This window comes from Dunckerocampus dactyliophorus, chromosome 13 (genome assembly GCF_027744805.1).
Source record: "Dunckerocampus dactyliophorus isolate RoL2022-P2 chromosome 13, RoL_Ddac_1.1, whole genome shotgun sequence".
NCBI classification, from domain to species: Eukaryota; Metazoa; Chordata; class Actinopteri; order Syngnathiformes; family Syngnathidae; genus Dunckerocampus; species Dunckerocampus dactyliophorus.
The window spans coordinates 27,204,930-27,275,736 of NC_072831.1; the positions used below are offsets into that span (position 1 = coordinate 27,204,930).

General features: G+C 40.4%; 5 protein-coding genes across 6 annotated transcripts in view; 1 reads left to right on the forward strand and 4 right to left on the reverse strand.

Moving 5' to 3' along the window:
• Positions 1-337: 337 nt before the first annotated feature.
• odf3l2a (outer dense fiber of sperm tails 3-like 2a) lies at positions 338-7,414 on the forward strand. Its single transcript, XM_054796807.1, has 5 exons — positions 338-401; positions 510-620; positions 2,694-2,816; positions 2,884-3,025; positions 4,318-7,414. Exons 1-5 carry the CDS (start codon positions 350-352, stop codon positions 4,661-4,663), a joined length of 774 nt encoding a protein of 257 aa, XP_054652782.1. The 5' UTR covers positions 338-349; the 3' UTR covers positions 4,664-7,414.
• ebi3 (Epstein-Barr virus induced 3) lies at positions 6,586-10,206 on the reverse strand. The gene is made up of 6 exons (XM_054796808.1): positions 10,064-10,206; positions 8,666-8,789; positions 8,402-8,483; positions 7,252-7,369; positions 7,021-7,184; positions 6,586-6,938 (listed from the first exon to the last, which is right to left on the reverse strand). The coding sequence occupies exons 1-6, from the start codon at positions 10,134-10,136 to the stop codon at positions 6,783-6,785; spliced, it is 717 nt and encodes a 238-aa protein (XP_054652783.1). The 5' UTR covers positions 10,137-10,206; the 3' UTR covers positions 6,586-6,782.
• A 1,578-nt stretch (positions 10,207-11,784) lies between these two features.
• LOC129192621 (rab GTPase-activating protein 1-like) lies at positions 11,785-17,760 on the reverse strand. The gene is made up of 9 exons (XM_054796806.1): positions 17,177-17,760; positions 16,781-16,998; positions 15,431-15,514; positions 15,184-15,294; positions 14,332-14,436; positions 14,157-14,240; positions 14,013-14,084; positions 12,083-12,325; positions 11,785-11,997 (listed from the first exon to the last, which is right to left on the reverse strand). Exons 2-9 carry the CDS (start codon positions 16,889-16,891, stop codon positions 11,800-11,802), a joined length of 1,008 nt encoding a protein of 335 aa, XP_054652781.1. The 5' UTR covers positions 16,892-16,998; positions 17,177-17,760; the 3' UTR covers positions 11,785-11,799.
• Positions 17,761-19,507: 1,747 nt separating this feature from the next.
• Positions 19,508-40,124, reverse strand: LOC129192624 (protein FAM163A-like). Its single transcript, XM_054796809.1, has 6 exons — positions 39,927-40,124; positions 34,588-35,032; positions 32,517-32,566; positions 26,111-26,207; positions 25,853-25,967; positions 19,508-24,406 (listed from the first exon to the last, which is right to left on the reverse strand). Exons 5-6 carry the CDS (start codon positions 25,943-25,945, stop codon positions 24,026-24,028), a joined length of 474 nt encoding a protein of 157 aa, XP_054652784.1. The 5' UTR covers positions 25,946-25,967; positions 26,111-26,207; positions 32,517-32,566; positions 34,588-35,032; positions 39,927-40,124; the 3' UTR covers positions 19,508-24,025.
• A 1,612-nt stretch (positions 40,125-41,736) lies between these two features.
• The window catches only part of LOC129192612 (nardilysin-like), a 35,884-nt gene continuing 6,813 nt past the window's right edge, over positions 41,737-70,807 (reverse strand). The window contains exons 5-31 of one of the 2 annotated variants that reach the window (XM_054796794.1): positions 70,579-70,652; positions 70,409-70,504; positions 70,122-70,244; positions 66,336-66,393; positions 63,531-63,604; positions 63,322-63,391; positions 63,099-63,176; positions 60,741-60,861; positions 60,345-60,403; positions 58,245-58,299; positions 58,045-58,149; positions 57,693-57,816; positions 57,354-57,440; positions 54,531-54,650; positions 54,396-54,447; positions 51,877-52,027; positions 51,380-51,507; positions 50,432-50,594; positions 49,306-49,337; positions 49,007-49,145; positions 47,553-47,600; positions 47,438-47,490; positions 47,257-47,340; positions 46,973-47,066; positions 46,759-46,875; positions 42,747-42,836; positions 41,737-42,670 (exon numbers count right to left, since the gene is read on the reverse strand). In XM_054796794.1, the coding sequence (XP_054652769.1) occupies positions 42,449-42,670; positions 42,747-42,836; positions 46,759-46,875; positions 46,973-47,066; positions 47,257-47,340; positions 47,438-47,490; positions 47,553-47,600; positions 49,007-49,145; positions 49,306-49,337; positions 50,432-50,594; positions 51,380-51,507; positions 51,877-52,027; positions 54,396-54,447; positions 54,531-54,650; positions 57,354-57,440; positions 57,693-57,816; positions 58,045-58,149; positions 58,245-58,299; positions 60,345-60,403; positions 60,741-60,861; positions 63,099-63,176; positions 63,322-63,391; positions 63,531-63,604; positions 66,336-66,393; positions 70,122-70,244; positions 70,409-70,504; positions 70,579-70,652 (2,617 nt within the window). In that variant the 3' untranslated portion in view covers positions 41,737-42,448. Of the gene's footprint in view, positions 42,671-42,746; positions 42,837-46,758; positions 46,876-46,972; positions 47,067-47,256; positions 47,341-47,437; positions 47,491-47,552; positions 47,601-49,006; positions 49,146-49,305; positions 49,338-50,431; positions 50,595-51,379; positions 51,508-51,876; positions 52,028-54,395; positions 54,448-54,530; positions 54,651-57,353; positions 57,441-57,692; positions 57,817-58,044; positions 58,150-58,244; positions 58,300-60,344; positions 60,404-60,740; positions 60,862-63,098; positions 63,177-63,321; positions 63,392-63,530; positions 63,605-66,335; positions 66,394-70,121; positions 70,245-70,408; positions 70,505-70,578; positions 70,653-70,807 lie in introns of those variants that run through there. The other variant, XR_008573458.1, reaches the window with a different exon arrangement.

Below are 70,807 nucleotides of genomic sequence, written 5' to 3' on the forward strand. Positions count from 1 at the left end.
CACAGCCTGTAACAAAAGACGACAGGAAGTTCTTCCATTTTTAATCATGCGTGTTAGTGACAGAAAACAACAGCAACCAAACGCGACACATATTCTTCCAGCATAAACATGAGTTTTATACACGAGCAGCACTGACGCAACTCTTTTTCAACCTAAACGTCGCATCACTGTTCTATCCACTGCTGACAACTTTTATTGTCCCTTGAGTCGAGGTCGGACAAGATTGTGTTACTTCCCACCTCCAGCGTGTTCATGTATAATTTATCCAGAGGGAGGGGGGGCTTGGCACACACGAAAAGGAAGCATCCGAGGTGACAGAAGAAAAGAAGAAGAAGAAAGTCGGAGGATTATGGAGGAGGCGGTAGCGAAGAGACGGCCAATAATCTCAGCCAGAGAGCGAGGTCAGTATATGAAATACTGTCTACGTGTGTGTGTACTCTTACATGCACCACGTGAGACTAATCAACGTGAGTGGTACGTCATTGCTCGTCGTGGTTTCACCGCAACAGGACCGGGTCCGGGACGCTACGCTCTGCCGCCAACTGTGGGCTACATCAACCATGACGTCACCAAGCCCAGCAGCCCCGCCTACACCTTCCACAGCCGCACCAGCAGCGCTCGTGAGTCTCCATCAACAGACACGTTCAGCACATCCGTGACGGAAAGCGTCCACGGATACGACAGATGCTTACAAAAACTGCCCCCCTGACCCAAACATGTCACAGTGGACGTTTATGTCAATCGAACGTTATTAACGTTGAATAAATAGATTTCCGAGCGCTGTCAAGTCATGCTAATGTTGTTTCAAGGTGAATACATTGTAAAACGCCACAAAGCTGGAACGCTGAAAATAATTCCCGTAAATGTCCCTCCTGCCTGATCAACGTTAAAATCTTTTTTCAAAAGATGTCAAGTCAGGCTAATGTTATTTCCGATACCTTCATTTACGAAAATGTCACGTGACAGTTTTATCGTATGCTTCCAAGATGAGTTACGCCACGTTTTTATCGTTTTGAACGCCAAATTCCAAGATGTCAGGTCACTCGTTTGTTGTTTTTTCTTTTTGCGACACATACATTTACACAAATATCACGGGACATGACTGTTAACGTTTGATACATTTCCGAAAGATGTCGAGTAAAGCTAATGTTGTTTTACGATATATACATGTAACTTGACCAAATGTTAACGTTGAAAATGATTAGCGTAAATGTCACGCCAACCTGATTAACATTAATATCTCTTCTTCAAAGGATGTCGAGTAATGCTGATGTTGTTTTACGATAAATAAATGTAACTTGTAAAACGCCACGTGACAAAATTTGAATGTTCAAAATAATTCCTGCAAATGTCACTCCAGGCTTATTAATGTTAATATCTTTTTTTCAAAAGATGTCAAGTCAGGCTAAGGTTATTTCCCGTACATTCATTTACGAAAAATGTCACTTGACAGTTTTATCGTATGCTTCCAAGATGAGTTACGCCACGTTTTATCATTTTGAACGCCAAATTCCAAGATGTCAGGTCACTCGTTTGTTGGTTTTTTTTGCGATACATACATTTACACAAATATCACGGGACACATTAACGTCTTTCTTCAAAAGATGTCGAAGTAATGCTGATGTTGTTTTACGATAAATACATGTAAACCCGCAAAATGCCACCGGACAAAGTTTTAACGTTCAAAACAATTCCCGTAAATGTCACTCCAACCTGATTAACGCTAAATATCTTTCCTTCAAAAGATGTCAAGTCAGGCTAATGTTCCTTCAGATACGTTCATGTACGAAAAATGTCACATGACAGTTTTATCGTATGTTTCCAAGATGAGTTACGCCACGTGTTTTTGCTTTGAATGTCAAATTCCAATATGTCAACTCACTAGTTTTTTGTTTTTTTTTACACATACATTTACACAAAGGTTGCGAGACACGCCTGTTAACGTTTAATACATTTCCGAAATATATCAAGTCATGCCATTGTTGACTGAAAAGGGTCTTTTTCACGTTGAATACATATATTGTTACTAATGAACACATTCATGTTGTTACATTGCATAGATTTCGTGTTGTCATGGCAATGTTATCAAAGATGCGTACGATTCATATCCGAAAACCATCACATGACAGTTTTAATTATAATATTTCTCAGGTGTTATGTCTCTTTAACGTCATCAATGTTAAATCATTTTCCGTATAATGTGAAATCATGCTAACGTTATAAAAAAATGCTGATATTTTCCACATTCAACGTTATCGGAAATGTGCTCCGCTAGTACATTTGTGAAAGCGTTTGTTGTTATTAATGTTCTTACAAAAAAACAGGACCTTTATGTCGCGCTAACGTCATCAAAACGTGCATAGGCGCTAACATATTTAATGTTCGGCATATTTCAAAGAGGTGTCATGCCATTGTAACGTTACCGTTAAATACACTTCGCAAAGATGTCACGTCAAGCTAGCGTTGTTACATTTACATCCCTGACATTTCCGAAAAAGCACGACTTGACGCAAACATTTCTGTTCAATACATTTCTGTTCTGTCACTGTAACGTTATTAACGTCAAATCCGCTTTTGAAAGATGTCAATCAACGGAAACGTACTTTTAAAAAGTTGTACGTGACACTTTTAACATGTTATTACTACAATTATTACATCCTGATATATGGAGTTGCTTACTGTGTTTCGTGCAGTGGTTTCTGTGGATTCCAGTCCAGGACCAAGGTACCACGTCGGCGCTAAGGTGACACGATTTGGCCGAATGGACACGCCATCTTACTCCATATTGGGGCGAGGGAGGCGCATTGGGGCTAAAGGTAATGTTGTAGCATATAATCACAGAACACGACATATTTGGTTTGATGCTATACTACGTTGTCGCAGGTAATGACTTCCAGACTCCGGGGCCGGGGGCTTACAGTCCTGAGAAGGCTCCGCCTCTAAACGCTCACCGGAAACCGCCGGCTTACACGATCGGCGCTCGTACACGGTATCGTTCTGTGGATGCAGTACCAGCGCCCAACAGGTGAGGGCAGAAGAACACAGGTAAAGATGACCGTTAAAGAGCTCGGAATGGAATCAGGAGATACTGTAACATTAGCAACATTGTATGTGACTTCCTGTTTGGGGCAGGAAAGGACTCTGCCCCAGGTTGCCAAACAATACTGTATATTTTTTTTAAATTAAGCATTTGTGATGCAATCAAGAAAAAAGAATACAAACAATTTGATACATTTTCCACAATGCGCTGTCTCAAATTTTGACAAATACAGTGCAACCTTGAAAAATAAATTCGTAACCAAAACGGACGCTAACCGGATCAATTTTTAATTGTAAATCCAATTAATACAGTCCAGAGAACCAAAAATTGTTAACACAAAACATGTTTTTGTAGTTTTAGTTATGGTTTTATACGCAGAAAACGATTCTAAATACATATAAATACATGTAATACACACTGTTCCCAAAGTCACGATGTGGATGCGTGATCAACACCACCTTCCTGTTTTGCCATGAGTTTCTTCAATTCAGTAGTGTTTCTCACATCAATAACCCAAAATGGAGCCAAAGAAAGTTGCAAGTGCCAGCATTTGGATAAAGAAAGTGAGAAGCACTTATTGAATTCGAGAAATACATCAGGAAGGTGGCGTTGAAAAGGAAGGTGTTGATCCTGCTGCCATATTGTGTCTTTGGGAACAGCCACGTGACAAAAATACATCAAGAACATCGTTGGACTCACACAGTGTATTAATAACACTACAAGACGCGCGCCATATTGTACGCTAACCGGAAAATGTACACAAACCAAGGCAAAATTTTGGTGTACATTTCCGACGTTAATTGAAAAACATGTAAGTAATTTTTATTGATTTCTTTTTGCACTTTTATTTCAGTCATTGTCATGTTTATATTTTTTCAAGTCCTTGATTATTTTTCAATTTTTTTACACTTTTATTTAAGTCATTGTCATTTTTATATTGATTTATTCCTTCATTATTTTATTTCTATTTTTTATACTTTTATCTAAGTCAAACCAAGCAAATTTTTTGTCATGGAAATGAGGAAGAACATGATATCTGCATGCATACAAATAAAACATAAATGAAAATAACATTTCAAAATGGCACTAAATAAAAACCTATTTCACTTATAACCTTGCAATGAACAAATACCAAGGACGAATATGACAAAAAGAGTGCTAAATTTACTCCTGCGAGGAACCTGGAACGGACTCACTTTTGGGTCCCGACCCACCAGTTGAGAACCATGGCCCTACAGAGCGCTACATGATTTCTGTTGTATTGTTGATGCCACCAGTTATGTGCTCCCCAACCTGCTGGGCAGTCAGGTTCCCCACAAGGCATCCAGCGTCAGCTACAGCATGTCGGCCCGCAGGAAGGTGGGCGCCCCCTCGGAGGACCTGGCCAAGAGCCCCGGGCCGAGCAAGTACAACAGCACCAACCCGGATGTTTACCTCCAGCGCCAGCCCTCCTTCTCCATGCAGAGCAGGACTAAGAGGCCCAATTACTCCATGGCGACGCCGGGCCCGGGCTCCTACAGCCCAGAGAGGTCCAACGTGCACCATCACAGGGCACCCTCCTTCACCATGGGTGTCAGACACTCAGAGTTTGTCATGCCGCTTATCTTGGACATCATCGACTAAGTTGGAATGTTGTTTTCTTCTCTGCAAAAATATGTTTGGGATACAGTATTGTGCAAAAGTCTTGGCACACCACTACCTCTGTGCTCATACCAGGCTAACCTTACTTGCATCGCGGTTCGAACATGGCACCCTCGCTCCATATAAATGAATAAATGATTGCTGTTTCATGGTTGAGTATGCTTAATTCTACTTATTCTTGTACTTATTCTTGGCCTAAATTAAGCATTTTCAAGCATCATAATGGTGAAATGAACTAACTAAACGAACTAAAATACAAATACCAGGCAGAAGAAGCATTCTAATTGTGAATGTAGTATTCTACATTGGCCACTAGGTGTCGGTGTTTGGTGAGACAAGCGCCAGATGTGATCGCCCAGACGTCCTGGTCCCCGGCTACCTCTTCCAGTTCCACTGGGAGGACACCAGGGCGTTCAACCATGGCCTCGGATTGGAGGTGCTGAGTCTTATCCCAGAAGCTTCACACTCAGCTGCAAACCGCTCCAGGTAAACGATGAAGGTCACAGCCTGACGAGGCCATCAGGACCGCATCGTCTGCGAATAGCAGAGACGAGATCCCGAGGTCCCCAAACTGGCCCCCCTGGACGCCTTGGCTGTGCCTAGAAATTCTGCCCATAGAAATCATGAACAGAAGTGATGAGAAACGGCATCCTTGGAAGAGGTCAATGCTCACCAGGAACAGGCTCCACTTACTGCTGGCAATGTGAACCAGGACTGGATGGCACGCAGTAGCGCTACGAGAGTACGGGTTCCCGTAGCACCCCCCCACAGGACACTGCGAGGGACACGGTGACGTGCCTTTTCCAAGTTCACAAATCACACGTAGAGGAAAACTCCCACGTACCCTCCAGTACCCTTGCAAGGGTGTAGAACTGGTCCACGACCAGGACGAAAACCACATTGCACCTTCTGTAGCTGAGGTTCACCTAACGTACCCTTCTCTCCAGCACCCTGGAATAGACGTTCCCAGGGAGGCTGAGGAGTGTGATCCCCCAATAGTTGGAACACATCCTTCGGTCACCCTTCTTGAAAAGGGGGACCACCACCCCGGTCTACCAATCCAGAGGTACTGTTCCGGACTTCCACATATTGTTGAAGAGACGTGTCAGCCAAGACAGTCCCTCAACATCCAGAGCCTTGAGGAATTCAGGGCGAAACTCGTCCACCCCCGGAGCTTTGTCACTGGGGAGTTTTTTTGACTACCTCAGGCACGGTGATTCGTGTCCTCAGACTCGATGGAAGATATGTCAGTGGGATTGAGAAGGGCCCCAAAGTAATCCTTCCACCACCCGACCATGCCTCAGCTGAGGTCAGTAGGCCTCCGTCCCCACTGCAAGCATTGTGGACCAGGCACTGCTTCCCCTTTCTAAGGCGTCAAATGGTTTGCCAGAACTTCTTCGAGGCTGACCGAAAATCGTGCGCCATGGCCTCACCGAACTCCTCCAGCACCCAAGTTTTTGCCTCGACCGCCGCCAAAGCCGCATGGTCTGCCGGCACCCATAAGCTGCTTCAGGAGCCCCTCAAGTGATCCATGCTCAGTAGGACTCCTTCAGCTTAACGCAGCTCCAACCTCCGGCGTCCACCATCGGGTTCGGGGTTTGCCGCCACGACTGGCACCGACCACCTTGCGCGGCCACAGCGCCGATTGCCTGTCTAAGAAATGGAGGCACGGAATACAGTCCATTCGGACTCGATATCCCGATCCTCCCCCACGATGCAGGCGAAGCTCTGCCAGAGGTGAGAGCTGAAGAAATGACGAACGGGAGGCTCTGCCAGAAGTTTCCAGCACACCCTCACAACACGTTTGGGTCTCCCAGGTCTGTTCATCTTCCCCCGCCATCTAATCCATCTCGCCATGATCAGTTGACAGGTCAGCCCCCCTCGTCACCCGCGTGTCCAGAACATGCGGATGCAGGTATGATGATGTGATTCATTCAAACATGATTAAATACTTTTCCGAATGATGTGAAGTCACACAAACACCAGGAAACACCATAAAACGTTCCACCAATCCTTTTACTTTTACCATGAGTGGCAAGAAGCAACAATATTACAATAAATACTACTCCAAATACAAAACGATTGTTGTTCGTAACACGTGTTAGAGTTTTTTCTTGGGTAAGGTCACAGTGACGGGCGAGCTCCAACGACTACACTGGCCCAGACCCAGCAGCTCCCTAGCGCACACCCGGAACAGGTACGTTCTACCAGGGATCAGACCCTTCAGCTCCACGCTGGTGTTCTCCAGAGGACCCAGCTGGACAAAGAGGGAAGAGAACCATAAATAAAACACAAGGTCACTCGACAAGACAATAAGTCTTGCTTTCAGGTGAACTTACATTGACAGACTTGGTGGTGCCCTTGACGTCCCACTGGTACATGATCTGGTACTTCAAGGGGACGATGTCCATGTGCGTCCAAGTGGGAGGAGCCGACCACTCCATCAGAACCGCTCTGACGTTATGAGGGGACACCTTGATGTCCACGGGGGGGTCAGGTTTCACTGCGAATAGATTGTGTCGTTCAGGCTGTCGTCAGCCACTCGTCGGTGTGTTGATGTTTGTCCTCACCGATGTCCTCCAGCATGAAGCTGCTGAGATGAGAGCTGCTGCCTCCGTCGTAAAGTGTCGTCACGTTGATCATGTAGTCCGTCAGCAGCTTCAAGTCACGCAGGGGGCAGTGCCACAGCTGGACACGTTTAGAAAACGGATTGGTGGAAGCGTCTTGGATTTTATATTCATTTATATTTATAGTGGATTTTTGTATCATTTTATATTTATTTCCTGTTAAATATATGTATCAAAAATAATAATTCTATATTTATATATAAATAAAATCATATATTAATTTATTGTTAAATACTGTATATACATAAGAAAAATATATATTTAATACGTAAAATATATAATATATAAAAAATATAAATAATATATATTTGTCTTTGAATATCATTTATTCACAAAACAAGTGATTCAAAGTAGAATTTATCATTTTATGCATAAAAGTACTCACTTTCATGTACAGTAATACTGAATTTCTCTGCAGGGCTTAGAAAAAGTGTAAGAACTAAAAAAATACCTCCATATTTCAATATGATTCATGAACAAAGATGTGTTGAAATTAGGACGTATTCATTTATGTATTTCCTTTATATTCACAATCGAAATGATCCTTTGGGGTTTGTATTTTTTTTAAATATTAATTTAAGCGTCTTGGTTGGAGGGGATTTCTTGTAGTAAAAGTAAAGTAAAAAGTTCTCTTGCGCAAATCTGGAAATGCAGCAAAATGAATTTAGGGAAATGCGAATTGAAAGTTCCAGTATCACAGAAAGAAAGAAATGAATAAATAAGTAAGTCAGTCAGTCACTGGGGATGTTCCTTTCCATGTATATATCATTTCTTGTCTTGCTTGGCATATTGCTGCGTATTATGATTCTAATTATTATGTCATGTTACTGTTAGTAGGCTCGCTCGTATTTGAATACAGACTTTCATTCAATTTGTTGGACTAATGTAAGGAAGTTGAGGATGTTTTATTATTAGGATTTGTTGAAATTATTATTCAATTCTTTTTTTTTATTGTATTATGACATCTTTTATTGAATTTTCCCCCCTTTTTGTTGTTGATTGTATTTTGCCCTCCTATGGACCTTCTGTGTGTCTGCAACGTTTTTTCACCCCCCCCCCCCATAATTTCATCATTAAAAATTCTAGTTGGTACCTTCTCTGGTGATGATGATGACGAAGAAGAGTTGCTAGACATGAGCTGACATTGCTTGGTTACTGACGGCCGGTGTCTCTCGCTGAAATGCACACACACACACACACACACACACGCACGCACGCACGCACACACACACACGCGCACACACACACACACACACACACACACACGTTTACACGCTATTGCAGACAAGCCACGGTGTGCTACTGGCAGCGGTATATTATTGTCATTGTGATATATCATTCTGATTTTATGACTGACGTGTAGGAGGCCACGTAGCGCACTGGCTGAGAGGGAGAGTGGGGGGGTTCAGGCCAAGAGCAAAAGGTCATGTTGGGATAACTTGCACACCAGCAACGCACTGTTGGATTGACGGGAGGATCTCCTGAGAGAAGAAAGTAGTTAGAATGAGATGTTCACTGACCATGTAAGCCACACCACCACCTGTAGGTGTTGAACATTGCATATACAGGAGAGTGGAGAAAACCCCCCAACTCATTCTCCTGTGCTTCTTTCATTTCACTTCTGTTCTATTATTTATCACAGTTATTTTTAGTTATTATAAAGAAGCACAATAATCTCCAAAATGTTTGTGTTTTTATTCCAAAAGCAACAAAATGACTTTCCTTGTGTTTATCTGAAATATGCTTTTTAAATCAGATGTTTATTTCGATTTTTGGCAGTATTGTAACACACATTTTTGTCCTAATCTAGCTCTTTTTGGGCGAATTAAAAAAAAAATAAAATAGAAATCTTAATTTTGGCAGTATTATAATACACATTTTTGTTCAGTTTGTGTTTGAACCGACATAGAATATATTTTGTCAGTTTATTTTGTGTCATTTTGACATTCATTTATGTGACAAGTAGAGCACTTTTTTGGCAGAATTTCCATTTTCATTTGGGCGGTATTTTTATACAAATTTTATCTTTTTTTTTTTTTTTAAAGGGACAAATGTAATGTAAATTTAATGTGAGAAACACATGCTGTCAGTATTTCAATATACTGTAAATATTTTTCTAATTTTTAGACTTTTTTCTTAATTTTAATGTATGTGATGAGTTTTGCAATACTGGCAGTATTTTAATACAATTTTTCAGCCAATTTTTACTTAATTTATGTGATTAAATATAGCAACGTTGGCAGTACTTGAATACTATTTTTTGGTCCAATTAGATTTTTCTATTAGTTTTTATGTTATTGGTAGTGTTTTTAAAAGTGAAAAATACAACACTTATTTGGCATAAGAAATGATATTCATATATATTTTCATATTCTTTTCTTTTAATACACATTTTTTAAAACATATTTTTAAATTGATGTAATAAATACAGCATTTTTTGACAATTTCATACATTTTTTGTAAAAAAAAAAAAGTAAAGAAAATAAATATTTTTCTCTTAATGTGATGAATATAGCAATTTCAGCAGGATTTTAAATACATATTTGTTTTCAATGTCTAATATATATAATATGTAACATTTGTATTTTCTATTCTTAATTTATGTGTCAAATATTGAATTGCCGGATGGGAGGCCAATCATTCGTCTCTCTGGTTTGCTAAAAATAAGACAATATGTTGTATTTCAAAGCATGGCTGCAAGGACCCAAAGAGTACCAGGGAAGAGTAGAAAGGCTTAAGGGGTCGTGGTACTCACTTCCTGATGATGAGGTGGTCTGACTTGCAGCAACAGCGACCAGGAGGGTCCAGCAACACACACTTGCCATCATGACTGCTGCTCTTGGGGTCAAATCAGGCGTCGAACAAGGCCTGGCTCTTCTCCTTTTATCTATTCGGCGTTCGAGTCGAAGTCCAGCTCGTGAGGCTGCAGTAGATCGTGTGTGCGGTCACGGAGGCGGCAGCTGATCTTTAAGAAGCGGCGGCGGGCGGGCCTGAAAGCGAAAGAGGAAGGAGAGGCGCATCACAGGAAAAGCCCTCACGGAGAAACGACCGCTAGTTTCCTGACGTCATCAGGCAGGAGTGATTTATCTGTCTGAAAATAAAGTTAATAAAAAGATAAGCGGCGGGACAAAGAAAGAAAAATAAAGTTATTGGAATATTAGTCTCATATCACGAGAATAAATCTAAACACTGTGACAATATTTACAAGAAAAAAGGTCGGGTGGGGGTTAGCCGAGATGCAGATTAGATTTGTTGGGTTAGTGAGAGTAGCTGCACCCCAACACACTTGGCTGCTCTGTTTGGCCATTCCGTTACCACAGTAAAATCACAATACTATAAAAATATCTAAAGAAATAAAAAGGCCACTTACAATAAAATAAAATAAAATAAAATAAAATAAAATAAAATAAAATAAAATAAAATAAAATAAAATAATATGAGAATCAAATCTAAATACTAAAATATTTTGCGTTTGTGTGAAAATTTAGTTGACAAGAAATTTTGTAAAAATATTACAAGAATAAAATCACAATATTTATAAGCTTTAGGGCAGCAAAAATTGGGCCCCTTTCTTATGAAAAATTCCAATTTCAGCAACTTGATCAACATCCTGTTGTAATAGAGATAATATAACCACAATAAAGGTAAAACGTTACCAAAATAAAATTGTATGTTAACAAGCAAAACGTTCTAAAATGAGAAGTACATTTTATTAACAAAGAAATGGTTATTAAAATATTTGTCTCGTAATATTATGAGAATAAAATGTAACAATAGAAGAAAAAAAGACCATTTACAAGAAAAAAACAACGTTTTCAGAATATGAGCCTCATGATATTACGAGAATACAATCGAAATACTAATATATTTTGTGTTTGTGTGTAATTTTAATTGATAAAACAAAGTTTTCAGAATATTGTGTCGTAATGTTACCAGAATAAAATGGGAAATACTATGACAATATTGAAAAAAAAATGTAACCGCTGGAAGCAATCAATTCCATTCTTTCAAATCCATTTCTAATCTCAACAAATCTTATGATTCAACGTCTTGGTGGAATATTACACAAAAAAACAAACATTATCGGAATATTACTTTCTTACTCTTAAGTGAAAAAAAAATAATGTGTCCAAATCAGTATTTATTGTTAAGTTTTACTGCTAAACGCTGTCGCTGCCTCACGTCTTTTTGTCCAATAGAAATCATGAAAGTATTTTTGGTCCACGGTTTAATTGTTTTGAAGTGTTTCTCACTTGCATCACTTCTGTTTGCCCTCCCGTGACAATCGGCTATGCTATTACGGTGTTTTCTCCATGACATCATGACGTTACTCTTTTAATATTACACGTTTTTTTCTCTTAGGAAAGTTAAAACAAATCCATGCACGTTCACATCCCAGGCTCCACTGTATGGAGACCGGTCATCTGCTCCAGAGCACCCCCTGGTGTACATTATGGCACATTACAGCCTAGTCCATTTGCACGTTCTTCATCAGCTTTGTTCTTTTTGACTGTCTTTGTTGTGAGGCCACGACAGCTTCCACCCAGACAGGGAGCCGCCGTGGAGGCTCCTGCCGGACGTCGGCGCCCCGTCGACGGACGTGCGCAGCGAGGTGAAGGCCTTGCTGATCCAGTTGTTCTTTGCTTCCTGGAGGTCGTTGGCCAGGATGCCCCGCTCGTGCTCCAGCTCCTGCACCAGTAGTAGCGGCAATCATTAGGATTACAATCAATACAATGATTAGACATCTTAGCAATGTGCAGTGGAACCGTGTGACCTGGATTTTGCATTTGGCCTCCACCATCTGTAGTTTGGTCTGAGCCAGCTCCTTCTCCAGCTGTCTAATCTGAGCCTTGAGGGAGGCCTTCTCCTGGTCCTCCCTCCTCTGTTGTGCCTCAGTGGGGCCAACGTGCTTCCTACCCCAGCCTGGAACAACCAAGCCAGGGTCCTCTGATGATACCGCTGCTGCTTCTTCTACTGATTCTCCAGCACGACAGTGAGGACAAGCCTTCAACGTGCTCTGTGCGGGACAACAGAAAACACAAGCGTCCTAACTTTGGCCTCAAGATGAACATCCTGTGCCAAAAAAGGTATTAGCATCACACAAAAACACTGAACAGGAACCCATCAATGTCGATACCCATCGGACTGGCTGAAACCGAAACCAAAACTAGCATATTAATGGAGCTTAATAGTGCTTTTATTTTGAAGCTTACTTTGCACTGAACAGGAAGTCACTGGTACAGTAGAGTAGCCGATTTATTGAGCCTTGTAATTTACAGCTGCTTGCCCTTTTTATGGTTTGTTGCTCTTGGTAAGGACCTGGGATACTTTACTCCTCTGTCAACGATCACAAGGACCTGTTAGGTTTTATTTATTATTATTATTATTATTATTACTGAAACAAACCTAATTGAATAATACTGCACTCTTTTGATGTAAATATTAGGAGAAGACGATCACATGTTTACAGGAATAACACCATGTTATTACATGAAAGTACATGTGAAATATTGTGAGAATAAAGTCATATTAGAAGAGAGAAGCTGAAGTATTATAAGAATAAAGGCAAAATAGTACAAATATAAAGTTGAATGTCTGAGAGAAAAAAAGGTCATAATATTGCAAAAACATTTCAGAAAATTTTTCAATTAAAAAAAGCACAATATTACAAGAATATAAAATATAAATACAAATAATATCAATGAGATATTTCTTAATATAAACATATTATAAGTAATATAGATATATAAGTTTGTAAGAAAAAAAGTAGTAATATTACAGAAATATTTGTATATTTTGAGAAAAAATGGAAATATTATAAAAATCCCTTGGTGGGGTTAGGAGGAAAAACAATGTATTAAAAAAAGCCCAATAGTGTGAGAATATGAACGTGTTCACACATTGTTTTTGCAATATTTCAAGGAAAAAAATGCAAATACTATGAGAATTAAAACATAAAACAAAATAAATGAAATAATTTTAAAAAGTCAAGGGAAATGGAGGAAAATATGATAATGCAAGAAAAAACTTGTATTAATATTAGGGGATTGTTTGTTATGTTATGTTATGTTTATGAGAAAAACGGTAAAAATATTAGATAAAAAATAAAATCATAATATTATGAGAACTAAATCACATGTTGACGAGAACTACGTCAGAAATATTATGAGAATAAAGGCAAAATATTATGAATGAAGTGTTATGTTTGTAAGAAAGAAATGTCATAATATTGCAAAAACATTCTTTTTATATTACAAGAATGAAGTACAAATATTACAAGAATATGTTTATGAGAAAAACTCATAACATTAAAGGAAAACAGCATAAAAGTTAATATTTCAAGGAAAAACAACAAAAGTCAGGATTTAAGAATAAAATTGAGAAAACAAAATATTTTCACACAAGAAAGTGAGTGTATTTATGAAATATTAATCGGTGAAATATTACAAGAATAACGTCATACGAGTACGAGAAAAAGGGCACATCACAAGAAAAAAATATTTGTACAAGAACATTTTTTTTAATGATATTGTTTTCCATTCACTTATAAAAATAACATTTATCCTTCTAATACTACGTCTTTTTTGCTGAAAAGAAAGGGACTTTATTATTGTAATGTTACGTTTGGACTGTTTTTCCTCTAAATTCAACTCTTTGATGAGTTTTGGGTGGTGCTGTCAAACAGGAAGTGGGCGTTAAGTCACCTTGAGTGAGAGGACCTCCTGCGAGTGTGCCTCCTGTTGTCTCTCCAGGCGCGATGTCAGCTGACAACAGATCTGAGCGGCACACGGGAAAAAAACACTCAAACCCGCCCTTCCTCTCTTGAGACGACGTCGGCTCCTCCTTACCTGTTTGTAGTCTGTGATGATGCCCGAGGACTTTTTCACCTCCTGCTCTGCCCTCTCCAGCTCCCTCCGCAGCACTTCCTTTAACTACAGCCGCACAGAAAGAGGCGTTAAGCTTCTCACGCAGGCTTCATTCAATGACATCAATAACGTGATGATGACGACGGTGTCCACTCGCCATGGCCGCCTCCTCCTCCTTGCCTCGCTTCTCCTCCTCTGTGACCCGCAGACGACGGCGAGTCAGCAGAAGGTCGCCGATGAGTGCCTCCACGCTCTCCTCCGCCTGCCAATGACATCATCAGTCAGTTCCACGCTCACACCGTGCATTGGTCTAAACATTAGGGACACCTCATGTCGTGTATGCAAAAGAGCAGCAAAGGAGTAAGCAGACTGGGGATTGGGTGGAGGCGGGGCCGCTAGCGTACACACAGAGTGTTTAACGTAGTAGAAATTACATTTGTAGATTGCAATACAGCGTCATAGTCATCCCGACAGTCCGTCAGTGTCGCTCGCTACATTGCAAAAGAAATGCAACATTTGGGGAGATGTTAGAAATGTCTGACAGACAGTAGGAACTGCCCGGGAGATCGTACGTACGTGTCACAACCAGCCACTCCTCAACTGTACAACCGAGTGAAAGAAAACGTGCTGAAGGACGTCAGAAACAATGCATTTTACTCCGCCACCACAGATATGTGGGCCAGCTAAAATATGACCCCCTACGTTACAGTAGCTTAACAATATAATGCCACTAAATTGGCATTATATTGTTGTGGCATTATACAGTTGTGTTTACGTAGTTGCAATTTTCCTTCCATTTAAGGTACTTGCATTTCTTTAAATGTATTTTTATTTGCTGTCATTTTTTATTGACATGCTTTGAATCTTGCAGGTGCTAATTGTAACATTGTACACTTATTTGCACCTCCTGAAACATGAAACATACTTGGACTTGGATGTTTATTTACAAATGTGGATGAGAGGCGGAGGAGAGGGGCGTGATGCAAAACAAGGTGGGAGAAAGCGAGACCTTGTCCAGGGCGCTCCTGAGGGCCACCTTGCTGGTGATGAGTTTGTGGGCCAGGCTGTCGTTCTCCCGCTCCAGACGGAGGCTGGCCTGCTGAAGACGATGGTTCTCCATCTAGAAAAGGCCAAAAGAACCAAGCAGTTAGAACGTGCACACCAAGACAAAGACTTCCAGACACAACAGACGCGGACGTATTTGCCGTCTTCTCTGAAATCTTTCACTTTTTCAAGGGAGTTCGACGCTTGCCCACCTGGCATTTATTCAAGGGGTCTTCCTCATCCTCCATTATTTGCAGACGGCTTTCTCTCAGCTTGGCTTTCTTGGTCGGGACCTCCTGAGGGACAAAAGAGCCGTATCCACTAAATACGATGGTGTCAAAACACACACAGTCTGCTCGCACAATTTAGGAGCAAGCCTCTCCAAGAGATAAAAGATCAAACGATAAGAGCGAGATGATACAAGTAGGCGCAAAAGCGACGCTGGAAGGAGAGACATTTTCTTTACTGCCTTCAAAATAACACTTCATGGACAAAAGTATTGAGGCGCTTTGTTTTTCACTCTCTGCTCTGCTCTACCAGATGTCAAAAGTGTCTGATGCTGGACCATCTCCATCCCAAAAGATATTACTGAATAGAAATCACAGTTGAAATAGCGTTACACTTAACGTGTCCATTCATCAGTGAATGCATAATTACTTTCATCTAATACGTAAGATGCCATATTGTATTTTTAATATTGAACAACATATGAAGATCTAATCATTTATGTGAATAGGACTATTTTTATAGAGTTCAGAGACATATTTTTAATATTTGATCATTTAGGAAAATGTGAAAATATAATTGCAGTATAAATATTTTATGTATTTTACATGTTTAATATGAGACTATGTGATTATTCTAATAAATATAGTACAGTATAGATAGATTTGTAATATTTCTGATACAATCATTTAAATATACATATTTTTCATGAATTTTTTATTTTTATGTGAATTTTATTGTAATAAATAGATGTATTTGAAATATTTAACAAAATACATGATCCATTTGAACAATGTGAATAAATGATTATTTTAATACAAATAGCTGAGATATATTTGTAGTATTCAACAACATACGAACATATGATCATTTCAATATAAATCTTAATAGATTACAATTTGGCAACAATATGTGAATATGATGATTTTAATATAAATAGTTTCAATGCATTGCTAATATTTAACAACATCTGAACATATAATCATTGCAATATAAATATTCTCCATGTATTTTGTATTTATGTGAATGTATGGTTATTTTAATATAAACAAGTTTCAGTAGTATAAAAAGTATTTTAATATATTTCAAGATTTAATCAAATGTGAATGTATCATTATTTTAATAGTTATTTTCCATGACATGAACAAGTAACATGCATTACTATATTCATAGAATAATAATAATAATAATAATAACATAACATTTGCTTTTGCCTGCCAAGGTGATACTCGACTGTCTATGAGCAAAAAAATTCCTGCACTATTTTTGGACCAAAACACCTGTGCAGGTGCAACTACTGTAATTACATTTAATGGCTAAAAGGAAAAGTTGCTTACTGGAAAGCTGGGTCCCGTTTCGGCCACCAGACACGCCAGGATCTCCTCCTCGGTCATCTGCTCCGACAGCTGGGCGTCGTAGGACATGGTGACCGACACCTCCTCCATCATCTTGACCACCCCGAAAAAGCAGGATGAGCTACAAGCGGAACTAAAGGCAGAGGATTCTTTGTTTCCAGGTGGTCAGGAGCATCCAGCTGAAGATGGCATGTGGAGTGCTGGGAAGAAAAGCGAGGGGTAAAACAGTTTTGGGTTTTTTTGGTGGTCCAAAGGTGAAGACACAAACACGGAGAAGTATTCCAAGGAGTGACACTAGAATGAAGTTGCCAGGTGCTAACAGGTTCCACAAGCTTTTTATACGAGACCTGAGAGTATGGAAACAAAAGACACACCCACCTCTTCTCTTCTCTTCTCTTCCTTTCACCACCAAACTCTCAAAAGACATTTTCCCGCTGACCGAGTTTCTGACAGAACCTGCAGGACGCCTCCAAGAGGAAAGCATCCAAGTACAACAAGCACACAAACTATGAAGAGTGTGTGTGTGTGTGTGTGTGTGTTTGTGTGTGTGTAAAACACTCTCCTTTGGCTATTAGTTTTGTGTTTGTCGCCGGGCGGAAAACGGGTCAAGCAGGTAAAGCGACAGAATACTTTAACATTAATGAGGAAGAAAAAACTGAATTAGGCAGATACACCCTTTTTGTGACCCAATTTTTTACCTTTATGAAATAATAAAAACGTGACTATGTTTTATGATATTTTTCAATAAAAGGAGATGCCATTTATTTATATTTTTACTCATCATTCTGAGTCGTAGAAAGTGAAACACATTTCCTGTTGAAACAAACAAACAAAAAAAAGAATAACAATAAAAGTGTATTAATATCAAAGTGACTATGTTTTATTATATTTGCTATAAAAAGGATGCCATTTATTTAAATCATAATTCTGTCTGCGTCATAGGACGTCAAACACATTTTCTGTTAAAAAAAGATAAGAAATACATCTTGCGAACTAAAATATTAAAAAGTATAGATTTACTTTTGTAATAATTCAATTTAAAAATAATTCATATATTAAAATGCTCATTACAAAAGGAAAAGTAAGAAAATGTGTATATACCACACATTTAAAAAAAATAAAATACCGTAACAACAATCACAAGGGAAAGAAGTCTAAAAATGAATGTAATAAATAAAATGTATTTTATTTTATATATTTTTCTATACAAGTGAAAAAGCCCCATTCTTCTTCTTTTTTTACTATTATTGTATATATATTTATTAGTTATTATTTTTGTCAGAGTGATAGCAAGTAAAGAAACTTTCCAGGCAATAGAACATTTATTCCTATTTAGAAAAAAAGTGTGTGAAAATTGTGGGGAAAAAAACAAGGTAAAATGATTACTAGAAAAAAAAAAGATAAAATATCCCCCGAAAAATGAGTAAAATGAATGAAATTGAATAAAATTCAACAATACAACAATCATAACAAGAGAAAGAAGCCACACTTAATTTAAATAGAACCAAACCTCCAAAGTCAAACACAATGCTTTCCGTGCCACGAATTGAGACGTAGCATTTGCAGGGTAAATAAACTACCTAGTTTGTCTGTGTGGAAGAACAGTAAGTCTACTTTTGAGACCGATTTTTTCTTCCAGTTTTGGGGTGTTGGACTTTGGAGGTTCTGCAGTAGCAGGAAGTACGCTTCCGTGGTTTTCTCGGAGGAGGCTCATGACAAAAATGTTGACACAAAATGAAAATCACAGCATAGTTGAAGGGAGCATACATTACACTGCTGGCTATGTGCCGTGTGAACATCTACTGTACGTCTGCATGTCTACACTGGGGACGGGCATCGGCCATTCATGGATTCATGCGTCTTCAAGCATAAATGCTGACATAAATGTTTCCTGACATAAATGCCCATCCCTAGTCTAGTTAAAGCAGGGGTGTCCAAACTTTTTCCAGCCATCTCAGCTTTGTAATATACTGTATAGGTGAGAAAGCCTATTATTGGTATCAGCTTCCATCTTTGCTCTTTTTTCTCAAATATTTCAATTTTCTTTTGAAATAATATTCATAAATGTTCTTCTCGTAATATTATGACTTTATTCCCATATTATAACTTTTTTCCCCCAACCTAATTTTCCTAAACAATACAACTTTATTTTGTTTTGCTTGTTTCTCATAATAGTTACCACTTTTACAAAATAGCATTTTTTTCTTCAATATTTCAACTCTATATTGCTACAAGCACATTATTTTTGACAAATGACTAGAGTTTTAGTCTCATAAAATTGAAACTTTTTTCTCTTAATACTTTGACTTTATTCTCATAAAATGACAGTCAATGCTGTTTTTTTTCTATTTCTGCAGTTTTTTTCAAGTATTTCAATTATTTGCTTATTACTTCTTATTACTTTATTCCCATAATATTTTGACTTTATTTTCATAACATTATAACATTTTCCACAGCCTAATTTTCCACAAATTACAACTTTATTCATTGTTCTGTTTGTTTTTCATTATATTACGACTTTCAAAAAATGTTTTTTCTTAAATATTTCCACTGTGTGCTACTAAAATGACATGACGATGAGTTTATTCTCGTGAAATTGCAGCTTTTTTCTTGTTCGCGACTTTTTTCTCTTAATATTTTGACTTTATTCTCATAAAATGACAGCTGTTTTTACATTTCTGCTGTTGCCCCCCCCCCCCCCCCATTTCAAGTTTCATCCTACGACTTTTTGCTGTTACAACTTTCAAAAAATAATATATATATCTTTAAATATTTCAACCCTATGCTGCCCAAATGACACGGCCATGAGTTTATTCTCATAAAATTGCAACTTTTTCCTCATTAGAATGCAACTTTTTTTCTTAATATTTTGACTTTATTCCCAGAAAATTACAGCTGCTTTTTTTCCCATTTCTGATGGGTTTTTTTTACAACTATTTCAAGTTTCATCTTGTATATTTTCTTCTTGTACTGATTATTTTATTCACATAATTTTTTCATTAATTAAATTTAATGTAATTTTTTAAATAAAAAAAATTATAGAAAATTAAATTAAAACTACATAAAACATTAATTGCAATTTAAATAAATGAAATTTAATTCATTTCCTCATCAAATATTATACAAATTCCAACGGCAATCATTTTCATAATATTGCGACGTTCCAACAATAATGTCTTTTTTCTTTAATATTTCAACTTTATGCTTCTAAAATGAAATTAATTTTCCTCATTACATTACGGCATTATTTACGTAAAATTACGACTTTTTCTCATTAGATGGCAACTTTTTCATCTTACTATTTTGACTTTATTCTTGTAAAATTACTGCAGATTTTTCCAATTTTGCTGTTGTTGTTGGTTAAATTACATTTTTAGAATGTGCCGCGGATCAACAACAAACAAAAAAAATCCAAGAGCCGCAAATGGCCCCTGGGCCGCACTTTGGACACCCCTGAGTTAAAGGAACCAAAACAAAGAAAAGTCGCTCATTTAGCACGCACTTGACAACAGATTTAAGACAAACCTCAGTGGAAACAACGTCGTGTCTGAATATATTTTGTAATAAATAACGAATAACACTCTCAGACCACAACAATAGGTACAGCTGCACAATCTAATGGCACCCACTACAAGAGCTGTATCAAAAAGCCTAAGACATCATTAAAAAAAAAAAAAGTATAAACATTTTTAAACAACAATTTTAAATATCCCATGAACCTCCGGAGACCCATAAACACATTTTTTGTCCTCTGTAAGGATCAAGCTTTTCACTGCCTTATTTTACATGCAAAACCCTACAAAAATGAACACCGGTCATTAGTCAGTACATTCATACACCTCTTGTGTTTTCAGGGTAGGAATGGATTGTGTTGTGAAGCATTCCATAAGTGTTAATCGATAGAAACATTTTTACAACATCCTCTACGGTGGACTTTTACTAAAGATTGGCCAAAGTACAGCCGTGAAAGTTGGCCTCTTTTCATGTCCAATGTTAATGTCATTGTAGAAATACAATATTAAAGAATATTGTTTAAAAAAAAAAAAGAGAAGAAAAAAAAAAAAGAAAATTGTGCTGTATTGTTGCACTCCCAAAAATTATTTAATGCTAAACTTTTATTTTTACGGGTCTCAGGAGGTTAAGAAAAAAAGGAAAATGAAACCTAAATTATAAATAATTAACAAAAAAATACAATTTAGTAAAACTAAATAAACAAAAATTTTAAAAAGTAAATATCTACAAACTACTAAGCCAAGAAGAGCCTTTTTGCACACTAAAAAAAAAAGTAGACTCTGCAAAAAGTATCCACTGAAGTTACAATTGAATATTTTCATGAAATGTCTTAACTTGCATATGTTGGTATGGACATAATCCTTTGGTCCACACCAAAATATATTTAATTGCATGCGTGACTGAACACAGGACCGTTTTAAGGTGGGCAAAATAAATTAAAAATTCCACAAAAAATGAAAGTCATAAACTGTGATGCAAAACAAGAATTTTTGTTCTTCTACGCTGCGAAATCCAGATTATTCCAACAAGGTTGGTCTTGTTGGAATAATGGTTTAATTGAACAGCGCATCAGAGCTGAAGCCAACATCCTCTGGAGAGACGGGGGAATGATCAGGCGAGCAGTGCAGGACAAGCGGAGGAGAGCGCAACTGTGCATCCAAGGAAATGGAGGTCATGATGAGGGATAAGCTGACAAAAACATCATTATATTAACCCCGTGCAAATAACGAGCAAAGGGTTAATCTGGGTATCGCAGCGTACAAGAACAAAAATTCTCATTTTGCAACACAGTTTATGACTTCTCCTTCAATTCCATCCATCCATTCATCTTCTATGCTGCTTATCCTCTTTAGGGTCACGGGGGTATGCTGGAGCCTATCCCAGCTGACTTCGGGCGAGAGGCGGGGTACACCCTGGACTGGTCGCCAGCCAATGGCAGGGCACATATAGACAAACAACCAATCACTCTCACATTCATACCTATGGACAATTTAGAGTCTCCAATGAAGCTAACATGCATGTTTTTGGAATGTGGGAGGAAACCCACACACGCACGTGGAGAACATGCAAACTCCACACAGAGATGCCCAACGGAGATTTGAACCCAGATCTTCCTGATCTCCTGACTGTGTGGCCACCGCACGGCTGCGGCAGTAATCATACAACACCATATATGTTGACGATTATGGTGGGGGGGGACAGCAAAACATTCCAAACAGCTCCCAGTATGAAGCAGTGTGGTTCTACAACCACAATAATAAAACATATTGTTATGTCATGAAAATATACGTGTTTTAGAAGCATCCTTTTCAGTGACAGCGCTCCAGTTGGACCTCATTAGGCGGTGCGGGTGTACCTATTATATTGGCCTCACTGTGTGCCTCATATAACTGTCAACGACTGTCTCACAAAGACGGTAAAAATATATAACAGTCAGGCATATACGTGTGGCATTACACTAAACTATCACAGCAAGTCATTGAATGAATGAATGAATGAATGAATGAATGAAGCAGCAATAAGTTGTCATTCCATGAAAGGACAGATGGAAGACTCTAAAACCAAAACTTGGTTGTTTTTTTTTTGTTTGCTTTGTTTCGAAAAGGAACGAAACCCCCTCAGATAGTTTTCTTTTGTTGGAGATCTCAAAAAAAAAAAAAAAAAAAAAGGTTTGTCTTCTTCTCGTTTCCTCCAACAAGCGCTGTGCTGGACAACAACTCATAGGAAAACTGTTAGCCCTCATGTTCAGTTAGCCTCTTTGTGTGTGTGTGTGTGTGAAACAGAAACTACAGCCCCTCCCTTTCAACTCGGAACTGCAGGTATCATTAGAGGTGGTCTCTACTTAATACAAAATAAAAATAGTACTCACAAAACAAGTAATATTTGATAAACAAGAAAAACATGAGTAAATAATCTCGTTAAGTACATTTAGTAAATATTTGCTTGGCTGTAAGGGATTTTTGTGGTTCATTATGAAAATATTCATTTATGTTTTTGTGGCCATGACTTCCTCAATTGCAACAATTTTCAACAATTCATTTTTTAAAATTGTGTTAAATTGTTGTTTATTTTGTTATTTATTACTTTAAAAAAATTTAATTGAAAAATGTTTTGAACAACAAAAAAGATAAGAAAAATGTGTGAAATGTTCAATAAAATAATGAATAACAGTAATGATGATAATAATTATAAATTGGATTTATAGCGTGCATTTTTCCATTGTTAAGGAATTGGATTACAATTCCTTAACAATGTGGGAAATGGTTGTTAAAAAAACCTATGAATAACCATCATGATGAAATTAATAACTTATATCGTGCATTTGAAGAGGAAAAATAATGAAATACATTCAATTCATAATTAAAATCCAAACAACATTTGAAATATTCTCAAACGAATATTACGTTTTTGTGGCTCCTACTTCATCAATTTGAAAAACAAACATTTCAAATGCGCTTTAACACGTTTTTTAAAAGAAAATGGTCGGTAATAATAATAATGATAATAATAAATTTGATTGATATAGTGCATTTGAAGAGGGAAAACAAATCAATGAAAATGATAATTGCAATTAAAACAATATTAGAAATATTTTCAAATGAACAGTATTTGCTCTTTCTAGGGAAATGATTCCACTACATTTGTAAACCCAAAGGAATACTGTAGGATATTCTTATATTATTATGAGGCAAAACATAAAAATAAATCATTACTGTATATGTCAATTATATATATTTTCAATGTATGAGAGCTTTTTCATGACTGTTAGTATTACAGTTCTTTGCTGATTGGCTCGGGTACGTCACATGGTTCCACAACCTTCTAGTCGAGTGAGGTACCATATATGGTACCTAGCACTTTAGATGGCTGAACTAATGAAGAAATAGTGAAATCATTTTAAAAAAGGTACATGTGTGGCATCACGGGGCGGATGTCCACTTTGTGTGTGCGTGTGTGTGTGTGTGTGTGTGTGTGTGTGCGCGTACGTGTATTTTTTTGGACTACATTACTTCTGGAAGGTGTGACACAAACAGGACATGTCCTGAAGGAAGACACCCTTTAACAAGAATTGTAGTGGGTTAGCCTAACTTTGTGTGTTTGTCATTTGGATGAGGATTTATCTTGTTAATCTTCAGTTTGGCAGTGCTTGAGGTGCCACCAGGAGGCGTCCTTACATGTTCAGGAGGCTGCCTGTGCCCTCCTACAGGTCAAATGTCACACCTGGGTGCTGTAGGGCCGTGGCGGAGGTGGGAACATTTTAGCGGGGCTGTAGTAGCTCAAAGCGGGGGCGGAGCCGTGCGGCAAAGACACGGCCGGGTTCTCGTAGTAGGTATGGAAGCCCAGACGCTCGCCCCCGTTGAGCATTTCCGAGGCGGGGAGCGCGGCGCGGCGCGTGTACGGCGAGCAGGCGCGGCAGGCGTTGCTGCGGTGGGATGCGGACGCCACAGCGTCCAACTGGTCCAAGGAAACGGGCGTGATGGCAGCGCCGTCATTGGCCAGGGCGTTGCACGTGTTGCACGGAAAGTGAGAGAGCGGGTCAGCCTGAGGCGCCGAGCCCGCGTCCGCGTCAGAGTCATTCTTCTTACAGCAGTAATACTGCGGAGGGGACAGAGGCACAGGGGGCGGGGCTTCAGTGCTGGATTGGCTCGAATGGAAGTCAGAGTTTGGGATAGCGATTGGGAAAGTTTTTAGGCAGGAAATTCCTATTTGACAAATGTTTTTTTTGCAAATGTGATATCATTTGTTAATTATTTGAATCATTACAAGATTAATGTGACTTTTTAATGATCAATATTTCTCCTAATTATTGTTGTAAATGAAGGACTCTTGTTTTAATATTATAATGACTCTTTAACTGTTAACATCTCCCTGATATGTTATTTATATTTATTTTTTACAACTGTACTGTATTTATTTATTTTTTATTATTATTACGATGATTTTTAATCATTTGTTGTTTGACTGGCAGAAATCAAGTCAAACGTTCCTGTGGTGAGACTCTGGGGAGGTTCCCCCTTTTTATCAATTTAAAAAAAAAAAGGTTTGACTCACCGGAAAGTACCACGTTTTATTAGTCATATAGGAAGTAGTATTTAGCGCATGACTCTATTTTTTTCCCCTCACTTTGCTACACCACAGTCAAAATACTCAAAAAGTTGTGAAAAAATAGTTTTAATATTAAAAATAATGTATGTAGTTTTTGTATGAATTTTCTTGTAAAATTAAGACTTATTTTCTCCAAATATTACAACTTTATCCTCTATAACAAAGTATGACTTTTCTTGTAACATTACGGCTCATCGGGACACGCAAACTCCTCCACCAATAAGGTCGTAACTCAGAGGAGTATTTCAAAATTGCACATTAAAAAATGCCTGATTTTTTAAAAGAAAAAAGTCATTACATTATGACACAAAAGTTGTTAGTGTTTTTCTGAGAATACATTTGTAACATTTTAAGAAAACAATATTAGATTTATTTCTGTATTTATATATGTAATTATTAAACTTTGAAACAATATTATATTTATGTAGGCATGTATTTATGTGTAATTTTGAAATAAATACATATATAAATATATTGTTTTCTTAAAATGTTACAAATTTATTCTCATAAAATGAAAACTTTTGTGTCATTCTTTCAAAATTACACATTTTGTCTCATTATGTCAGAACTTCAAATTAGATTCAAGATTCAAGAGTTTTATTGTCATAGGACTTCTTCCCTTTCAAAATAAAGGCTTTTCCCCCCCTCAAACTACTACACCTGCTTTGCTCATTCTATGAGTTTTTCAACAAAACATTACAGCTGTATTTTAGTGAAACGTAAACTTTTCCACGTCATATTCTTTTACTTTTACTTTTATTTTGACACGTGGAACTGTGACTTGTACTTTGATGTATTCCATTGTTACTGGGATGCATGTTCAAATAAAATGAAACCATTCCCATTACCATATTTTCAGTGTGTCCCCTAATGGCTTTCAAGACACTCAGAACGCTTTAAAGCCTCTGGTTAAAGTGAAACGTTTGGCGGTGTTACCTGGAGTCGACAGTAACAGAGGACTGCTACGATGCACAGCAGTATCACTCCAGCAAGAATTCCTCCTGCTATCACGATTGTTCCCGCTGACATTCGACCTGATCTCCATCAAACCCTTCACACACAAAACACAAAAAGGATGCGAAAGGGCCACAATTTGCTACACAATGTCCAAATCAATGACATCTTAGTTTATGAACATACATGCCCTTCATTATGATGAAACCTTGTTTAACCACACACACAAACCTGACTTACATTAGCAGACAGTCAGAGATGGAGGGGTGGGTGAAGGTGGGACGCCATGACACAAGTGGACAACGTCACTTTCAATGTGTTCCTTCTCTCTGGCAGCCTGAAAAAAAGAAAACAGGCCAATTATTCAAAATCAGGATTTGAGCACTATTAGCAAAATGAGGACTTTTTTTACTGCTACTACTCCTACGTGCCATTCGGCCGTTGTACAACAAGAGCAGGAGCCTGATTCGCGTTGCTCGCAGTAAGTCCAGCCTGTTTCCGGTGAATGCTGGCCTACGCCAAGGCTGTCCTTTGTCACCGATTTTGTTTATAATTTTCATGGACAGAATTTCTAAGCGCAGCCAAGGCGTTGAGAGGGTCCAGTTTGGGGGCCTCTGCTGTTTGCAGACAATGTGGTCCTGATGGCCTCATCAGGCTATAACCTTCCGCCTTTACTGGGGAAGCTTGCAGTCGAGTGTGAAGCTTCTGGGATGAGACTCAGCACCTCCAAGCCTGAGGTCATGGTTCTCGGTCGAAAAAGGGTGGATTGCACCCCGTGGGGTAGGAGCGACCTCCTGCCCCAGGTGGAGGAGTTCAAGTATATCGGGGTCTTGTTTACAAGCTCAGAGTAGAGTCGCTGCTTGTTCACATCGAGAGGAGCCAGTTGAGGTGCCTCGGGCATCTAGTTCGGATGAGGTGTAGACCGAGGACACGCTGACCGAGGACACGCTGGAGGGATTATGTCTCACAGCTGGCCTAGGAACGCCTTGAGGTCCTCCCGGTGGAACTGGAAGAGGTAAAGTCTGGACTTCCCTACTGAGACTGCTGCCCCCGTGACCCTGACCCACATAAGCAGAAGACAATGGAATGGAAAGGAATTATTATTTTTTTTTACTTTGTCTTACAATAAATTTTTTTTCATCATGTTTTCCCCTGCATGATATATAATAACTTACGTAGAATTAAATATTAGAGCTATAATTATTACTGTAATAATGGGACTTTCTTGTAAAATGAATTCTTAAAATAATTATTAGTCAGTGGCCACTCCCATGGCTGACTGAAAATTTTGACAAACAAGGCTCTGTGGTGCAGAACATTACTTCAGCCTAACCGCGTTTCCACTTGGACGTATTTCACTGCAGCACACAACTTTTCATGTGGAGGAGCTGTCAATAATGAACATGAACTGCAAGGGGTAGGTAAGTTTTCCATGATTACTGGTCGGTTCCAGTCAAGTTTTCTCATTATGTTGACTTTGACTTCAATGCTGAAGCGTGATTCAGCACATGAATCTGTTAATAATGGAAGCGCTCTGTAGCAGACGAGTGGGCGTGTAAACCAAGCAGTCTGTAGTTAAAACAGGAGTGCCGATCGGCATCCAATTCCGTATTATGCCCTGCGCGGGTTTGGCCGCCATGATAGGGAGCAGAATCCAGAAACTATGCATTGAAAACATGTCCTCAGGACACACGCTATTCATTGCTTTAACAGACGCTCCAAAAGCAGTGGCGGAGCTACGGGGTGGCCATTGGTGGCCGTGGCCACCCCTGGTCACTCTCCGGCCACCCCACTGGCCATCTAGACAATTCAGGTCTCAACTTATTGCCACCCCTATGTGAGATATGGTCTCACCATGGCCACACCAATGAAAAATTTCTGGCTCCGCCACTGATTACAGAAAATTGTAAAAATAATTATTTTCCTCATAATATTTTAACTTTATTTCTGTAAAAATCAGGAATTTTTCCTCAAAGTTATTACAAATATTTTATTATAGAGTAACATTGCAAGTTTTTTCCTCATAATATTATGCCTTTGCCCCCACAAATACTTACAACTAACTTTTTATCTTATACTACAACTTTATTCTTGTAAAAAAGTGGACTCCCCCCTCATCCCCCCATAACATGACTTACACTCTATGTAAAATCAAATATTAAGACAAATATTACAGCTTTAATTAATCTTACATATACAATGTAGAGTTGGTTGCAAATATGTCAACAGGGTTGCAACAGCATCAAAAATGAAAAAATAGATCCATCCATTGCCCACATATTCCTCCACTGCATTGGAAACAGCAACAGTGAACGCACCTGAATGTATGTGTGCATGAGCTAAAACTATGCAGACAGCTGCGCGTGTGTGTGTGTGTGTGTGTGTGTGTGTGTAGCTCCTCCATTGCATCACTGTAATAAATTATAAACACAGCCCGCCACGCTAATGTCGTTAAAAGCGATACCAAGCCTCCTCTTCCTTCTTCAGTGTAATCCTCCTACTCTACCAGTGTAATGTGCTGCTTACACACACACACACACACACACACACACACGGACGCACACATACTCACGCTTATGCAGTAATTATGAAGCCTGGCGATGACTTCTACAAACACGGACAAAAGAAATGCAATCACTGCGGAGGAGAAACTAAGCCATTTTGACAAACAAGTAAGAGAATTAGGCCAGAAAAGCTCACAGTGGGAATCTTCCAGCAGGATGCAGAGAGAGACAAAGACACCAAGAGACACCAGGACGCTACGCTGTCCGAGCACCTTAAACTACCTCACACTGCACGTACGCAAAACACAGACCGCAAGATCCTTTATCATGGAGATTAATAAGAATGGCCGCATATCAGAAACAGCTCAAAGGCCGACACCATGTGTTGGAAAAATGCTCTGCTTCACATTGTCCCAGTACATGTGGGAATTCATGTTTCTCCTCAATGAACCGCAGCTTCCCCAGTGCTGGCAGCACTCTTGTAGCTCCAGACCATGCTTAATTGTAGGCAAGACACCAGAGGTGGGAGAAAGTCAGTGTCTCAAAGACTTTAATCTCAAGTCAACGCTGCAAAAAAATTTGGAGTAACATTTCCTTAAAAAAAGACTTTTTCCACGTAGACAATATAAGTAAATATTACAAGGGTTATTGTCATGTAAACTACACATCATTCTCAAGTAAAATCTACTTGCTTTTAAGAATGATTAAAAAAAAACATCTTAAGTATCATTTACTAGCATTTTGCTTTACCTCATAAAACTTCACTTAAAAAGGATGTTTTGCTTGATGGCGGCCATGTTTTTCAACCAATCTTACTCAAATTTTACGCACACGTGCTCGCCGGTCTCCACTTGGTGGCATTTCGGCTAAACAGCCAAAAGTTACGATGGCTGTTTTGTAGAGCTGTGTCAGAAATTCAAAGTCAATCCCACTTATGGGCATTGATAACACCACCACCATGTGGTGTATTTGTCTGAAAAACAATAGCACAGGCAACACAGCAGGGGTGCATGTTTTGACACATTTTCACCTTTGTGTGTGCAGCGGTGCAGAAGTAGAAAAGTTAGCTCACATGAACAAATACATAGTATATGTATTGCATATGATGGAACTAGATGCAATCATTTTTTTTAAAATAATTTGTGACGTTATTCCCTCTTCGTGTGCTCTCTGTATTTGGAGAAGAGATGATTTCACCAGCGAGCGTGGCGTCATCCTTTGTGGACCTGTACCATGTGGTGTTTGCCAACGCAGGGCGAGGGTGAAGAGGTTTCACGCTCCTCTTACGCGACTATTTTTAGCGCCGTGCAAAGCGATGAGCGGATGAGAGAGGTGTCATATTTTAATTTGCTTTCTCGGCAGGGGGAAAAGCATCACGCACACACGGGCCAGAAAGTGAGAGTCACATGTGAGATTACGTGCTGATGATTGGCAACTTTTTTTTTCCCCCCCAAACAAGTGACACCTGAGGGAGTCATGCATTTTTTCCTTTTTTTTTGGCTGATCATATGATGTTCCCTTTCCAGCCTGATGTGGGAGGATGGAAACAAACACCAACAAAAAGGTGCAAAATTGTGATATTTCATGGGGATTAAATGCGAGCCAGGCGTGTGTCTTGTGTTTGCAAGGGGGACACAGTCACTTGTCTCCATGCGGTTGCCAGGCAACCAGCTAAGACTCAGGTTGCATAAAAGCACTCAGATCACTGGGGTGGGCTTCAAATCATCTAAAGGCGGCACCACTGCCACTAAAATCTCTCCAACCACATGGAATACAGCTTTTACATTCACAAAAGTAAGACTTCTGTGTCATAATATAAAGACTTTTCTTTTAAAATTAGGACTTTTCATTTTAAAATTAGGCCTCAAACTGCTACACCTGTTTTCCTCATTCGGTTGTGAATACAGTTATCCCTCATTTATTGCGGTTAATTGGTTCCAGACCACGATAAGTGAACTTCCGCAAAGTAAACCTCAATAATAATAAATGGAACATTTTTGTAGTTTGAGCAGAGAAAATTTGACTTTAGCAATACAATCTTTAACATTATTAACACCCTGTAGACATTAAATAACACCCCTGTAATCACCTTTACACCAATGTTCCCTCTAAGCTGTGCGCGTGCGCAATCGTGCACTGCCCCCGCATTCTAAGTGTGCACCAAATACAGTCCAAACTGAACTGTAAATGAAATAAACACATCATTTATTCTGTACCATTTTGCAATGCAACTCAGTGTGCGACAGGGAGCAACAAACGGCAACAACATACAGTATAAGACAAGGCCCAACACTGTCCTGCCAATGATAAGATCCTGTTTGCACGTATTTACTTTCTCACCCAATCATGTCATTAACAGCGCGTTACGTAGTACATGCCGCTATTTGGCAGGTTAGCGTATGGCTAATGCTGCTGCGGAGTTAAGAGAGCTAAATGCTGCTTTGCTAAGCCGATGTCACTACGCAATACGTACCCGGAACGCAATCGGTACCGCGCATGCGCAAGGACTTAGCAAATTTTTCCGACAGTGTCACGTGCTGTGGTAGTTATTAATTTTTAAATATATGAACATAAACAGTCAACGACCATATTTCATATGTGTAATATGTTATGAGAGCCGCACGGTGGCCTAGTGGTTAGCATGTTGGCCACATCGGGAAGATCTGGGTTGGGCATTTCTGTGTGGAGTTTGCATGTTCTCCCCGTGCGTGTGTGGGTTTTCTCCGGGTACTCCGGTTTCCTCCCACATTGCAAAAAACATGCATGTGAGGTTAATTGGCGACTCTAAATTGTCCATAGGTATGAATGTGAGAGTGAATGTTTGTTTGTCTATATGTGCCCTGCGTTGGGCGCCACACACGGGAGGCGACATCGCCTCTACTCCATTCATTCTCAATGGAACCTGTGCTGTAAGGCGATTATCGTGTGAGGCAAAGTGACCAGTCCAGGGTCTCTCGCCCGAAGTCAGCTGGGATAGGCTCCAGCATACCCGCGACAGAAAGATGATGTCCAGAAAAAAACAAGGAACTGCTCATGTGTGAGTCTATTTAATCTTATTTGTCTAATATGCCTTATTTGGGGTTATACAAATGTAATGGTGACTGTGGGGGTGTCATTTCATGTCTACAGGGCTCTAATGATGTTAAAAAATGTATTTAGAGATCAGAAACAGGTTTTCTACGCCATAAATATAAAAATATTCCATTTATTAATATTGAATCCTGCTTTGCAGTCAAGCATGGAACCAATTAACCGCAATAAACGAGGGACGACTGAGTAAAAAGTATCGGTATCGACGATACTGGCCGTGTATTTACTCTGTATCAGATCGATACCAAATTTTTCGTATAGCCCACCTCTCGTATGAATATGAAAATACATTGACTAAAAAGAATGAAATAAAAACTCTTACTTAAACCATTGCATTTACAGTTGACATTTTACCATGGCCACAGTTTGACCTTGGAACAGATGATTTCTATCCCCATGACTTCCTGGGGGAAAAACGGCTTTGAATTCCATTTTTTTTTGTATGAATGCTGTTTCCCAATGAATATGAAACATTAAAAAAGGTGCAGTAGTACGTTTCATTTCAAATGCCATGAAAAAAAGATGAAATGCAAAGATAAAATGTATATATAACGTGAAGGTATAGAGAGAATAGACTAAGAGCTGGAGCGCTGCTGGTACCTGCTACCATTCTTTAAGTCCTGATATGAATATTTCCTTGAGGCGCCCTCCTTCCTTCTCCTCCTCCAACTTTGTGCAGGAAATCACAGCGGGCTTCCTTTGCAATTTTAAAGCCCCGGGGCACTCAATTATTCAAGTATCATTCCCTTGGACAATATTTTTCCATCAGGGGGGCTAATTTAGCCGGCTAGTATAAGACGAAAAAAAGAAAGAAAAGGGTTCTCTTTTGAAAGCACTCGTGTAGACGTGTGAGGACAGGGAACACAATGTGGAGGAGGAAAAGTGGATGATTTGGCTTTGAAGTGGTCTAAAACAAGACCACAGCATCCAATCAGTCTTTTGCGTTTAGAAGGGCTACGATTACCAGTGCTCACCTCTACCAGGAGGTTTAATAATACTGTACTGTGATGAAAGTTCACATCAGAATAAATGTAAAATAAATAAAGACTTACCTGCTAGAGTCACCCTCTGGACGACAACATCCTCTGTGCCGCAAAGCCTTCTGGGAAACAACAAGGAAGCCACATGAGAGTGATGTTTTGAGGCAACAATGGGCACAATGTAAATGTTTTGGTTTTTTAAGCATCTTTTTGTTTGTTTTAAGCCTTTGGAGTCCAGCGGTAGTTAAGGGTTTTAAATACCATAGTTTCTGGTGTATAAGATCCAAATGTTTTTAACTCTTAGGAGTCTTTGAGTTAGCAGGCGCAGCATAATACTTGTAGATGGTGTAGCATGACGACACAGCCACACTTAATTTACTGTGAGTCTTCAAATGGTAAAAGCATGAACAGCCGTTTGGTTGCGGGGTGGGGTTGCAAAGAGGCATATCGTGGCTTGTGTATATATATTATATATAATGTCACTTTATTATTCTAACATTGGGCCGAAAATAACCACTAAAATCCAAATCGGGAAGATTTAAATTTTTTGCACAAAAATGTCTAACATGTGTAATGAACCCTTACCATGCAAATATAAAATGTATAATTATAAAAACTCATACTAATTTAGCAAACATCGAAGTTAAATGTAGTCAAATAGTAATTATTTTCCTTCACAGTCAGGCCAGGCCTCAGGCACTTACTATTTACTTCATCTGTACACAACAAATAATGTGTCCTGTTCCAAAGAAACTAAGTTTTTGTCCCCTTAAGGAAAGCTGATTATAACATCCTTGATCATCCAGAAGGCCGACACAAGCCACGATATGCCTCTTTGCAACCCCACCCCGTGACCAAACGGCCGTTCATGCTTTGACTGCTTTATGACTCGCTTCTTTCCACCAATGGGAAGGTGTTGACATGCTTCACTGGTTGCTTACTTTCGCTTTAAAAGCGCCTGCCTTCCAAATGAGAAATAACGTTAACGACACAATGACAAAATTAAGGTGAATGTTATTGATCATACACTATATCTGGTTTCACCTGACCAATTTTCACCATTTGAATACCCGTAGGCAGTTGGACGTCTGCACGTTCACAGTAAATTAAGTGTGGCTGTGTCATCATGCTACGCCATCCATTATGCTGCGCCTGCAAAGTCAAAGACTCCTATGAGTTAAATATGAAACATTGCAGCTTTAATATTTCCTCAAATAGTTCCTCAAATAGTGGACTCCTTTTTAGCCCTTAGATGTCCAAACTTTTCCTACCAAGGGCCGCATACTTTTCATACTTTTTTGTAAAAAGGCTAACCCGCCCCCATATATATTTAACGACAAAGCTTACTGTTATTAGTTATTACTATCAACATTACATTACATTGTACCTTTTTGCTCTATTTTCCCTATTTTCTTCTGTTTTTTGGGGGGACTGGGGGGGGTTTCATTTTATTTCTTCAATGAGCTGCAGGCCGTAAATGGCCCTCAGGCCGCACTTTAGACCTTAGGGAAAAAAGTAACAGTAATTACTGGTTAAGGTGATACTAATGACCTTTTCTATGACATACATCATCCAGTGTCACGCTAGACGTCTTTGTCTTTGTCATCATTTTAAAGAGAAATTGCTGCTGTGTACAGCGCAGCCGTTGGGCTATGACCTCAAAAAATGAGGTTTTTTTTGAGGTGAAGAAACATGACTCAGTCTGTAAAACAATTCACATTATATATTTTTAACAGTAAATAGCATAATATCAAACATGTCATTTGAAGTTAGTATCTTGACTTAAAAACACCTATAAATATTACTCAATATCATACAAAAACATTATAACTATATTATAACTATGGAATATAAATAGAATATTTATGAATATCTTGTCACACAGAACCGGCAAAATAAGCCATCTTGTATTGTAAAAGTCATATTAGTGTATAACAGGAAGGTAAATAACTTTAGGTGTGATTTTCTTGAGTCATACATTGGTAGGTGTGCATTTTAACAAAGCTGGCAGATATTAGATGATAAAAGGTGCACGTGATAATTCTGTTAAATCAACTAAGTTGTGTGCAGATGTTACAGCGACTCATTGTTCAGCAGATGAATTGATGTGCAAATGTGTCCAGAGTGCAGACTTCTTCCTTACCTTTGACGCAAATGGTAGCAGAACCTTCTTTGATCGTCTTTTTCCCCCCCCAGTACAATTCGGTCCAGTAATCCAGTTTCTTCACCCCGGTCATAAGAGCCTCCAGGAGCCCCTCTGTTCTCTCGCTACAACCATCATTATCATCCTCTCACCGCTGTTGCTTCTTCTTCTCCTTCAGTGCCAGAAGCCGGCGCGGACCTGTGGATTAGCTCGGGGAGTCCTCCTCCGTGACCCGCGGGAGACGAGGCGGCAGTCTGCCATATGAGCGTCACTGCTCGGCATGGCTGCGCTCGCAAGCTCGGTCGGTCCCCGCTGCTGGTGGTGGTGGTGGTGGTGGTGGTTGGGGGGGGGCGCTCCGTCACCATTTCCTGGTGGTCCCGGTGGGGCGGGGTGAGGAGGGCGGTTTATGGAGTACCGTGCGCCGGGGCGACGGCAGGAGGAGGCGCTAGTGAAGGGGCAGGAATAGGAGTAGTCAGCATCCTTAAGGCTATAATTTCAAGGATTAAAAAAAATGCAAAAGATAATTCACTACTTGTTTGCAGCTACAGTCCAAGTAACCAAATACTAATTGTAATACCACTTTAGTCCTGAGGAGGCAGTAAGAAATCACTTGTAGCTCATGGAAGTTAAGAGACACTGTATTAATTACATTTTCTACTGCTTTTTAGACCAACACAATAAACACAATAAACAAGCCAAATGATCAATTATTATTAGGGCTGTCCATCGATTAAAATATTTAATCACGATTAATCACACTGTCCATAGTTAACTTATAATTGCATTTAATCGCAGATAAAATAAGTTTTTATCTATAATAAGTAAATCTCTGTGGTAAACGATTCCATACGCAACTACAACGATTACTACATAACATTTTATGTATAGTGATATCAATTTTGGAAATATGGGCCATTATTTTATTCAAAAATAATATAGTTAGAAATCCTACAGTTTTTGAATGTTTAATGCGAGCGGCGACTTGGCCCACTGTTTGATGGTCCTTGAACCTTCTACGTTCTCCCACACTGCACAGATGGACTACTATACTGTATTTTCACTCTTTTTCTTTCACCTCCCAAATACTGATACCATGTGGGAATGCATAAAAGTAAGAGCTGATGAACTTATTGAGCGCTAATGTGCTATTTGCGGTACACAACCTCTCTGAAAAACTAAGTCCAGGCTCATACTGGTGGATGGTGGTTCTGTATCCATTTAATGCTTTCAATTGCATGTTGTTCCTGTTTTAATTTAGCACAATCCATAATAAATGAGATCGCTATAATGTACGTATGTTTCCCGGTGACCAGTGTTGCCAACTTGGCGATTTTGTCGCTAGATATGGCGACATTCCAACCCCCCTTGACGACATATTTTCTCAAAAGCGACGAGGGACAAATCTAGTTACTTTTTCTGACGCTGTTGGGGAGCTGTCTAATATCAAGATTCAAGATTCAAGATTCAAGAGAGTTTTATTGTCATGTGCATAGTACAACAGCAGTTATACCATGCAATGAAAATCTTATTCTGTTCATTCTCCCAAGAAAAGAAAGAAAACAAATGAAAGAATAAGAACATAAGAAACATAAACACATAAACATATATACCAATAAATTAAGCAACAACAACAGAAGAGACATTAATACAAGTAAATAATACAAATAAATAAATAAATAAAGTGCTATGAGTGTGTGCGTGTGTTGCGTGCGGCGTGTGCGAGTGCTTCGTTGAGGAGCCTGATGGCCTGTGGGTAAAAGCTGTTTGCCAGCCTTGTGGTCCTGGACTTCAAACTCCTGTAGCGCCTGCCTGACGGTAGGAGTGTGAATAATGAGTGTTGTGGATGTGTGCTGTCCTTGATGAGGTTGTGTGTTCTGCGTAGGACTCTAGATGTATAAATGTCTTGCAGTGAGGGGAGGGCTGCCCCAACAATGTTCTGTGAGGTCTTGATCACCCGCTGGAGTGCCTTCCTATCACGTGTTGTACAGTTACCGTACCAAACAGTGATGGAGGCGGTAAGGACACTTTCGATAGTGCATCTGTAGAAGCAACTCAGGATTGTGGTGGACATGCCAAATTTCCTCAGTCTTCTCAGGAAGTACAGTCTCCTTTGGGACTTCTTCAGAATTTGTTGGGTGTTGTGAGACCAGGTGAGGTCCTCGCTGATGTGTGTGCCAAGGAACTTGAAGGTTTTCACCCTCTCCACCTCAGTCTCATCAATAAACAGGGGTCTATGCGGCTCCTTTTCCCTTGTTCTTGGGTCGATGATCATCTCTTTAGTCTTATCTGTATTGAGAAGGAGATTGTTATCACGACACCAAGCTATGAGGTCCGCCACCTCTCTTCTGTATGATGTTTCAACACCACCAGTGATCAGTCCGATGACTGTAGTGTCATCTGCAAATTTAATGATGCTGGTGTTGTTCTGGGAGGCCACGCAATCGTAGGTGAAGAGCGTGTAGAGGAGTGGACTCAGCACACACCCCTGTGGGGTCCCAGTGCTCACAATTCTTGAGCTGGATGTGCGGTTGTGGACTCTGACTGACTGGGGCCTGCCTGTGAGAAAGTTAAACACCCAGTTACAGAGGGAGGGAGACAGGCCAAGTGTGAGGAGCTTATCTGTGAGTTTGTGGGGGCTGACTGTATTAAAAGCAGAGCTATAGTCTATAAATAGCATTCTGACGTATGTGTCCTGGCCCTGTAGGTGAGAAAGGGCTGTGTGGATGGCAGTGTTGACTGCATCATCCGTGGACCGGTTCTGGCGATATGCAAACTGTAGAGGGTCCACGGTTGCCGCCGGGATGCTCTTTTTGATGTGGGTCATGACTAATCTTTCAAAGCACTTCATAACAATAGGAGTGAGTGCTATAGGGCGATAGTCATTCAAGCAGGTCACGTTGCTCTTCTTGGGTACGGGCACTATGGTGGTGGACTTAAAGCAGGTCGGTACAGATGCTTGTGCAAGCGACAGGTTAAATATGTCAGCAAGCACATCAGCTAGCTCTGATGAGCAAACCCGAAGTGCACGTCCTGAGATGTTGTCTGGCCCTGCTGCTTTTCGTGGGTTTGTTTTGTTTAGAACCCTGCGCACATCAGCTGATGTCACCATGAGAGGTGAGTCCTGTGTGCTCCCCAGGTTCAGCCACCCTCTCTGCTCATCAGGAGTTTGGGTGTCAAAGCGGGCATAGAACTCATTCAACTCATCAGGAAGTGTGGTTTGGCTGGACGTGGCTACGCTACTCTGCTGTCGATAGTCTGTGATGTGCTGGAGCCCCGCCCACATGCGCCGAGGGTCTGAGGTGGAATAGTAGCCCTCCAGCTTCTGTCTGTACTGTCTTTTGGCCTCTCGTATGGACCTCCTCAGGTCATATCTGGCCTTTTTGTAGTCATCAGCGGTGCCCATGACAAATGCAGTCGAACGAGCACGTAGCTTAGCCCTTACATCACAGTTCATCCACTGTTTTTGGTTAGGGTATTTTCTGTAATACTTGGTGGTGGTAACAGTCTCTATACATGTGCTAATGTAGCCAGTAACAGCAGAAGCATATTCATCCAAGTCAACAGTACAATCTTCCCTCCCCGCTGCAGTTTTAAACACATCCCAGTTTGTGCAGCCAAAGCAGTCCTGAAGTACTTGATCAGTTTCTTCATTCCATACTTTAACTGCTGTACTTACAGGGGGAGCTTTTTTAAGAAGTTGTCTGTATGTTGGATAAAGGAATATAGAGATGTGGTCGGCCTTTCCAAAGTGGGGTCTTGGAACAGCCTTCAAAGCACCTTTCATGTTGCAGTAGACTTGGTCCAGGATGTTATTTTCCCTTGTGGGAAAGCTCACATGCTGGTAATATTTGGGGAGGACAGTCTTGAGGTTACAGTGGTTGAAATCGCCAGATATAATAAATACAGCGTCTGGGTGTTTGGTCTCGTGTTTATCAATGATGTCATGCAGGAGGCCTAGTGCATTAGCAGTGTTAGCTCGTGGTGGGATGTAAACAGCAGTTAAATACACAGCGCTAAACTCACGAGGTAAATAAAAAGGTCTGCATTTCACCATCAGCAGCTCAATGTCCTGCGAGCAGTACTTTTCCATCGTCTGTACGTCTGTGCACCACCGTTTGTTTACGTAAACACAGACGCCGCCACCTCTGTGTTTACCAGACGCTAAAGTCCGATCTCCCCGGTAAGCAGCAAATGATTCCAACTGGATCGCCGAGTCCGGTATATCCTCCGTCAGCCAGGTTTCTGTGAAGGTGAGGACACAGCATTCCCTGATCTCACGTTGAGCTGTAATCCTTGCTCGTAGTTCGTCCATCTTGTTTTCAAGAGAGCGGACGTTGGCTAGCAGCAGGCTTGGTAGCGGTGGCCTCGTCGCTCTAGCTTTTAGCCTAGCATGCAGGCCGGCTCGCTTGCCTCGTTTACGCCTCGGATGCTTTGCTCGCCGGGTATTCAGCTCACCAGGTCCGCAGGCTGCTGCGTTCTCCCGGCGCAGAAGAAAGGCAAAGTCTGAGAGGCTAAATGAAGGTTCATGGTGAACCCTGCCGATGTTCAAAAGTGTCTCTCTGTTGTAATGTACTGCGTGAGTGTGTTGAATGTCCAAAATGAACAATAGAATAGCAAAAAATAGAAAAACACGGGAGAGTGTCACAGAGACGTCTGCCACGGAGGGCGCCATCTTTGATATCTAATATGGTGAAAGCAAGTATTGTTCTGCACTTTGTGTTCTCAATGAGCAGCGGCGGGTGCTGTGGACAGGTCGGCACCACCCAAAGGCAGACAAAAGCCATGATGTGGAGCTCTACGCATCCGAAGTGCAAATGAATTGCCATTACATATATTCACCAGAAGAGTGTGCTACTCACGAACCACATCTGTCAAGTTAATGTGAGCCATAGAAGAAACACAGGGTAATCTGTTAATACATAATTAGGGTGTTTTTAATCACCTTTGACTCTCCTAAGAGATTATGCTTTTTTTCCTACAGTATTTTACATCATCATAAAGAAGTGATGTTCAAATTAGACAATGACGTAATCTAGCGACTTCTAGGCCAGCCGATAGCTACTTTTCTTATTGAAAAGTTGGCAACAGTGCCGGTGACTAGCTAGCGCGCTAGCTAACGCTATTTAGATCCATTGTCATTGACACAAGACTCCAAATAGCTGTCGTCGGCGATGCCGGTAACTAGCAGCTCCTAGCCCAAATTTTAGCTGGCAGTTCAAAGCAAAAAAAAACTCTGTCAAGAGACGGCTCACATCTAAAAAAACAACAAAACCACACTCGTTAATTAGAACACTTGTATGCCAAGGTAGCACTGTATAAATGAAAATTCAAAAAAATACCTGCAGTGTGCCAGTAACTTCTCTCTTCTCCCAGAGTAGACGTGCTTTGTGACAACTCCAGTCAAAAAGACACAAATAACTTCGGTCTTGTCGAGAGAGCCATCTGCTAGGGCTTTGAAGCTAAACTCACCATTCAAAATACCATTTTCTTTGCACATTTTTGCTCAATATTTGTTCTGGCGTCTAGCTCTACAACTGATGCCGTTGCCGTTCCTCAAACTACGGCGTCGGCCGAGGGTCAAACGACGTTAATCGCGCATAAAAAATAGTGCCGTTAAAGCACACTTGACAGCCCAAATGATATTATCTCTTGCTTTTAAAATTATGACTCAAACAGACGCAAAATATCCACGTCAAATCTAATTTCTATTACGTGCCAGAGGGAAAATAAGAAGGAAAGAACCTTTCCTCCTGCTTCAGGCAAGATTTTATTTACAACGTGGCAGCAAAATAGAGCAGTTGCGCACAAACAGCTTAGCATGTCTAGCCCTTCTCACATCCCTTCCTTACCCCACCCCCTCCACATGCCCAAGGCCAACGGTCACATAAGTCTCCTCCTTTCATAGCTGCCTCAGGTAATGCTTGTAACGTAGTTATGATTTTTTTCTCGTAAATGTATGACTTTATTCTGGTATTATTTTCTGGTAAATTTACAACTTTGTCAAAATCTAATTATTTTAATACTCCGTCGTAACAGGCATTGCCTGAGACAGCTATGAAAAGGAGACTTATGTGACCTTTGGCCTTGGGCCAAGGTAATATTACTGCAAATGCTTCTGCAAAAAAGGTCCGTGTTGACTATCATTCCAGTATAATGAGAAGCATTATCCCGCTTCTACTTCAACAAGTGCATCTCTACCCGTGTTTGCCTGCGGCTAAGCTTGCTTTGCAGCTAGCGCTGCCATGCTAAAGGCGGGCCAGCAGGGGAGCTGTGAGATTACGACTTTAAAGTGAATAAAAGTGTTGACACATTACAGAGGCTTAGACGATACACCCCGCTGCACTGATTGGCTTTAGAGACAGCGCTGTGCTGCACACACACACAAAAATGAGGGCAGGCCATCTTTCCCCTCCATTTACTTTCTGTCTGGAGCGTTCACACGTACATGTAAACATCAAGCTCATTATTACCCTTGCTGGGGTCCTGTGCATGCAATTACAAGTTAGATTTTTTATTTTTTTAAAGCGCAGTAATGTGAAATATACGTAATTGTGTATGATTCAAGTCACAAATGTTCACTGGAGCAGGATGGCCACCAAAAAGTTCATGTGGCAACACGGAGGCACTTGTCGCAGCTTGTTGCACCGCCCTAAAGAAGCCTGAATCAGGACTTCCTGACCCAAATACGACACCGCTGCTGCAGTACACACAGGACAAACAATTGCTCATCTCCCTAGAAAGCACAGGGAGCATCACATCACTTGGTAGAGTGGTTAGCTTCTTTTTGCACTTGTGTACATATTCTCCAATGACAAGCATGCATCTCCAGTAAGGAGGGCCCTCAAGAAATTGCTGTTTCTTCTTAGCAATATCGTTAATTATTTTACTCAAAAAGTAACCAAACTTTGCAGGCATGTGCTTCCTGGTGAAAATGCATGTCTCCTCAAAGCTAACTCGGTAGCGCCCTCTAGTAAAAAAAAAAAAAAAAAAAAGACAAAAGGTTGTCCGCCATTTTGGTTTAAAGGTGGCCAAAAATATGCGCTGGAGAATAGGACATATTATATTATATTATATTATTATTCTATTATATTATTATATTATACAGGAGAATATTACATATTACGTTGGATTCAAATTAAAAAAAAAAAAAAAAAAAAAAAATCAATTCACAAAATTTGCACTGGACAAAACATTTTTCACTGACCAGATAGGATTTATTGGAATTTTTAGTATATAATTTAAAAATAATAAATTCTCACCTATTTTTTACAATTTATTTTCTTTTTGTAAATAAAATTAAATAAATTAAATACCTGCCCATCCATCCATCCATCCATCCATCCATCAATTTTCTGTGCCGCTTATCCTAATTAGGGTCGCGGGGGTATGCTGGAGCCTTGAATACCTGCCCATCGTATAAAAAAATATGGAATTGAGAATAATGAAAAGAATACCTACCCCTCACTTAGAAAAACAAACAATCCAAAAAGGCACTGGATAAAAAAAAAAAAGCACACAGGAAGTAGCACATAAACAAACTAAAAATAAATCCCGTTTCTCCGCCTTTACCAAGAGTTGCCCTAAGAAACGCTGAGTGCACCCTCACTGTGAAAATGTGATTCTTTTTATTAAGTCACGCACTTTCACTCATCACTCATTAAATTATTCCTTTACACGATTCCTTTCCACAGCAAAAAGCAGGTCAGCTATAATAGCGCCTGCACACGGCTCCGCTTCCAACTGTCACACCACCACACCACTCTGCTCCAACACACGTCTCTGAGCTCTCCAGCAGCTTTCACATGACTCCTTTTTCTTTATAAACCACGTGAAAGTCCGCTCCGACAAGAGTGCTGGTGTCTCAGTTGAGTACTTTATGATAGGGGAAGATGGGGAGGTCCCTCGTGAAAGTAGGGATGTCCATGATGGCTGTGGAGCCTGCCATCTTAGACGAGGGCTGGAGGAAGGTCAGTTTGGATACCTCCCCATATGCAGAGCCGCTTGGCCCCTCCCCTTTGCCCTCTTCTTGGTTGTCGTCAGCGGCAACCTCCTTGTCCTTCTCCTCCGCTCCGAATCCCACCACCTTTGAGGGAGAGGAGGAGCATGGTGAAGAAGAAGAGGAGGAAGTATGGATGAAAGTGAAATAACACGGCGCTTACGTGCACGCTGAGTTTGCGACTGTTGCTTCCTCGGTGCTCTTGGAACCAGGAGAGCAGCTCGTCACGGCTCATCTGCTTCAGAGCCTCCACCTGAACACATGCACGACAAATTCATCAACTGAACGGCACTCAGTGGACCGCAGACCTCCAACAAGGCACAAAAATGCCTCAGCATGCACATGGCAGGCGATGATGTTGCAGTCCGGGCCTGTAGGTGGCAGTGATGTGCATTAACAGCAGCTCCACCTGCTGGATGTGATGGGGCCTCAACACAAGCGGATCATATGGAAAAAAAAAAGTGAAAACACAGCAAAACCTCTCAAGCCCAACACCCCTGCTGTCATAGAATTTGGAATCCAACCACAATGTTTGCAGAAAATACGCCTCTGAAGTACAGAGCATCAAATGATTAACTCAGGGTGTGCTTTTCCTTCGGAAAATCTTTTTTTCTACCAACAGGAGCAGCAGCCTCAACTACGGCTGTGATGAGAACATGAACAATGAGGTACGAGAAGTCACTTGTTTTGGTTTTTTTGGCAGTGGTTCACCTGGATTTACACCTGTGCGAGAATCCATGTTAGAAAATGAAATACTTGAGGCGCGTTGTCGACACCAGTCACCCACTTTGTCATTCAAGTTGAGACGCGGGTGCTTTATTGTTTTCACGGCAAATATAAACACAGGTTAACTTATTTTTACACTTGTATGACAAGCATGTTACTTAAAACATTGTCTCTACAGTTAATAAAGGTTTTATGGGTAGCAGTAATATCAGTGTGATGAGAACCATAGAACCGGAAGTCTAAATTGTTGCGGTCGAGGGAGCACAGCGATGGAAGTCCGGGCTGCTTCGCACAAGATGGCTGAAGTGAAACAAAAATAATACAAAAATAAGAATGAACTGCGTTGAGCGTTTATCATTTTATTATTAGTGGCTAACTTACTTTTTGTTACTTTTGTTACTTAAAACATTGTCTCGACAGTTAACACACTTTTTTGGGGTAGCAGTGACATCGATGAGGCAAAGTGTGATGACAACCATAGAATAGGAAGTCTAAATTATTTTAATATAGAGGTAGCACAGCGATCGAAGTCCGGGCTGCTCCGCACAATATTGCTGAAATCAAACAAAAATTATATAAGAATGAACAGCGTTGGACGTGTTTGGCTTTTATCATTAGCGGCTAACAGATTTTTACACTTGTATGACAGTCATGTTACTTAAAACAACGCCTGTACAGTCAGCAGTTTTTTGGGGGGTAGCAATGATATCATTGAGACAAAGTGTGATGATAACCATAGAACAGGACGTCTACATTGTTGTGATATAGAGGTAGTCTAGCGACGGAAGTCCTGGCTGTTCAGCACCCTCCATCCATCCATTTACTATACCGCTTCTCCTCATTCAGCACGATAAGTGCAAAAAAACAAAACAAAAATCAACAAGAATAATAAAAAACAAACAATGAACTGCATTTAATGTTTTTACATATTATTGGTGGCCAATTTATTTTTACACTTGTATAACAGCTAAGGATGTGACTTGAATTGTAAAGGTAAATGATTTCTATTTCCATTAGTTCTTCTAGGAAAGATTGTTGTTTTGACTAAGAAAAGAGAAAACAGACAGCAGAAGACAACTTTGTCGTCCAGCAGCAAACTAATAACTCCCAAGCAGTGCCGAGACTGTGACAGCCGAGCTCGGCTAATTAGGGGCGTCCATGCAAGTGGTGAATACTGTGAATGAAAGGAGGAAATTAAATGACACGTCTGCTCTTTGAGGGGAGTTATGTTGGCTCCTCTAATATTTGGAGAGCGCCTGAAGAGAGCTACGCCTCCCGTATTAGCAGCGTCTCCACCAAGCACTTCAGTTCAGCACAGTGTTTTTACATTGTCAAACCTTGTTAAGGGTGCTAACATTACTGAGCAAGACACAAATTACAGCCTGATCTGACAGAGATTATAACACGGCCAACAGTTCAATGCTGCAATTGAGCAAATTCTCGTTAAATCAGTGCTGGTGATGTTTAAAGGCATTTTCTGGACTATAAGTCACACTTTTTTTTCCCCCCATGGATGGAATCGTTGAACTGGCAAATAAAAACAGAAGCTGCTGTTACAGGCGGAATCTCGTGGAAATTAACATAATGTGAACGAGATGCTGTCATCGTGAGAAGGAACATTTCTGCTCTACAAGTATTTCTGCTCCACTGTGTTAGAATCTCATCACAAACACGAGCCCGCACCCTCCCGAACTTAAGCAAAAGTTGGCAAAAAAAATTCGAAGCTCATCTCTTACAGCACGTGAATGTAACCTAGCGGGGTTAGCTTAGTTTAGCAGAGCATGCTAGTGTGGCTGTATGAGTGTGTTGACGCTGTGTTGTGTTTTACCGCTTGTTAATGCAAATGAGCCTTTTATGATGCCCGCTGACGTCATGCAAATTCTGAGTGAAATAAGGGTGAGAAGCAGGTTTATTCGTACTCTCTGCTAGTCTTAACCGCCAACAGACATTCTCAACACACACACACACACACACACACACACACACACACACACACACACACACACACAATACACTTCCGCCCTTCAAAATAAGAGTGCTGTTCGCCACATACCTGCCTCATTGAGGAAACAAAATAAGTGTGTTATAAAACGTAGCTGACATTAATAACCCAATTGGAATTATATCCGTGACTGCACAGGCAATACAATTTGTTGAGGATTTTGTAAAAATGTGTGCAGAGGTTGACATCCCATTAGAAAAGTTAGCAAAGCTACATCCCTTTCTGAAATACTGGGCAAAATTGGCCAATGATGTATTGAATCAATAAATGTAAGGATTTTTGCATTTCATTAATGAGCAGACAGTTTATTTGCTGTCACATGGTACACACTCTACTATGCTGGTAAAATAAGTGTAAAAGGTAAAAAAAAATTAAAATGGAGAAAAAACGGAATGTTTTTCTCTTTAAATTTAGAGGGTGTGGCTTAAATGCAGGTAGAATCTGGAAATGACGGTATATGCATATACTTAAAAGAATGATTTATTTCAGATTTTGTAGCTTTAGGTTGTCTTCTTGTCGGTGTAAACCACGTGTCAAACTCAAGATGACATCATTTTATTTGGGAAAAATGTTCATGAGTGATGCACTTCCCCTTTTTCCATCTTAATGTATTTGACAGAAAAACTGTACCTCTAAACTTTAATGTTATGTGATCATGCAACAAGATATCCATCCATCTTCTGTGCCGCTCATCCTCACTAGGGTGAGCAGGTATGCTGGAGCCTGTCCTAACTGACGTCGGGCGAGAGGCAGGTTACACCCTGGACTGGTCGTTGGCCAATCACAGGGCACATAAAGACAAACAACCATTCACACTAACATTCATACCCATGGACAATTTAGAGTGGCCAATTAACCTAACATGCATGTTTTTTTGGAATGTGGGAGGAAACCGGAGTACCAGGAGAAAACCCACGCACGCATGGGGAAAACATGCAAACTCCACACAGAGATGCCCAACTGAGATTTGAACCCAGATCTTCCTGATATCCCGACTGTGTGGCCAGCCCTTCAACAGGATATTCCAAGCATTTTTTGTTATCAAAAATAAATACATGAATGTCTGCTTGTCACCTCGACATTCTCACTTCACTTATAATAATCAAATGCATGAGCAATTGTGTAACAATAACATGAGGGTATAGTCATGTTTATGGTCATTTATACTGACAGTTACAAGTGGGGCTCTGAGGGCAGCCATAACTGTGATGTGGCCCGCAATCAAAACGAGTTTGACATCCCTGGTGTAAACATTGCCCCCTCCCTCTGGCTTTGTCCTCTTCTTTTGTGTATTTAATGTTGTTGGACACTCCTAAAAAATAAAAAAAAGCTTGCTCTGACGATTACGATAATCTAAATATCGGGAAATGCGACTTATAGTCCGGAAAATACGGTAATGTTTTGAAGCTTAACCTCCATTTAAAAGCATGTGTTTTGAGTGTGTCACCTCTCTGTTGAGTCGGTCAAACACATACTGCTGTGTCACCACCTCAGTCCAGTTCCTGTCCACCTCCTCGCCAAGGTGTGTGTCCTCACACTCCTTCAGCTTCACTAGAGCAGTCACCTGCGCGGCACATCCACATTATTATTATGGATGAGAAGAGCAGATACACACGACTGTTTCTGACAAAGAACAGCTTTGTGGGGTTTAGCACACAAACCTGAGTAGTAAAGGCATCCTCAGTCAGCGCACGGAGTGTTGTCTCCCCAAATGAAGTGAGGAACTCTTCAATTTTCAGCTCCACCAGCTCTGTACTGAGAGGCAGGATTGTTCATGAATCAACAATGTATTCAGGCAACTGGCTTTGTTCTAGCGGCCAATTAGAATCTCCGCAGGAAATAATGGGAATTGAAATGACCTGTTCCAGGGTCACGCTATCGCTAGCGTAACTTCATGTTTTAAGTCACATTTTGCTTGGAGCATGCATCGTTGCTCCAGACTCACTTGAACTTGGAGGCCTGCGTCTCCACGGTGATGGAGAAACCCAGAACACCGGAGGTGTTTCTGCAGGTGGGGTAGACGTGGTACCTGGAAAGCAAGTTGAAAATAGGTCCGATTGACCAATTAGAAGAGGCAACTCTTTGCCGCGGTTTAATGGAAAGCATAAGGGGTAAAATGGGCTCACCCCAGAGTCTCTTTGGTGCGAAGGAAGTCAAAACAAGGTTCCTCCATGTGCATCTGCAAGACAACATGTCACTCAAAGACTACTGGAGGATTGACAACATAGAAATGTTACTTACCACTAAGAGTTCCATTAGCGTATGCTCCCTCAAGGCTTTGGGCCCAGACTACAACACAGGAAATTGTTGAATAATTGTTGGTTTGCAAAACTTGTACATAGATTTATCAAGGATACATTTTATATTCACATTCTAACTTGTAAGAATTACTAGTTCACGAGACGAGAAACAAGATTGGGTCTATGAGAACGAGACCTCTTCCTGCCTGTATAGAGGCGAGAGACGAGGAAAACAGACAGGCATGCTCATGGTAATATATTGAGGCCGGCAAAGTTATTGAGTTATTGTGTGATTAATTAATTGATTTATTTATTATCGTCGCAGGCCCACAAGAGAGTTTTTTTTCCCTATTCATCCATCCATCTTCTATGCCGCTTATCCTCACTAGGGTCGCGGGTATGCTGGAGCTGACTTCGGGCGAGAGGCGGGGTACACCCTGGGCTGGTCGCCAGCCAATGGCGGGGCACATATAGACAATCATTCATACAATTCACATTTAATTTAGAGTCTCCAATTAACCTAACATGAATGTGGGAGGAAGCCGGGGTACCCGGAGAAAACCCACGCACGCACGGGGAGAACATGCAAACTCCACACAGAGATGCCCAAACGGAGATACGAACCCAGATACGAACCTCATCTCCTGACTGCGGCCAACATGCTAACCACTCGGCCAGAGTGTGTTTTTTTTTTTCTGAACGAGAAATCTCCTCACATTTAATCTTGCGAGATCTTGAGGCAAGATTACCCGTACTGGGAGGGTGAGCGAACCTAGCGCTCCTTGTTTCTCCTGCCTGTTGTAACCTCACCTGAACTCACATGTAAGCAAACACTCATTTTCAGAGGAAGACATTTCCCATATCAGTTGTACCAAACGCTCCGCAATGAGGCGGAGGGGAAAAAAACAAAACAATCAAGCACACAAAAAACCTTATCAGCCACCTGAAACACCAGCACCGCAGCATTTGAAAGGTGCAAAAGGTTTGCCACCTCTGTGGCGTCACACCAGCTGCTCGATGTGCCCGAATACAGTGCACCTTGCTGGGCCACCCGCTCTATACTCGGGTACTCCTGACTTCCATAATGGGTTGCTCGGAGCATGTGTCTGAATACAGTGCACTTTGTTGGGCCACAGCAGGTGGCTCCCTCCGCTCTATACTCTGGTTCTCCTGATAATAGTGATGTGGTAGTAGTGATGTCATGATATTTGATTAGGACAAATCAACAGGCACTCAAATCCAAATTGGTTCAAGTCCTTCTTACCTCCAGGTGTGCACTCATTACAGTTAAATCTAAATAAATAAATCTAAATAATAAAAGGAGTTATAAAAAAAAAAAGTTATCTGCACCATATCGGTCTTGAGAAGTACTGATATCGGTTTAATTAAAAAAAAAAAAAAAAAGATATCCTGCATTTCTAATTAAAATGATGCAAAGTGTGCGTGTGTGCATACCTGGTAGTAAACTGTGACCTCAGAGTTGGCATCGCCCTTGTTCAGTGACTTGACTTTACAGATGTGGTGCTGAGGCGGCAGCTCCACCACTCTGAACATCACGGGCACCTCCACTGGCAGCTTGGAGAACTGCAACTTGCTGTCAGTCAAGAGAAGGGGCGGGGGAGAAGGAGAAGGAGAATGATGGATTTAGCAACTGAGGCTAATGCAAATGACAGCCCATGTCAGGTACAAGCATCCATGAGTGTATTGAAGCTGCCATAAGGGTCTGGGGGCATCAGGAGTAGCGGCTGACTCACTCTGTCACGTACTGCAGGAAGCCCACTGACTCCTGTGGAGAAAACATGACGATGGACAAGTCAGGTACACATCATCAGAAACGAAGAACACACAGCCTGTTACAACACGCTGGGCAACCTGCCATGAGAAATAATACAAACGGAAATAATCTGTTCCAGGGTTAAACTGCAGCCATCCTAACTGCAGAGGCAATTTTAGAGATGTGCACGTTGAGATGTACATAGTCTTAGAAAGGCTAAATGCAGCTAACTTTGTTGTGTCTGTTCAACTCCAATTTTATTATTGCACTTCTATCACAACAACATTGTGTCCTAATGTGCTACAGAGTTAGCAAGGAGCAGGAGCGATGTTGAATTCAGAAAAAGGCGTCGCAGTCAAGTGCCCATGGCCCCCGCGGTGGCACAGAATCGGGGCAGCTCAACACAAACAACTCCATCGCGCAAACAAAGCAGCAACACAAAAAAACACATAAGGATCCTCGCAAAACAAACCTCCGGCCACTCGAATGCCATCCGAAACACCCGCAAAGTGAGAAAGTGAGTTTTTCCTCATACCTACTGTAGCTGACTATTGTTTGAGTATTATCACTTGTCTAGGCCTTCATTTCACACTACAAAATGAGAACTAAAAGTATGTATGATTCATGCTGATATCTGATCAGATTCATATCGGTATCGGCAGATACTCAAGGCTGCAATATTGGCATCATATCGGAAGTGAAAAAGCTGAATAAAGACACCCCTATTATGACCATTACCATCATTATTGTCAGCTGTATCCTGCCCTATGTCACAAAAGCGGTTCTAAAATTCTGGTTCTATGGTTGTCATGTCACTTTTTCCTCTCTGCAGCTACTGTAGTACCCTTCTGTGGTGACATCACAAAAAAGCCAAAGAAAAAGCAAAATATGAAAGTGGTTCATGGTCCAAATAGAAAAGATGCATCTTTTTCACTTATTAGTGAGCTGCCATACACAAAAATATTTATATTTTTCTGCATTTTTGGACACTGCATGAATAATGGAGGAAGAGGGCATCTATGAAGCTGATATTCTGTACATTCAGAATGTTGGTGGATGTATGCGGCGTTCTGTATGGAACAAGCTAGTGGGTGGTGTGCACTCACAGCGCTGCTGAAGTTGCCCTGCACCAGTCCCTCTGCATACAGCTCCGCCTTGAACCTCCGGCTGAAGTCCATCAGCTCCTGGCTGGTCAGCCCGGCAATGAGCGCCTGGTACTTCTCCACCATGGACCAGCGAGAGTGCTCCAGGATCAACAAGCGCACGTCCCTGGCAAGAGGAGTTCATGTACAGTGCTGTAAAAAAGTGTTCCTGATTTCTTTTCTTTCTTTTTTTTTTTTCTTTGCATGTTTGTCAGACTTAAATGTTTCAGCTCATCAAACAAATTTAAATAATGACAGCACAGCTGAACACAAAATGAAATTTTTAAATGAAACTTTTTATTTATTAAGGGAGAAAAAAAATCCAAACCTACATGGCTGGGCTTAGTGGTTTTCGTTTTTGGAACTGTGCTATGCAGGCCGTTTTTGTCTTTCTTGAGTCATGAACACTGACCTTAACTGAGGTAAGTGAGGCCTGAAGTTCTTTGAATGTTGTTGTGGGGCCTTTGTGACCTTTTGAATAAGTTGTCGCTGCGCTCTTGGGTAATTTTGGTTGGCCAGTCACTCCTGGGAAAATTCACCACTGTTCTTTTTTTTTTCCATTTGTGGATAATGGCTCTCACTGTGGTTGGCTGGAGTCCCAAAGCTTTAGAAATGGCTTTATAACCTTTAACAAGACTGAAAGATCTCAATTACGTTCTCTCTCTCTTAATAATAAAAAGTTCCATTTAAAAACTGCATCTTGTGTTCAGTTGTGTTGTCATCAACTAATATTTAAATTTTGGTTGATGACCAGAAACATTTACTGTAAGTGTGACAAACAACAAAAAAAAAAACAATCAGGACGGGAGCAAACACTTTTTCACACTACTGTTATGTTCAAGTATTTGGGACATATTGGGCCACAAGGAGGCAGCACAGGACTGAATATGAACGGACGGTAAAAGCACTCACTTGCCCAGCTTGTCAGGCTTGATGAGGATGTTGAAGTAGGTCTTCTTTAGCTGCTCGGTGAACATGCTGAAGACATCCGGCGGAGCGTGGAAATCAGCCAGGTGATCAATGATCAGGTGAAACAGCAGCTATGTATGAGAAAAAAGTACACGGTCTGATCTAATGCAAGTGCTATACCAAATATTCGACACAGCTAAAGCAATACATCATTGAGAAGTGTTTCTCAAATTTTGCCCCTTTAATAACTAAACAAGACCACTGCAAACCACGAAGACAATAAACAATATCTCAGGGTCTAGCAAAATGGAGCATTATTATATGAGGATGGATTTTTTTTTTAATACAGACCTTGTATTGGATTAATATGGTTAAAAAAAAAATTACAAAAAAACGAACAGGCATCGAGAACCACAATGTAGCACAAGAACCACCCGGTGGTTTATTACGACATGGGTCTCTAACCAAACCAATCCGTCTCTCCAGCTGCACTCACTCACGGGGAGTTTGTTGTCAAATCCTTTGACCTTGATCACCAGCCCGTGCTCGCCGGCGACCAGTTTATACTCCAGCTGGGCCACCTCGGCCTCGTAGGCGGGCTCGGCAAGATTGTGGCCCAGGATGTTGACCAGCAGGTCAAACAGAACCACACTGCAACACAGGAAGGCGGCAGTTGGAGAGAGAAAATGTGATTGATGGAGGAAGGAATGAGGAATAATGGAAGTCAAGTAACAAACACATAGCATATCTCCTCAAGGGACAACACTGGAGAAATGACACTTGTAGTCAGTGTGCAGCTTGTATAGCGGTATAGATTTGCTGTCCTCTGAAAAGGAGTCCACACGCATCCATTATTGACAAAATAGCTGTAAACACTACAGATGGTGGTAGCATCATGAACAGCGGCTGCACGAGTGCTGGTGGCACTGGGGGGGCTGCGGTTCGTTGAGCAAAAATGAACGGTGAAATTCTGAAGCAGAAGCCGGCCTGCATGGCAGTTTTCCAACATGTCAAAGAGCCCAAACACAGAAGACAAGTGCCATGCTGAGGAAGCTGGAGGTGACGGAATGGACATGCATGACCCACACCTGAACGTAACAGAGCACCTGTGGGGTGGAAGGAAGGTAGAGGAGTGGAAGAGCATTCCAGTAATAACCTGAGCAGTTCTGCTCAGTTCCATGCCCAAGAGAATTAAGTAGTACCTTTTTGACTCTTACTTTGTCCTTCTTCCCCACTCAGATTGAAACCCTTTCCTAAGTTTAGAATAAATAAATTGGAGGCTAATTAGTTTGCTCGGTAGCTTGCTATGCTTAAAGAGGCGTCTGTCTCTTGTGTCCCTGCAGCGATCCCATAGCCTGCGCATAAGAGTTGTGCAATGTGGTGTGAAGTAGTGCGTACCTGTATACTAGAAGCACGTCAGACTGGCTGCGCTGTATATAAATCAAGTGACAGATGTCAGTGAGGATGGATGATAAGCTAATGTCGACCTTTTTTTTTTAATGCCATGCAATCGGCATGTCAAAAAATATGAGTGCAAAGGTGACTACGCAAGTCTTATGTCATGTCTACAGGGCTCTAATGTTTAAAAAAAATAATCTTTTTTTTTTTTGCAAGGTAATAAACAGGCTTTTTATTCTCCAACTAAGAAACATTCCATTTATTAAATTAAATCCTGCTTCCTGGAAATTCACACAGTCGGGTGTGGAACCAATTAACCGCCATAAATGAGAGACGACTGTACTGTGATAAAATCTGCCATGAGACCCAGTTGTGCTTCACAATGTCACAGTACGTGTTGGAATTTGTCTCTGCTGAATGAACCACAGCTCCCCCCACCAGTGCTGGCAGCACTCGTGCAGCCCCAGACCGTAACACTACTATCATTATGCTTGACTGCCGACAAGACACAAATATCTTTGTACTCACTTGTGCTGCCAGAAAGTTAGAAAATAATGGTTGTGCGTTCACTCATTTTCAGTCGATTGTAAATCTATTCAGCTGTCCTTCGTTTATCGCGGTTAATTGGTTCTAGGCTCCACTGCGATAAGTGAATTTCCACGAAGTAGGATTCACTATTAATAAACACAATATGTTCGTAGTTATGGCATAGAAAACATGTTTCCGATCTTCTAAATACGCTTATTAGAGCCCTCTAGACATTAAATACCACCCATATGCCATCTTTACATTTGTATTACCCAATATAGATCTATTCGAAGAAAATAAGACATAAATAAGATAACAGACTCACACCTTAGCATTTCTTTGTTTTTTTCTGGACAGCGTACTTCCTGCAGTGCATCGTCTCATCAATGTATTATAATGGCGGCTTTAAATGGCTTTACAGTTGTATTACCCAATATAGCCGACATAATAAGAGCAAATAAGCCATTTAAGGCGTAAATAAAACTCCTGTTTGCGTGTGTCACAGTAAATGTGTTCCCTAGCGGACCTTTGGCGGGCGGACAGCTGTGTAGATTGAGGACAGGAAGTGACGTCGGAAGTTCAGAGTTGAGTTTTAGCTCGTTGTGGGTTATGGCCCCAACAGTAGCCCGTGTTGTTATTACTATTTTTATTGTTATTGTTGTTGCTGTTATTATTATTGCGCCTGTTGTGAGATCATTTAAACCTTTTCTGGCGATCACATCTGGCCCTTGTCTCACCCAACACCAGCATCTAGTCGCCAATGTAGACTACATTCAAAACCTTCTTTTGCCTTGTATTTGTATATTAGTTCATTTGGCCATTTTTATGCTTGAAATTGCTTAATTTAGGCCAAGAATAAGTACAATTTGCTTAAATATGAATTTTTTTTTTTACTAATAATAATAGGCCGTATTCCACCACGAAACAGCGATCATTTATCAATTATTTACTTTGTGAAACACCACAATAAATGTAGCGAGAGACGACTGTATTGCTATACAAGCTGTACTTCCAAGTTTCATTACTGAAATGTGAGTGGTGTACTCACTTTTGTGAGCTGCAGTACTAAAGTATGCTAAAACATGACACTTACGTCTTAGCAGACTGCTGGATTATAGGAGAGATTAGGTGGAATCTGATGTAGGCTGCAACAGGGAAAAGCGACACGTGTCAGAAGCTCAGGCTCACTAATTAATGTTAAGAAAAGAGAACACAAACACATGCGCACCTTTTAGTGTTTTGAATTTGTTGTCCTTCCTGTACCACAGGCACCCTCTCTCGCTATCTGTGATCCGCACTGGGAAGTCTGTGTCGGGACAGTCGGAGGGCTTCAGGGTGAAATCAGTGGCTAGAAAAAATAAAATCCACAGCGCATGGCGGAGACATTAGAATAAACAATTATTAACTTGCTTTCAGTGCAGAGCTAAAAAGTATTAACAACAATGAAGGACAGTGGTGTGAAAGTGTTTGCGCCCTTCCCGAGTTCTTATTTTTTCACATGTTTGCATATGTTTTAGATAAAAGAATTCCCAGGTGTGGCCGGCCAACCAAAATAACCCCAAGAGCGCAGCGACGACTCATCCAAGAGGTCACAAAAGACCCCACAACAACATCCAAAAAACTGCGGGCCTCACTTGCCTCAGTTAAGGTCAGTGTTCATGACTCCATCATATGAAAGACACTGGGCAAAAACGGCCTGCATGGCAGAGTTGTGAGAGAAAACCACTGTTGTATAAATAAACATTAAGGCCCGTCTCAATTTTGCCATAAAGGGGCAATCACTTTTTCACACAAGGCCACGTAGGTTTGTATTTGTTTTCCTCCCTTAATAGTAAAAAGTTTAATTTAAAAAGTCCGTTTTGTGTTGTGTTGTCATTAGCTAACATTTAAATGATCATCTGAAACATGCAAAAAAATAAGAACTCAGGAAGGGGGCAAACATTTTTTCACACCACTGTATATTTGAGGCACATCTATTCAGGTTTGCACTCGCTGCACGGCCGTAAGACCAGATCATGCTGATGTGGATTTGGTTGTTTTTTTGTTCATTATTGGTTAAAATCCTGTTGTCATGGGTTGGTTTTACTCTGTTTTTTTTCCACCGAGACCTCTGACATTGTGTGCTACAGAATAGGAAGAAAACTACAGTGCTGTCTATTTGAGTTTTGTTGTTAGCTTCCTTGCACAAGCCTATTTTGACAGTAATTGCACATTTCAAGGATTTTTATAAGAAACAGTGCAGATGTAAATAGGGTTTGTTTCTTTTTTTTTTTTTAAGTTGAGAGACAGAAACATAATTATGCTGGGATTACACATCAAGAGATAAAGGAGGAGTGACGAATACTAATATGCTCCCAGTGTGATTAGCGCAGCGGGCCCCGACTGAATGGAGCTTAGAATATAAAGTTAACCAATTAAAGCCTGAGTAATAACGCATCTATTAGATCAGTGATTATTATTAACAAGGGAACGAAATGTAATGAAAGACAGCATTGACAGAACCGCTATTGTGAAACGTATCCAGGAACTTGTTAAGACTAGAAATGAACCTCAGAAATTGCAAGTGAAGAAGCTGTCGCTGATACATAATGACAAAAAAAGGCAAACAATAATGCATTGAGGCCTGTAATGCTGGTTTAATGCATCACATCATATCATGGCTCAACCAGGTGCCATGCAAAGCATAAGGATGACATCGGAGTAAGTGTCATTATGTTGTAAATCTCCAATCCCACCACAATCCCTCAAAAGGTTCTTATAGTTTTCAAGGAAGCATTGTGAGATGAGCATTGTGCCAGGGCCATTAGAAGATGGGAACACTGTGGTCATAAAGGGATTGACGTGGTCGGCAGTAGTTGGAAATAACACACCACCGCGTGCCTGAAAAATATCCCACTATTACCAGGAGGGATGGACTTGTGCGTCTTTGTTGTATGAGTCTTGACATGACCAGCTAAAACTAGGGCAACACATCATACATACAGTAGCAAAAAGGGGTATATCCCTCACATTTCAGACACTTTTGTATTACTGTACAGGCGGTTAATTATTTCCAGACCTGACTGTGATAGTAGGATTCCTTATTTTATAACTTATCTTATAACTGGAATATTTTTGTAGTTAGAGCGTAGAAAACCTGTTTACGACCTTCTAAATACAGTTTGAACATCATTAGAGTCCTGTAGAAATGAAATAACACCACTATATAGTCAACTTTACACTCGTATTACCCAATACAGTAGACATAAGCCATTTAAGACAGAAATAAGACTCATTCCTATGCATGTTACTATAAATACGTTCTCTAGGGGAGCGGAGTGGCGAACAATGTTAAAAAACATACATAGAAAACAGCTTTTCTATGCTCTAACTACAAAATATTCAATTTATAAATCAGGGATCCCAGTTTGCGGAAATTCACTCATCACGGCCGGATCTGGAACCAATTAACAGCAATAAACGAGGGATTACTGTATATATTAGTTCATATTGCCATTTTTAATACTTGAAAATGCTTAATTTGAGCAAAAATATTTAAGATTTGCCTAAATCTGCTTATTTTTTGCCCAATAACAGGCCATGGTCAACCACGAAACAGCATGATTTATTAATATATTTTCGGTAAAACGTGATAGAGTGAAGGCACAAAATTCAAAGCACAAAATGGCAAGGGATTACTGTATATCTTCTCAAGCGAAAATATGATCAAAATAAAATGAGTGGTTCTCAACTGGTTTAGCTGCAGGACCCACCACCACCCCTCAATGACAAGGGGCGACCCAAACTGCAGATTTTTTTTTTCCCCAACTCAAACTTCTCAAATAACTTATATTTAAAAGGGACTGTTTGGAACACAACTTGAGCTGTAGCGGTGAGACGCTGTCCTCTCTATGGCACGCTCTTCTCCAGCAGATGTCTGCAGCTGTGTGTCGGACGAACGGCACGTTAAGACCAAACTTGGCGTCCTTGAATAGTTATTTTGATGCACATCAACATCAGTATGACGAATACTCCCATCAAGAGACGAGTTTAAGTCCTGCCCATCACCTACCAATGAACTTGTTCTCTTCTGGAAGGCGAAGCTCACTGTTCAGCTCCAAATTTCCCATCCAGCGCCCCATCCACTCTGTCTGGATGCCTGCGAGAAGCAAAGACAATCATCAGCACATTGAACGTCTGTCTACAGGAAATAAACAGCTTCTACGAGAATCGGACGCTCAGTTGGTGCATTTTTCATGTGGCGCGACGCTGTTTTATCACCATTGTGTGCCAGTGAAGAGACAGAGATAAATGGCAGGGTTGCTTTACAGCAGTGTGAACATTGCTGCAGGAAGAGGAAAAGACAATGTATTCATGCGTGCTGTGGGACCACACACAAACACACACACACCTTCCACGCTGTATTGTGTTCCAAACCACTTCTCCCTGAGGGGACACTGGCCCTCGTGTTCTGGTGACAACAGCATCAGGTTGGCTTTCTCAGGGGTAAGCAGGGACAGCACTGCACCAATCACCTGCGCACAAACACACAGGCAGGGAACAAATTTCCTCCTTTCAGTTTGTAAATGCGTGTTGTTTATGCAGGAACAACCTCAGACGGGAACGGGAGGGGGGGAGCATGCTACTTTCATTCAAAGCTTCAATTTCACGTTCCATACAAAGCAATCTGCACCACACAAAGACACAAACAAGAATGGCTTGACAGAAAAGATTTGTTTTGATGCAAAACTGAAGCTGCTGACCTCTGGACTGAACTCAAACATCAGCTGGTCTCCTGTCAGAAAGTCCTCTTTGGGGAAGAGCTGCATGTTCTCACAGACGTCCTCCACGTACTCTATAGGGTCACTCTGACAAAGAGAATGGAACACAGCTTTACAATAAAATGGAAAAAATACAAAATGACTCATACTGGAGCATGTGACACAATCATTTTGACTCATACCTCCTCCTGATAGTGGAACTCATTGGCCTCAATCTTCTGAATCTCTTCATATATCCTGATGGCATTAAAAGAAAGACAAGTTGATTTTTGTCCATATGTCAAGAAAAGAACCTAAATGAAGCACAGATGTCAAAATGTCGCTTTTCCACTACACAGCACGGTCTCTGATTGGGGCGGTTGCTTTTCCACTACAAAACAGTACAGCTGGAAACTACGAAAACAGACGACAAACAAAAAAAGACTGCAGGAGATGGAGGGTCCGCTGTACTATTTTTATCCAAGAGGAGACTGCGGGCAGCAAGACAAAAGAGCTCTGCAGCAAAGTGGAGACTGTTCAGTATAAAACTGCAGCCTCCACAGCTAAGGCACAGCAATAGGCTAAGCCAGCGGTAGGCAACCTGTGGCCCTGGAGCCGTATGTGGCACCTCCTTGTTGTCCTTCAGTCATGACAAAAGAAAAAAAAAAAAGCTGTTTACTAATGTAATTATTATCTATTTACTATTTTATTTTGGTTTATTTTATATCTTGAAGTTTGATGTGAAACGTTAACATAAAATGTTTAAAATGTTTATAATTTGTCAATTAAAATACGCGTCACATCCACATACCTGCAGGCGGCTTGAGCGTGCTATCCCCTCAGCTAACCAGGAATAAATAAGAAAAATAAATAATTCATCAATATCGGTCATAAATGAGAGCCTACAGTCCTGTGTGAAGAGCAAAGTCATATCTTATTGCCCCAACATAGGGGAGATCAGCACTGAGCATCAGAAACAAGTCGCATTCAACAAGTAAGAATACGAGCATTTAAATGGTCGTTATTTTACAGAAAAAAAACATTTATTTCAGACCCGTCAAGAAAAGTTCCTAGATATGTTTAATTTTCTTCAACTGCCGAGCTGCAACTACATGTTTTTTTTTTATTATATTAAAGTGGGCTGTTTTATTTTAATTTTACACAAACTAATATGATAAGGACTCAAAAAGGCCTCACTGACTGCACTTCTGTTTGTTGTATTCTGTTGGGTAAAATTAAAAACACTAAAACTCGTGTTACGTTTGCAGCTCCAGACTATTTATTATGTCAAAATTTTATTAAAATATTTATAAAATTTTGCCAAAGTAAAAAACAAATGTACACAAATGTTTGCTGGTAGTTTAGACAAAATGGTTCTTTTGATAGTAAAGGTTGCCGACCCCTGGGCTAAGCCAACATTATCATGTTAATTTTTGTCATGTCTCAAGTTCTGAATGACGAATCTGCTTGACAACTGTGGTTTACGTATGGTATCTGCTCGGCACACTTGGAACCGTGGCTGACCAGGTACTGCAAATAGTACCTCGTAGTTTGCCAGTGGAAGAGAGTCATGGTGAATTGAGGAGGGAAAGGGACAACTGTGGTTCAGTGATACAGTAATCCCTTGTTTATCGTGGTTCATTGGTTCTATAACCGACCGTGATAAGTTCATTTCCACCAAGTAGGATTCCTCATTTATAATTCGAATATTTGGTAGTTCGATCAGAGAAAACCGGTTTACAACCTTATAAATGCATTTTTTTAATATTATTAGAGCCCTCTAGATATGATATAACACCCCTATAGTCACTTTTCTATTCGTACTACCCAATATAGTAGACATAATAACAGTAAATAAAGACTAAAATTTAAGATATAAATAAGAATCATGCCATTTGTGTTGCTATAAATGTGTTCCGGTGTTAGGGGAGTTGGGGAGTGTGACGGGCGGACAGGAAGTGAGGTCAGGGGTTCAGAGTTAAATTTCAGCTTCAAGTCAGATCAAGTCTGATGCTTGTGTGTCTACCTGAACATTACTGACACCTAGTGACCAGTAGTAATACTACTTCAGGTATACTGGTAAATTTGTAGTAATATTACATATCACTACATACCATCACATCTGAAAATGTTTAAATTAAAAAGGCAAAAAATATGTAAAATTAGCTTAAAAATGCTTTTTTTTTTTAAAAAAATCTAACATTAGGCCGTATTCAACCACAAAACAGCATGATTTATCAATAGATTTGTGAAAACCCGTGACAGAGTGAAGCCGTGAAAAAGTGGCGAGGATTTGCTTATGCCTTTGCTGAGGTCCGAGCTTCTGGAGCATCTTCAGGTACTGGAACACGAGGTGTGTCACCTGTGAGAAAAAACAAACAACCAAACATCAGCCAAACGTCTACACAGGCAACGCCCACTAACGAGCACACGAGGCGTTTCCCCATTACAATAAACAGTGTCCTCAAGGCTGTGGTAACATTTAAAAGAGCATTTATTTTCCATTAAGGTTACAAAACAGCTCCCCTGTTGAATGTCTCCTCTGGTTAAGAAGCGTTGTCAAGGCAACACTCCACACTTTCCTCAAATAACCTGTTGCGTTGCTAAAAGCAGAGGCAAGACAGCCAGGCTGGGAGGCAGCGTGCAAGTCATAGAAATAATAAGAACTGGCATGCATCTCATTTAACAGGGGAAGATACCTGGTAGAAGTTTTGGAAACCTTCGTCAGTGAGGGTGATGGAGATGGAGAAGATGGAGTAAGTGCTGTTCTGGTCGAAGCCAGTTTCGCTGTTGCCGCCAAACAAGGCGAGGGCCCAGCACCTACAGTCATACATATGATTGGATTGGATGATCGAATGATGGCAGGGAAGGTTCATGCATTGTTTAAAGGGGGCTTTCAAAATGATACTGGATCCCAGTGGGACACTATATACTGTATTAATAAATTGAACATTTTCATAGTTAGTGCATAGAAAATGCAATATTTGCCATTATTAGAGCCCCGTAGACATGAAATAACACCCCTATAGTCACCTTTACACTCCTATTAATCTTTGTTTACGCCACATTGCAAAACTGTAATGTGCAGGCTACAGACTGCAGAGAGATGGCCATGGCTTTAAACATTAGCAAGCTAGCGAGCTAACTAGTTAGCCTCCAATTTATTTACTGTATTCTAAACTGAAAAAGGGTTTAAAATGGAGTGGGAAGAAGGACAAAGAAGCCAAAAACATACCACTTCCACACTGAATGGGAGAAGAAGTTATTTTCACTCTAACATGTCAGACATGCCATGGCTGACTTTATGCAGTGTGACGGTAATCAAATGTAATGTCCAATACTGGAACTTTACCGACGGCTAGTGACCAGAATACTACATATGACTTGTCTTTCAATATTTTCTTTTACTAACAATAAGCCATAGTCGACCATGAAACAGCGATCTTTTATTCATTAATTTCTAAAAAACTGCGACAGAGGCAGGGAGCAACAATTGAACCGTGATATTGCGAGGGACGACTGTATATGTGAAAAAGCCTACTAGCCTACTACTTCTTAAATAATCTTTGTAAATTTTCTTTTCATAAAATTATGACTTTATTCTCATAATGTTTCCTATAAACTTTTTCCAAAACTAATTTTAATATTTCCCAAAAAAATTTTGTTTTGCTTGTTTCTCATAATATTACAACTTTTAAATTATAATTTTTTTCTGTAATACCAGAATACTCTATGCTATTTTGATTTTATTCTGGTAAAATTACAGCTTTTTTCCCCATTATGGTGTTCTTTTTTCCCCCCCAACTATTTCAACTTTCTTCTTGAAATTATTCTTCTATTTCAATGCTAATATTGACTCTATTCTCGTAACATGAGAACTATTTTGTTTTGTGTGCTTCTCATATTACAAAATAACCTCTTTTTTCATTTTTATTTCAACTTTATGCTACTAAAATTCAATTTTTTGTCATAATACTACAACGTTATTCCTGTAAAATTGAGACTTTTTCTTGTTCGATTAATGAATATTTTGACTTTAGTTTTGTAAAGTTACTGCTGATTTTTCCATTTTTTCCATTGTTTCTTTGTTAAATTATATTTTTAGAATGTGCCGCGGGCCGATAAAAAAAACCAGCCCCGGGACGCACTTTGGACACCCCTGGACTAAAGCAACAATTACTGTACAAGAAGAACTGCGATCAGTCTTTATGTGAAACGTCTCACCTCCCAAGCAAAATCCCTTTGCATACATCACAGCATCGCTAGTCAAGGTTAAGTGTGAGTACATTTGACTGCCAACACTTCTTTTTCACTTGTATGAGAGTTAAAATGTTACTTAAAACATCAATTCAAAGTTTTATGGTGGCCACAGTTTGACCCTGTAGCAGATTATTTCTATTTCAATTCATTCCTACAGGAAACTTAATCCCAGTTTTCAATTTAATGAAGTTATGCTGTATTAAAAGAACGCTCTCATGAATCGTGTCAAGTTCTCACCCTGCACTGAAATAAAACCTGAAAATGCAGGGAAAGAAATGAGATGCACGACTTTATTGCCTTCCAGACCCACATCCAATGAGGGGCACTTTAAAGCCCACCACTTAACACGGATCGTCTGCACTCAAATGCAAACCACTCGACTGACTTCGATTCGTGCCGCACTCCAAGCTGTCCGCTGTCGCCATTCATCAAGCATTGAAAACAAAAGCTCATGCGCGACAAACTGGACTCCATACCGACAAGTGGTGCTGATGAGACAGCCCGCTAAGAGTCTTTTTTTTTTTTTTTTTTTTTTATTGGCGGACGGCTCGACCACTTAGCAACAAGAGGCTGAAATTCTCTTGTTAAAAGAAAAAAAACAACACATCATGCAGTGAATCCATGAATCACACTGTCAAGTGGACCAGCAGAGTGCCTGGGAGATTGGGCTCAAAAACTCCCTCAGATGGGGGACAGGCAAAAAAATAAATAAAAAGCTTGTGAGTCGCTAGTAAATTGAAGAGCTTTAAATTGGGTTTTGGAGGGCTCTCAAATCAGAAAAGCAAACAGACACTCACTTCCTCCTGAGCACCGAAAGGATGCTTCCTGTGCCTTCGTGGCCAATCAGCCACGACATGTAGTGAAGAGGCTTCACCCTGGAATGCAGCAAAAACAATTAAATTCCATATTGCATTGTATATGAATGAATACACTGAGAAACAATTAATAATTCAGTTGTCAGTGCTGCTCTGGCACCTATCCACTTCCTGTGTGTTTCAATACTTTTGTCCACATACGCACCTGTAGTGCTTCGCTTGAGGGGGGAGGGCCCAGGTGATATTCAAGGCGTGAACTTTCCGCACGGGGACGACTGCAGGCACATAAACGCACAAGACGAGTATGAGTTGCTATTGCTGCTCCACTACCACACTCTTTGATGCATTTGATGCTATCTTTGGCTCCAACTTAACAGCTCCAGCTTGGAGAGCAAATGTTTACAGAGACAATACCTCGATACAGCTTGTTGAAGGCTGGGGTGTCAAAGGGATCCAGCAGGTCGGAGAAGTCCGGCTTGGGAAGGCCACTGCAGACATGGAAAAACAAGAATCAAACTACACTGCTGAATTTTTATTCATAATCTGCATAAAATGACGGCAATAAATAGTCATCTGCTTTTAAAACAGTTGACACATCAGACACATTTGCACAACATATAACCAAATAAAAAGCCTATATCCTCTAATAAGCATCAATTTTGTCAGAGAATTTTTACTAACTATTGCTGTACATTAGGGATTCACGGAATCGGCTACAGATTAGTATTGGCCGACTGACGTAAAAAACAAGTGATCGGCATATGCTGATAAATACCTTTCGAAGCTGATCACGTAGGGGTTGCCAACACCCGTATTGAGCCAACAAGGGACGCACTTGGTCCCATATTGCAGCGGGATTCAACACTAGTCTGGTTTCAGTTTGACAGCTTGACACAGGCTACGCCAATCGATTCCTGCTTGTTTGCTCAGTCCCTCATCAAACCTACTGGTGTTCAACTTTTCTGCCATCTTTCTTTACACGCGCTGCCTCGCTGTCACTAGCGGCAGCCTGCTAGCTGGAATTATCCGCCTAGCTTCTCGTCTTTGGACTCCAAATGTGACTTTTAACCACAGTGACACTTTGGTGTGTTTAAAACAAATAAGCAATGCAGTTTGGAGCTTGCTTTTGTCCCAAGTGGATATCATGTTCATGAGGTACGTACTAACTTACTTCAAGTGTCACTGAACACTTTTGCTCTGTTGTCATTATACTCATTATGTCTTGTCCTCAAAACACTACTTGTGTGGTTGTTTAATGAACATAAACGTATAGTGTGTCCAGCCTTTGTTTTGGCAATGGTTCCATCAATTAAGATTGAAAGCTTTGAAAAGGCACTAATCAAGCAGAGCGGACATACAATGTTGCGGTCTGTAGAGTGCCACGAGACAAACAAGCACACGGGCTTACAGTACATAGAAATCAGGATGTGGAAGCACATACTGTATTTGAGGGCTTTTCATGCAAGCAGACACTTCGACACAATAAATCAATACATTTGAGGAGCTCACCAAAGAATATTTGCTTCAGCTTTGTACTTTTTAAAAAATATATAACCTTTGAATTCAAACTTTATGCCTTTATATGACAAATGACCACGGAATAGCATAAAGACGATGGCCACATGTTTGAGTAGAGATCTGCTCGGTAAATAAAGTACAATGTAAATGTTGCTCGTCACAAATAAAACAAATAGTTGACAGCTCTAATGGTGATGAAAGTTGGAGACCTGGACACTCAATTTATTCTCTTTTAAGTTAAGCAGGACAGATTTCTATTTACTAAAGATATTTTATAATTTTACTGTTAATTTTCTTATCTTGGACTAAAGAAATGATTTAACAATTCATTTCCAAAGTATCCGTATTACTCCAAAACATGCATCAAATTAAATTCAGGCTTGTGTCAAAACAAAAATAATTTCACAAAAATAAAAGGCAAAAACAAAAGAATCCAATCTGCCCAAAATTTTATTTTTTAATAATTACCTATTTGCCACAGGCCCTTGGAATTGCCTAACGGGGCCCCTGGGCAATAGCACTCATCATCCATCCACTCACCCATGTGATTGGTATCAGTATCAGTATCGGCTGATGTCACTCATGGATGATCGGGATCGGTATTGGCATAAAACTCGGAGTGCATCAAAATTTGTAAATGAAAACGCGGGGCTCTCATTAAAATTAAAATATGTCATAAGTCAAAAATAAATTTTATATAAGTAAAATGAAGCAATATTTTCTCTTCCTCTAAAAAGCACTTTGGACATGCAGTTATGTACAGTATATTCATCCTGCCATTGGCTGGCGACCAGTCCAGGGTGTACCCCGCCTCTCGCCCGAAGTCAGCTGGGATAGGCTCCAGCATACCCCCACGACCCTAATGAGGAGAAGCGGCATAGAAAATGGATGGATGGATGTTTCAAGATGACAGGTGATTTGCTTGGTTTGACTTACATAAAAGTAAAAAATATAAATAAAACAAAAGGAATTAAAAAAAAAAAAGACTTAAATTAACTGTAAAAAAAATTTAAAAAATGATTACTTCAACATGTAAAAAAAACAAATTATTAATTACTGAAGTGTAAAAAAAAAACCAAATCAAAACTAAAAAAATGACTTAATTAAAAGTGTAAAAAATAAAATAATGAATGACAAAAAAAACTGTAAAAAATTATAAAAATACCTAAAAATTTCAAATTACTTAAGAAAAAGTGGGTCGCAACTTAATGACCAGGTTGAGACCATTTTAGAACCCACGTTTTAAAGCGCATACAGAGGTAGTTAACAGCTGCTGGAAGCAATCATCAGGAGGGTGCCAACAACCACAGCTGCCGACGCCAACACTGATGGACGTGCCGCCACTTAGAGGCCTCGGTGGTTATTTGCTTTTGTAGACCACAAACCCGGCGTAGCTTGATAAGATTGCATACATGAGCAGTAGCTGAAAAGTAACAGTGGAGCCATGTGACAATAAAGATCTTGCAGTATGTCTAAGGAAGAGCTAATGGAGGAATAATTTAACAGCCCTTTCAAGTCGAAGGAATTTGAGGGGGAGTTTGCCTGAGATACGGGGGAAAAAAAGGCTTAAAAGAAATGGCTGAAGTCTTGACATTTGCGAGCTAAATCCCAGGAGCTACATTTGCAGTGGTATCCTTGCTGAGGCGACAGGACCCCGATGGCTGCAGTGGTGAGCGAGTGCCTCCTTGAAGCAACACTTACTTGTTGGGCACCTTGCTGAAGATCTCTCGAACCCACTCCTCCAGCGTGTCCAGTTTTTCTGAGGACACACGCAGACGGCGAGGACAAATTAGAACTCAAGTGTGCGTGTGTCAGTCAGGCTGGCGGACAATATTAGCCACAAATGAACAATCTAATACAGGGTTGTCCATAGTGCGGTCCGGGGGCCATTTTTAGGCTGGACTGGGGTTTTTTCGTAGGCCTTCGGCATATTTTAAACATGAAATGAATTCCTTATTGATGAGATAGAGTACTGTTGCTAGGTTTGTGCATTGCATTGTTGTATTTCACGGTTTTAGGGGTGTGCTATGGAGGGCCGAGACAATGCAGGTTTTCTTTCCAGCCGGTCACCAAAGCAGGTGATTTTAATGAGCAACACCTCCTTCAATTTGAGAGAAGGAGCTCATCAATTAAATCCCCTGCTGAAGAAGCCGGTTGGAGAGAAAACATGCAGTGTCTCGGCCCTCCATGGCACGAGTTTGACACATGTGGTTTAGCAGTATCGTGACTGTCACCATACAAAAGCCCAAAACCTCATTGCTAATTCAGCAATGGCTCCAAACAGTGTGCCTGACCGATTAACCGGCTGTATTTTTTTTAAACGGCTGTACTATTTAAGTTTATATTATAGCCGAACTTTTTTCCCCAAAAGGCATAGTGCCGAAAGAACCTTTAGTTTTGTTAGATTTGCCCATTTTTTTGAGTTTTGTGTTACTTTTTCGACTGATGCCAAATTAGCAATGCAGTTTTGAATTGGCTTCAAAACTGAGTTGAGTGAGACCAACACTAACAAGAAATTAGAACGAGTGTTTTTGTTTTATTCTTCATATCTGATTATTTCTAGCAAATTCAAACCTTGGGACGAGCCTGGGATGAAAATGAATTAATCACACAATAAATGAAAATGAACTGGTCTTAATGCAGTATATTGCCATGTCCATGCGTGTCTGTTTTCCTCGTAAAAGGAAGAGTGTTCACTCTGTGCATTGGGTTCTGTACCTTGGCGCGTTTGTTCCATAGAAAAAAACCGGCATGAACGGAGTGAGCCCTTTTGTCAGTCATAGTCTCTTTGTCTTGGTGGGTAGAGGCGGGGCCACTAGCATACACACAGAGTGCAGAAGAGTGTAACGTAGTAGAAATTATATTAGTAGATAGCAATATATTGTTATTTTTATTGTACTTTTCTTAAAAGTAAAGTTACTATCTTGTTGTCTTGGTGTCTCGTGACACCCCTAGTAATGTATTTAATATAGAAATATTTCAGCTGCATTTCTGTTGGTGTTTTTATTCACACTCAATCTCCTGCAGTTGAATCTACTTGTGGACCCGAAGAGTAATCCCAATAAATACAGTGGCTAAAATCTAATGAGGTGCTCCTCCAATTCCACTTAAGCCGACGTACAACATTAAAAATGGTGTTTCTAAAGAACATTTGGGTTTTATTTCAGCACTAATCGCCATCCATTGTAGTATCCAATGCGACATAGTTACTTTGCTGCTGTTTTCAGCTCTTCTGTCATATTGTTGTTTGTTTAGCTGCTGCAAAGAAGTCATTGCTGAAGTGACATATCAGACAGAGCACTCACAGCATGATGTGGATGGTGGAAAGAAGAAGAAGAAGAAGAAGAAAAAAAGAATTTCATTTATACAGGGTTTATCCTTGCGAGAAAAGCACCTGGCTGTGTGAATCCTCTCAGCCCTGTTTGTGGGGGAAATATCCTCCTCTATGCTTGTGACAACAGCAGGCTGAGTGTGTAATCGTGGCTCCAGCTATTCAACACATTTAGACAAATCCCAATTGCAATTTCCCCCCAGTGCAAACAATAGAAATAAAACGGTGCCACCGTAAAACCTTTATTAACTGTACAGTACAGGCAATTTTCACGTTTTTAAATTGTGCTACAAGTGTAAAAAAAAATACGCTAACCGCTGTCTAATAAACCTACTTACTTTCTGATGACGCATAGCATCTTTACGGGTCACGTGTTATAACGTTCTAAACGCTCATACAAGTGTAAAAAGAAGTTAAACCCTGCATAATAATACTTACTGTACTGAAATTATTTTGACAGACGTACAGACGGGAATTCCTGCGTGTGTCTGGGAGGCGAGTTTTGTCACATTTCCACTAAATGCACCGATTCTTCCTCTACTATCATTATTATTATACAAACTACAGTAATGGTCACTTCGGCCATATTGGACTGAATCAGCCCATTTCTAGTTCTATAGTTATCATCACACTTTTTTTTCCTCCCCCCTTTGCCATAAATGGTACACTTTTGTAACGGCGTCACACAATTCCCCGCCCCCTCCTAAAAAAGCCAAAGACGAAGAAAATCTAAATTGTGGAATTAATCCTCACAAAATATGCAGAGGTTACTTGTGCATGCCTGGGAGACGAGTCTCTTCACATTATCACTAAATTCACCCATTATTTCTCTAATATTATTATTATTATTATTATTATTACACAGATGAATGATCACTTCAGCCATACTGTGCAGAGTGGCCTGGACAGCGAAGCATGTTGATCTCTGATCACTAACCAAAACTGTCGCAAAAAATTTCTGGTTCTTTGGTTATCATCACGCTTTTTCCTCTTTGACATAAATGTTATGCTTTTGCGGTTGCATCACAGTTATATAAAAAAAAACAACAACAAAGAAAAAGCGAAATTATTGTGGCAAAACCTAATTGTGGAATTAATCCTCGCAAAATATGCCGAATGATTTACACATGCCTGGGAGGCGAGTCTCTTCACATTAATACCACATTCACCCATTCTTCTTCTATTATTATAAAGACAAATAGTCTAGGCATGGGCGGGTATGATAACCTTGGGCAAAAATATCACGGTTTCACAATATTATAATTACAGCTCTAAAATGTCTTATTTTTAAATGTTTTTATGGAAAAAAGAAAAAAAAAAGTCACTTCATTTTTAAACCATACGAACTTCCGTTTCCGGGTCATGTGACGTTAAGTGGTTGTTGCTTGTTGTAGTTTTCCCACACTGCACAGATAGACTACTATACTGTATTTTTCATATTTTTCTTCCACCTCATATTTGTTCCCAAATACTGACACTGTGTGGGAATGCATAAAGGTGAGGTTTGATGATGTCAGGAACCACTGCCCTAAAATGTACGCTTCTGCGGAGGCATTACGATAAACAAGCAATAAGCCAAAGAAAAAGCAAATCATAACTGTTACAAAAATTCCTCATAATTTATGACAAAGTCTTGTTAAATCCGCTGAAGTTTTGTGCGACCCTTTCCAGAAAACGTTGGTTGAATTCTGAGTTGTCAGCAGTCGGGGACATTAGATTTGAGAAGTTTTTACTTCTCACCCATTTATGTACACTGGTTGCACTATACAATGTCTGTTCCAGTGCTTTGACTTTTCCCAAGACAACTCTGCAAAGATCATTATTTTTAATATATTGAGGGAAGAATTGGGGAAGAATTCATAACTTTGTTTTTTTTTGGCATAAATGTCAGCACTAGCCATCATCGGCCTTCTCTACAGCTCTTAATTAGGCTGCAGCATGATATTTTCTGTGTGAGAATGTGTGGAGGCCCGATGATGACATCACCGTGAAGAATGTGGCCACTTGAGGTGAGCTGTGAATAATTAGCCACAGTCTGCTGAAGATGGATGGAGCGGATCCTCATTAAGAGCTATACCATTTAATTAGGAGTCAATTCAGCAACGGATTGGTTGTTAGGGAGTTCTGTCAATCTCTAAGAGACACATCTCACTGACCTTTAGACTGCACAGCCAGGGTCATGTAATGGGCGGAGTAGTGTTTCTTCCAGAAGGCTCGCAGCCGCTTGTAGACGCTGATCTTCCTCCTCTTGGGCTCCTCCTTCAGAGTCTGCGCGTTCCCTGGTGAGCGGGCACATTGCAGAATCAACAGAGACAAATTGTCCACAAACGCAAAGGCGCCAGGGAGCTGTAGGGGGGTGGCAGTTCTTGGCAAATGACACACCCGAGCGCGAGGCCCTCCGCCGTGTTCTATTTGTCCCGGTGGTTGCGCTTCATCAACTCACCCCAGCAGAACTTGCCCATGGGGTGTCCCGCTTTGGCCAGACTACCGAACAGCATCTCCTTCCTGTGGGAGTCTGAGGGCTTAGCCAGCTGGTACTCTGATGCAGACAGTGGAAATAGTCAAGACCACAAAACAAAGGCGTCGTGAGTTTTGCAACGAAAGGAGACTTACCACTGTCGACAGCCTCCACCTCCCTGTCGATGGCGTTGCGGATCATCAGGGGACAGATGAAGAACTGAGCCCACCTGATATGGGGGGGAAGAGGGGTCCCAATTATGAGCTGTGTATACAGTGGTGTGAAAAATGGCAACACAACTAAACACAAAATGCAGTTTTTAAATGAAACAAAAAAATTAAGTAAATAAATAAAATCCAAACCTACGTGGTGAAAAAGTGATGT

What these genes read in the sequence shown, in the direction of transcription:
- ebi3 (XM_054796808.1), bottom strand. Translation starts at nt 10,136, where the DNA reads ATGATGGCAAGTGTGTGTTGCTGGACCCTCCTGGTCGCTGTTGCTGCA. An exon ending in GACCACCTCATCATCAGGAA is followed by an intron (nt 8,790 to 10,063) that starts GTGAGTACCACG and finishes TTCTTCTCTCAG; the next exon opens with GAGATCCTCCCGTCAATCCA. An exon ending in CATCATCATCACCAGAGAAG is followed by an intron (nt 7,370 to 8,401) that starts GTACCAACTAGA and finishes AAACGTGTCCAG; the next exon opens with CTGTGGCACTGCCCCCTGCG.
- LOC129192621 (XM_054796806.1), bottom strand. Translation starts at nt 16,891, where the DNA reads ATGATGGAGGAGGTGTCGGTCACCATGTCCTACGACGCCCAGCTGTCG. An exon ending in AGGAGGAGGAGGCGGCCATG is followed by an intron (nt 14,241 to 14,331) that starts GCGAGTGGACAC and finishes GTGCGGCTGTAG; the next exon opens with TTAAAGGAAGTGCTGCGGAG. An exon ending in AGGCCAAATGCAAAATCCAG is followed by an intron (nt 11,998 to 12,082) that starts GTCACACGGTTC and finishes CTACTGGTGCAG; the next exon opens with GAGCTGGAGCACGAGCGGGG.
- LOC129192624 (XM_054796809.1), bottom strand. Translation starts at nt 25,945, where the DNA reads ATGTCAGCGGGAACAATCGTGATAGCAGGAGGAATTCTTGCTGGAGTG. An exon ending in TCTGTTACTGTCGACTCCAG is followed by an intron (nt 24,407 to 25,852) that starts GTAACACCGCCA and finishes TCCCCTCCGCAG; the next exon opens with TATTACTGCTGTAAGAAGAA.
- odf3l2a (XM_054796807.1), top strand. Translation starts at nt 350, where the DNA reads ATGGAGGAGGCGGTAGCGAAGAGACGGCCAATAATCTCAGCCAGAGAG. An exon ending in CAGCCGCACCAGCAGCGCTC is followed by an intron (nt 621 to 2,693) that starts GTGAGTCTCCAT and finishes TGTTTCGTGCAG; the next exon opens with TGGTTTCTGTGGATTCCAGT. An exon ending in GAGGCGCATTGGGGCTAAAG is followed by an intron (nt 2,817 to 2,883) that starts GTAATGTTGTAG and finishes ACGTTGTCGCAG; the next exon opens with GTAATGACTTCCAGACTCCG.